Raw genomic sequence first — 57223 nt, forward strand, 5'->3', positions numbered from 1 at the left:
AATAATCTGTTTTATATAATTGCTTTAATAAGCCTGTTAATCCAAACCCAAATATTAATCCTGATATAAATGATTTGTTATCTTCTTTGGTGATGGAATTAATAATCCATGATCGATCAACATTCTTTATAAATATCGAATATGAAACACCATTATGGAATTCGGGCCATTGTATCATTTCTGGTGAAAAATATTCTTCATTCGGTGTAAGTTTAATCCCATCATTAGTAAACCCGTATTTATTCAGTTGGAAATAATCAATGGATTGTGAATCAAATGGTTGAAATGTTTTATAGTTAAAAAATCCTCGTCCAATAGATAACGACCATTGTTTCTCAAGTAAACTTTTAAGACGATCCATTAGCATTGCTTGATATTCAATATCATCAATATTATTCGGGCGCTCAACTTCGACTGTTAATGATATATTCGATTGTAATAATCTTTCAACCTCCAAAAAGCGTAAGTCAGACATTTCATAGTTATTATTATTATCGTTTTCATTCTCAAGACTTGGATTGATTAGATATTCATGAAGCCTTGCAATATCATCACGACCTATAAGTTTATAAGCTTCAATTGGCCATGTTAAAGGTGGCGATTCAGACACAGTTTCAAAAGCAATTTTTAAAACATTTGAAATCCCTGGCTGTAAACTATTCAATTCAAAAAGTGTAAGTTTTGAATGCCCTACCAATTCAATTATATTCTGAAAATTGACAATTTTATGAAAATTTGAGAAAATTTGTGATAACTTTGATGTGTATTTAAATAATTGACTAAAGTCAATCATCGCAGCGCCTGTTAAACATTTACTAATCCAATACATTAAATCAGGGACATTATTAACAAAAGTACCAATTTCATAATCACTATTTAAATTAAAATTTTCAAGTTCTCTTTCCGAATTTAATATATAATAAAGGATAAATTGTGGTAAATTTACATGTGATGAAAGTTGTATTAATATTTTTGAAAGAAAATATATTTCACAACGTGTATTCTTTTGTACTCGATATTCTTCATATAAAAGATGTAAAATATTAATAAATTTCGTAATATTTTCTTCATTTTCATTTTCAATTAATATGTCTATAAAATGTGTCGAAAATGTTTCAATTGTCGAAAGTGAATCTGAATTAGAAAGTGATAACAAAATTGTTGAATAGGAATTCGGATCAAGTGCTAAATGCATTACTTTAAGAATTGATATAATTAATGATTCAAAAGATATATCAAAATAAAAAGTTATTGGCTCTGAATCATTAAAAAAAATTATAAATTGTCTTCCAAATTTTTGAATATTGTCAACATTTGAAAATGGCAAATGAATAATTGGCTTCTCTTCTTCATAAAGAACTAAGGTACAGTCAGTATGTACAACAAAAAACATTAAATCTTGATAGCGACAGATTTTTTCAACATTTTCAATGGTGAATAGAACGTTTTCCGATTCAAAATAACTGATGTCGAAAACCGTTAATTTGTGATCGTTAAGCAAAAGAAGAATTTTTTTACCATTTGATGAGATGTCAAGAAAAAAAGATTCATGGGTTGTGCTTTCAAACTCATAAACAAGTTCCATATGTAAGTCAGGTGGAATACCTTCAAGTGTGGATTTGATTTCTTTTCGTGCAGTTGGTGAATCTATTATATTTTTAGGAAGAGGTGGTGAAAATATGGATGGTGAACGAATAAAATATGGTGATGAAAAGAGAAGTTCTCTGCTTTGATTAGGTTCTGTTAATTTCCAGATAGTGATCGATTGTTCAGAAGATGCAAGAAGATATCCTCTCTCATCAGAAACTTGCAGTGGAACAAAGCTAAAATCTGTGATGTATGATAAATTTTTTTCGTCGTCATCAAACATATCATTAAAAGAAGATTTTTTGCTAGGAGAAGTAATAGTTGTGTATTTGGGAACAGAAACTGATACATCCGGAGGTTTAAAGGCAACAGGACGAATTTCTTCTAAAGGATGAAATAATGTAAATAAAATTGGAAAATCCAAATACTGTGACATAGATGATTCAGGTGACCTAAGTAATAGAAGTGATTTGTGGAGTGGAAATATTTTTGCAATTTGAAATGGAAGAGGAATTAAAAATTGTTCTCCTGAAATATTAAATAAAATTAAGCCGCTCTTGTGAAGCACGGCCAAGAATTGGTCATTACCAATCACACATAAGGTTGCATCGATTACTTCGTTTGAAACTGTTAAATGATGAAGAAGACAGCGATGCTTTGACCATATCAATTGATTATTGAACCATAATAACTCAAAACCATCACTGTTAACTTTGTAATGATGTTTGTGTGTTGGGTCTGGTAATTTATTGATTCCAAATGGGGAATAAGCCCCAACATTTCGAATCATTACCAGTTAAGGATCGAATTTTTAAACGGTCGCTGGTTTCGAAACATTGTTTTTAATGAAATATTTTTAAATATGTCAAAAAAAATTGTGAATTTTAAATTATGCCATAATGACCAAACTGAACAACGTAAATTAACGGTCATTCTATGAACAAAAGATTCACAATTATTTGATGGGTTTCTTGATTTTTTATTTTTAGAACTCTATCATAGAGGCCTTCTATGGGAGGTTGACATTTTTTTCCAATTTATTACTCATGTTTCATCAAACAATGAAGTAAAACTTTTTGATTGTTTATTTTTTGAATGGATGCCGTTTACTTGCCCTTGTGAAGAATTGAACTGGTTCATTTTTCCACATGAAATCAAAGGAACATTGCGACTGGGAAACACTTCTATTAATAAACCAAGCAATTTTTATTTTGAATGAAGAAAATTTCTCTCAATCTTTAAGTTTCATAATCAGGAAATTTGATAAAATTCATCCTTTATCTTATGATTTAATCATTATTCAAATGACATATTATTCCTTTGTAATTAAAAATAATAATGTTGAATTATTTTTGAATATTATAAAAGAAATAAGAACATTTGAAGAGAGTAATAAAATCAAATCTAATATATTTGATATATTTGGGCGATTTCTTAATAATAAAAATTCAAATGAATCATCTTATCTTCTTGAAGCTATGATTGAACATAATTTTCTTGAACCAAACATTGTCAAATATAGTCATAGTGCTTATTTTGCACATTATATGTCTAAATATCAATTAACATGTTTAAGGGAACATGATTTTATTGTAAATTATGAAGAACTTTCAAAAAATGATTGGAAACTTCATAAGAAATATGTTAAAGAAGGACATAATCCGAATGAAATTGCGAAAATCATTCGAAAAGATGAAATGGAAAAACTTCAAGAAATATCATCACAAACAAATTTTGATTATAATCAAACAATTAAACCATCACTTTATGAAAGCTGTGATTTTATTAATAATAAAACAGTATCATTAATTGATTATGCAGCATTCTTTGGATCTATTAAATGTTTTAAATATTTACTTATGAATAATGCAAACGTAAATAATACAGGTAAATATGCGATTGTAGGTGGAAATGAAGAAATCATTCATTTATGTGAACAAAATCATTCATCATTTGAATATGCATATGAAACAGCAATTATGTTTCATCGAAATGATATCTTTAAATATTTTTATGAGAATAAATTAAAAGAAATTAAGAATTTAGAAGAATTAGGGAAAAAATGTATTGTATATCATAATTATGAACTTTTATCATATTTACAAGAAAATGACATGAAAATTAATGACAATATTATTAATGAAGCTGTATTAACAGGAAATTTATTTCTTACCGAATATTTTCTTAAATTCAACCAAATCCCAAAAAATATTTTAGTATTTTCAATGGAATCTGGAAATGTTGAACTTATCAAAACCATTATAGAAAAAGAAGGAATTAATATTAATATTAATGCTAAAGATAAAATAAATTTAAATAATTTGATATTTCAAAATAATATTTGGAAATAATTTAAAATATTTAATACAGCACTTATGTTGGCATCTAAAAATGGTTATACAGAAATAGTTAAATTACTTCTTGAACAAGAAGGAATTGATATTAATGCTAAAGATAAAATAAATTTAAATAATTTGAAATTTCAAAATAATATATGGAAATAATTTAAAATATTTTACACAGCACTTACTTGGGCATCTAAAAATGGTTATACAGAAATAGTTAAAATACTTCTTGAACAAGAAGGAATTGATATTAATGCTAAAAATATTTATTTGTTTTATTTTGGATTTATTTTAATAATTTATTATTTCAAAATAATATTTGAAAATTATTTAAATTATTTTACACAGCACTTATTAGAGCATCTTTAAAAGGTCATACAGAAATAGTTAAAATACTTCTTGAACAAGAAGGAATTGATATTAATGCTAAAAATATTTATTCGTTTTATTTTGGATTTATTTTAATAATTTAATATTTCAAAATAATATTTGGAAATTATTTAAATTATTTTATGCAGCACTTATGAGTGCATCTGAAAAAGGTTATACAGAAATAGTTAAAATACTTCTTGAACAAGAAGGAATTGATATTAATGCTAAAGATAATATTTATTTTAATAATTTGGCATTTTAAAATAATATTTGGAAATTATTTAAATTATTTAGAACAGCACTTATTGATGCATCTTCATATGGTCATTCAGAAATAGTTAAATTACTTCTTGAACAAGAAGGAATTGATATTAATGCTAAAGATAATATTTATTTTAATAATTTGGCATTTTAAAATAATATTTGGAAATTATTTAAATTATTTAGAACAGCACTTATTGATGCATCTTCATATGGTCATTCAGAAATAGTTAAATTACTTCTTGAACAAGAAGGAATTGATATTAATGCTAAAGATAAAATAAATTTAAATAATTTGAAATTTCAAAATAATATATGGAAATAATTTAAAATATTTTACACAGCACTTACTTGGGCATCTAAAAATGGTTATACAGAAATAGTTAAAATACTTCTTGAACAAGAAGGAATTGATAGTGATACTGGAAATTCATATAAATAAATTGAATAACGATCTAAATTTATATGTGCATATTATTATTATTTAATAATAATAAAAAATTCTGAAGAAATATTTTATTCATGAATAATTAAATATAAAAATATGATTAACAACAAATATTTTATCCAAGAAGATTATCAAGCCATTCATCAAGACTTTTTTCTTGTTTTATTTCTTCTTGTTGAGTGTTTATTTCTTGTGTTTGTTTTGACGTTGAAAAAGATTGATTAATTTCTGATTCAAGTGTTGGAACAGGAACTAAAAAAACCATTTGAAAGTTGATCTTCGAATGAAAGTTCTCGAAGAACTTCTGAAAAAATCTTGGTTAAGTTCGTCCTTCGTTTCAACTATTTCTTTGGTAAATGGTAATTGGCGTGTACAATTAGAAATCGTTGAATGAAGTAATTCTAAGTTTCTATTATTTGTGTCTTGTTCAAAACGCCAAGCATTTGTTTCAGGTTGAAAACTTCGTTGATTTTGTTGATTTCTCCTTTGTGAGTATCCGTGATGATTTGCTTGATTACTTTTCTTTTTAAATCCTTTTTTATTATGATCAATATTTCCCATTGTTTGTTTGTTGGGGTGCCCTGATCACAACGTTTAATAAATAATTTCAAAAATTAAAAAAAAATGAAACGACCAAAATATGAAACACTTGGAAATCATCTTAATTGGTTATTAAAAGCTAATATGTTACAAGAATCAGTTCGCGAAATTGAAGAATATTTTAACGACCCAGATGTTTTTGAGTGGGATTTTTCATTTTCAAGAAGTTGTTGATATTTCATTAAAAAATCTCTATTAAAAGTCTTAAAGTATTTCCGAAATTATTCAGTAAAATGATTCAATTATCGACAAGTCAAGAAAAAGATCTTGTTCCAAAACTTTTTCTAGAACATGTTCAAAAATTGTCGAATGCGTATTTCAGATGATCAAATTGTTCTTGGTGAAAGTAAGAAGCTCATTAAAATTTCAATTCATATAAATATTATGAAGAACATTTTTTAACGCCATCAATTAATTATCTTATTTGTACTGTTGAAAGTATATTAACTATACTTCAAGAATATAAAGAATATATTGTATTTTATTATCAACTTTTAAATTTAAGTTATGATATTGCGTTAGAATATTCATCATCTAAATTCCTTGAAGTACTTAATTCAAAACTTGAAAAATCGCTTGAAATATTTGATATTAATATTCAAACAGAATTATTAATGATTGATACACTTTTTAAAAGTTATTCCACTAATAAAGAATTTTTATATTTTGAAGAATCAAAAAAATATTTGGGTGAATTAAGCGTATTTTTATCGACATTCACATCGCCACTTGAAAAACATGAAGAATTTCTAATTGAGAAAATATATCTTCAAGAACTTCTTTCAGAACTTTATGAACTTTGTAAAACGCTGAACGAACTTTACTCTTTTTATGATACGTCACCAATTACGTCGTCCATTCCGAAACAATATTTACAAGAACTTTCGCTTATTTCAATTCTTTCATCACCAATTATCAATGACAATAACAAAGATAAAGACAAAGAACGAAAAGAAATTATATTTAAACTTTTATTAAATGTTCGTCATAATTCATTACGTCGACTTGCGATATCAATGGAAAAACACAATGACATGCAAGAAATTTGCGAAACGTTTCAAATATTTTCTAACGAATTCGAAATCAAGAAAGTTACGCCAAAGTTATATCAAGAACTTCAACATAATGCAGCACAACGAGCATTGCAATCAATAATTCATAATGACACTAAAATTAATATGAAAATCGATGAAATTTTAGGAATTATTCAATGGATTAATGAAAATGAATTAAATTCTCTTTTAATTGAAGGAAACGAAAATAATTTATATAAATGTAAAATTGATATGATACATAACACAATAAATGTTTTGGAATAAAAAATATATTTTTATTTTTAATTTTTTATTTTCATAAATAAAAAAAAATCAAAACAAAACAAAACAATTTTTTTTGTAATTTAATTTTTCATATTTTAACTATGTTTGTTATGTCAAATTTTAATTCAAGTTCATTTGCTACTTTTATGATTTGAAACAGCACTCTCAATTGCAACCAATAAGAAATATACTGAAGTAATTAATTTAATTACATTTAGCTCCTTATTAATAAAAAATGCTAAGCTACAATTTATCAAAATTTAGATGATGTATAATTTTTGCACTAAAAAATACATTTTTTAAATATTAGAAACAAATAAACAAAAAATTTTATTAGATCTAACAAATCTATACATCCTAAATTATATGCAGAATTATTTACACTTTGTAGTGTATGACAGTTATGTATTTGATACGAAGCATGTTATTGTTATTTAAAATTGCAAAAGGATAATATTCAAGATAAAGAAAAGAAGAGGAAGTATAAAGAATATCAATAAATGTACATTTCGATTTGGTCTGTTGTTTGGAGGATTTGGTTGGTTTGGCATTCTCATTTGATTTAGATTGTTCATGAAATTTATATTGCCGTTTCCAAAATTTCCGCCAAAAGCAAACCCAAAACCAAATGGTAGAAACCCAAACTGAAATTGACCGAAATTCCCACCATTTCCAAAGCGTGGTTGCTCTTTGGGAGGAATTCTTTGAGCTTTTGGTGGAGGAGGTGCATTTTCTGTTGATTCATTTGTTTGACCGTATATAGGAACAAGCTTCTCTTTGTCTAAGTCCTTGTGGCATACGGGACATTTTGAATAATTTTCTAAATGTTTGCAAATGCAAGGCCAACAAAAAATATGCCCACACTCTGAAACAACAGGTGTATGTAAAGGTTTTTCACATATTGTACAAATCCAGTTTTTATGTTCTGGTTGTTCAGTTTCGCTCATTTTGTATTTGGCCAAAAAAACTTTTGAAATTATTATAAACTTCTCAATAAGATAAACGTTTAAAATATGTAAAGAAGAAAGAAAAAAGGAAGAATTGATAATTTCCATATTTTTCTTGGCTATATTGAAGTTAATAACTGAAAGCAAGTTTGTTATTCAATTTAATGCCTTTTGTAAAAATTGTTGCTACAAAACATAATTTTTTGTATTCATTGATAAAAATTTTCTTCTGTTAAAAATTCTTTTATATATTTATTACAGCTTTATTTTTCGACTACAACTAGAAATTTTATTATTTTTTGAAAAGGAAATATGTTGCAACTGAACGCCAAAGAAAAAATTGTTAGTTTTTTCTAAACAAACCTAAGTCAAATTTAGGGGTACCCGATGTACAAAAAGTGATATGATAAATTTTATCATTTTTGAAAAGAAAATATTATCATTTTGTGTTAATAAAATGCTAATTTCCCAATCAACCTTTCATAATTCAAACCGCTCCACATTGTATCTTTATATTTAGAGTAAAATGTATCAATATCAAAAAATAATTAATTTTTAGAAGTGAAATTCTTTTCAATGATATCAATCCTAAGTCCTTGTAATAAATATATCTATATTAACATTATGATAAAAATTTGATAGCCTTTAAAAATATTATTGAATCTATTTTTTTAAAAAAAATTAAGATTCAACATTTTCATTCCGAAAAAAATACTAGCTAGTTCCAAATTTTGGTAGTTCCAAAATCAAATTTTAAGGTTTTTAATTTGAGTACTTCTTATGCAAGAACTCAAATCTAATTCACTACATTTGATTTCCAAATTCAAGGAACAAGTTTTAATATTGAAGCAGACATTGACTTAACAGCAATGGGTGCATTAGGCTTTCAAATAGAACCTAATAATTATATTGATGATAAGAAATTTTCATATGAAGTCCCAATATATACACTTCCTTCTATTTCATTTTTCGGGGTTAGTTTTTATCTTGGAGTTTATGGATTTATTGAAGTATCATTTACTGATATTCAGTAACTTATTGAATCATTGAAATATGATTATCGAATCAAATATTCACAAAAATATCATCTTAAATATTCATCTAAAGAATGGAGTTTCATTCACAAAGACAGATCAATCACTTGATACTGTTAAAAATGATCAAAAGCAAAATGCTATTTCGAAAGAAGAAGTTAATTAAATGAATTTAAAGTTAACACCTACAATTGATGTCGGTATTAATGCAGTCGTTCAAGTTGGAGCACAATTTATATCATCAGAAGCAACACTTAATGTAAGTTTATATGCAAGATATCAAGTTCCATTTGATTTTAGCTTAAATACTGAGTTATGTACATTCCCATAATTATATGGCTTATATACACAAGATCTTTCTATTAACTTTAAAATTTATGGTCATTTAAGTTTTATAGGTTTAATTGATTGGGAAAAGAATATTTTCCTACTATTGGTGGAGCAGTAAATCTCACTATTAAAGCTGAAAATGATGGAACAAATAATCTGAAAATTTATTCTTATATTACATACTCTGATATAACACAAGAAATAATTCCATTCAGTGTTAACAAATGGTATGCAAGTATCGATTCTTATTTCGAAGGTAATTCAAATGGTGGCGGTGGTGCATTCATAGCAATTGTTGTTGTTATCATCATCGTGGTCATAGTAGCAGTTATAATTGGAGTAGTCGTTTATGTGAAGAAGAGGAAATCTAAGAAAGAGTCATCTTCATCTGAAAAACAAATGGGAAGAAACATGAAATCAAAAAACAATTCATTTTGAAAATTTTAAAAAATAGATAACAAATAATAAAATTACTGACGATAGACTCGAATGAATGGGAAACAATCGTACTCATATTCAAAAGTTAAAGAGTTTGGGAAATATTTATACAACCATTTTCACCAAGAAGAAAGAAAATACTTGATGAATAAATTGTATGTATCATTATGTAATAAATTTAATGTAAATATACAATAACATAATTATCAATACAGCTTCTATACATGAAATCAAAAGGTATTTTCCAAATTTTCAATTTCAATTGATACTTTTCAAAAGTTTGAAATTAACTTCTTCTTTTCAAATGTTTATTCAGCAGATAATTGAGCCTATTCGAGACTTATGTTCGATGACTTAACCATGAAGTCTGTTAATCTAGAGACTTTATTGGGCACATTACCTTCAAATCAAGACGAAAAAGGCTCTTCCATTTTTTCTTCGTTTCTACAGTTTTTTCATGATGTCGTTACTTTTTCCAAGATTTCAAACACAACAGATTTTTTCTTATGGTGCCTAGCTTTCACTGTTTTAGATATCATAATTTTTTTGCAACTTGTTCCATTTGATCTTGAAAGTCTTTCATCAGGAGAATTTTTACAAAATCCTTCTTCATTTGATTATATTTTTTCAGAGTTATTCATACGCCAAATTGTATTTGTTTTAATCTTAACAATATTTATTATAGTTATTGTTCAATGGGCTATAATAATATTTTATGATCCAAATCTTCATCTTTCAAGTTTCAAAGCCACGTTTGCCCGTTTCCTTTATATCCATTGTCCTTTGTTATTATCACCACTTGCTGGTCTTTTTTTTGATGCCTTATTACTATCAGCATATGGACATTTAAGTTATGATCCTACATCAGTACATTACTCCATAGCTTTATCATCAGCCTTTTTATTACTTTGTGTAACATGTTATACCTTTTTTAATGTATCTCGAGGAAATCTTTTAATTGGGAATTCAATCTTTTCATATTATGTTCAACCATTTGACATCACCGACTTATTATTTTTCTTTGTAGTTTCTGGCTTATTTTCATTTCGAGCTACTAATATTTCCTTAGTTCATACAATATCATCGATTCTATCGGTTTGTTGGGGTGCCCGATACTTTCTATTAAGGCAAAACCTCCCATTCACATCACTTTTCGCCAATATTTTATATGTTAAGCTTTATGTTGATTCTATATCATTAGGTATATTAACAATTATTTCAGTCTATGTTAATGTCCAAAAATATGTATTAACTGATTTTTTTATTACATTATATTTTTTAGATAGTGTAATTTCATTTGGAGTAATTTATTTACATTATAAGACAACTAAAAGTATATTCGAACCTACTGATGGATATTCATTTAATCCCTCCAAAATTAATAAAACAAGTCAAGCAATCAATGCATTACGTAATGGAATTACATTTCAATTTATAGAAGCAACGAATAAAGACTTTTTAATATGGATATTAACACAATTTTGTAAAGAAGAAATTATCCCTGATATAGTTCGAATATGTTTAATGTATAATTATCCACTTTCTATAATGCCATGGACTAAGTTTTCTTTATCACCACATTATTTAGTTTCATTAAAATTTCTTTCATATCAATATGATCAATATAAAAAGTTCCAAAGTAAAACAAAAACGCCACAAATCGAAAACACATTAAATAAACTTCGAACAGAACGAAACACATTTATAAATTTAGAGAAATCTCGACATAAAATTATAAAAATCGGAAATAAAATGCAAAAATTACTTAAGCAATATCAAGATGCTATTATCGAATATCCACAATCATCAGATATAATTGATGAATGGAATGATTTCCATATCAATGTATTAAATGAAGATCCGAAGACATCGAATCAAATACCAATTATTAATTCATTTAATCAATTAACTACAAATATTTCACAAGAAAAAGTTAAAAAGAACAAAATATCTGATTCGGAATTATATATTAATAATTATATTACTAATGTAACATTTCCTTTTATATGTTGGATCCGAATAATTATAATATTTTTTTTGGTATATGTAATCGTACAAAATGTAAATTATAAATCACAAATACGATTTTTTTCTAAAATCTTTACAAATATTGGAAAGTTATTTTATTTAGGAGCTTCATTAAGTAGTTGTTTCTTACGTAACATTGATTCATTCATAAATTTACCGCCCGCTATAAACATTACAAGTGTTTTAGGTATATCTATGAGAGAATCAATTGATTTTCGATCTTCTTTCTCATTAACATCTGGGGAAATGACAGATCCATTAAGTTTATTAAACTTATTAACGGAAGAACCAAAAATATATAATTCGGAGAATTGTAATAAGTTATCTATATCATTAACATCTATAATGGAATCTAATATGCTTGATACACTTGAAGACTTTCGATGTTATGCATCACAAATGGAATATTATTTAGGGTTCATATCGAATCATACAAACCAAAGAACACAAAAAGTATTATCCGATTTTAATATTGATTTTTCAAATGAAATTATTTTTATTTGTATTTTCATTAGTTTAATTACAATAATATTTGGTATATTATTATATCGATTAAAAAATCGTCAAAAGAAACTTCATAAAGTAATCAAAAAAATTTATCCAAATGAATATGAAATTGGTGAACCAGGAATATATTTTTCGATTCTTTTATCGATATTTATGTGGATATTAATTATTAGTTTACCGATATTATTATTTGTAGTATTAATAATGCAAATTAATAATAACTCGAATTTAATGATCGAAAGTTTAATACAAATGGATATAATATCAGATATAGCGCGTTATTCTATGACTGGAATGGCGTTTAGTGAGTTATCTGTTATTGATTCTGTTAACCAAAAGATATATGAAAATATTTCTGCGATTTATGGAAACTTAATAATTAATTCCACTTCTTTAATGACAATTAAATATGGAGATTCGAATTTTAAGGACGTAAATCCATTAAATATTTGGGTTTCGCCTGGCGATGATAGTTTCTCAATAATATTACTCGATTTCGGACATTTGTTGTTGTTAGGAAACTTTAATGAGAATTTATATCGGTTTTTGATGTTGAGGTTTTTGACGATTTTTAATATTTCGAAACTCGCAAATAATACATTGGAAGATATGATGGCAAATTCATTGTTACAATTACAAGATAAAGCTTCGACATTTTGGATGGTTTCGATGGTTTTCGTGATCGTTTCGATATTGTTGTGGAGCTTAATGGAATTAATGAGATATTTCCAAGAATTATGGTTTTCGGGTATTAAATATTTGATGAAAAAAGAAATTTTAAAATCACAAAAAAACAAAAAAAATTTAATTCAATTATTACAATACGGTTACATTGAATTAATTGAAAATTTGCCGTTTCCCGTATTAATTATTGACTCGAATTCGTTAATTATTAACATAAATGAAAAAGCTGCAAAATTCTTTGAAATGTCATCCGAACAATTAATCGGTCAAAATTTGAACGAGTTTACAGACTTATTGAATGATAATGGAAACGATAGGAAATTGGTTTTCAATTCCATTGAATTCGAAAACGGTCTCTTTTCATTTGTGAAAATTGATGATTTAACAGAACAAAATAATTTGTTGTTGTATAAAAACCAATTAATATCAAAACTAAAAATAGATTTATTAAATTTGCCATTTAATAAATATATTTTATATCTCTGCGTAAAGTTTTCAATTAGCGATAAACCGATGGAAAATTTCATCGATGTAATTTCATTTATAGAAAATTTAGAAACAAAATATGAAAGTGTTATTAGAATCTCTATTGGAAGCACATTCTACAGAGCAATTTGTTTCGAGACAGAAAGTGATGCAATTGTTCGATTCGGATTTGAAATGCTTCATGAGCTACAAAATTTGGTTTGTGTTGTCGTGACGAAAGGTAATGCAACAGTTGGAACTGTGTTAGAAAATGAATTAATTCCTTTTGTTGCGGGTAAAGTTGTTGAAAGATGCGACGAATGTATCGCAAATGGAGAATTCGGTAAATGTTACTTGGATGAGTCAATTCAGGATAAGCTCCAAATTGATGATCCAAATATTGTTGTTATTAAGTAAATGTTTGTTTTATAGTTATTAATTGTTATTTTTCAATATAAAATATTGTTTTTCAATTAACAATTAATGTACTGTTTCCGAGTTTTATATATATTCTGATTTCTCTGAGATATCGGCTGGTAATTAAGGCTACATCATTATTTCTAAGATGACCCGCACCAGAAAAATATAATAATTTGTTTGCATTGATTTTGAGAAAGGGGAGTCAACACAATTTTTTCGATTAAAGCATATACGTTGGTTAAATTGTTTTGCGATTTATACACTGCTTTATACGCACAAAATAAAAATATTTTCATTTTATTCATTTACAGTTTTTTCTGTTGCTATTTGGCTTTCAATTATACCAAAAGTGACTATAAGTACCAATTAAGTTGTAATGGCACATACTTTGATGTTTTCCTTTCCACTTTATTTTTTATTGCTGGTTATTAGAATAAATTTTTACAGTTTGGGTATACCAATGTTTCAAATTTAAATGCTTTGATGTTTTGAGTCAGAGAACGTTAAACGATAAATTACAAGACTTTCTGTGCGGTTTTTATTGTCGGAAACGCGTGGTTACATTGAAAATTTTGTAATAAATTTCAAAAGGACGATAACCGCTCTCCAAAAAATGGTGGGAATTGCCTTTTATATCTTATTCGCATCATTTTCTTCCCAAACATTCATTAAAGAAAATTCCACTCTCATTTTGAGTGGAAGTGAATACATGTCAGGAGAATATAAGAATTACAAAGACCTGACCAAATCTCTTATTATTTCTGATGAAGTCACCGAAATTCAAAGTGGAGCTTTCAAGAGATGGCTTTTACTTACTGATGTCAATATTGGAAATTCGGTTACTACAATCAAAGCAAATGCTTTTGAAGATTGTTTTAGTTTAGAATCTGTTGTTATTGGTGACAAGGTTGCAACTATTGAGAGCCTTGCGTTTTCCAAATGCGTATCTCTTCAAAGCTTCCAAGTTTCTAATAATAATCCAACTTACTCTTCTCAAAATGGAGTTATTTATGATAAAAGCATTACAACACTTTACTACTATCCATTAGGCTTGAAGGGATCATTCGAAATTTCAAATACAGTTACAACAATTTCTAATTATTCATTTTATGGTTGCTCATATCTCGAGTCCATTACATTCGGAACTGCTGTTGAAACAATTGGTAGCCATTCATTTGAGAAATGCTATAGATTAACATCTGTTTCTATTCCAGATACTGTTACTTCAATTGGTGAATATGCATTTTCAAATTGTTCACAAATTGCAACGTTTACAATTGGCTCAAAAGTTACGACGATAGGCGACTTTGCTCTCCAATTTTGTTATGCCCTCACAACCATTACAATTCCCGATTCAGTAACAACACTTGGAGTCAATATATTATGTGGATGCTCAAGTTTGACAACTATTGTTGTATCCACAGGAAATACAGCTTTCGCTAATAATAATGGCGATGGAGTTCTATATAACAAAGACATCACAACTTTAGTTTCATTTCCAAATGGATTTTCCGGATCATTTGATATACCAACGACAGTTACAACAATTTCTAGTTATGCATTTCATAATTGTCAGAAATTAATATCAATTAATTTTGGAGCGAATGTTGAAACCATTGGTAATTATGCATTTTTCAATTGCGTTGGCTTCACAAGTTTAGTTGTCACTGCGAAATCCATTGAAACATTTGCATTTTGTTATTGCACAGGTATAACAAGTCTTGAATTAACTACTGAAACACTTGGAACACAAGCTTTTGGACAATGTTCGAAATTACAAACACTACAAATTCATGATGGATTAACAGAACTTTCAGAATTTGCATTTAGTCAATGCTCAAGTCTTACCCAAGTTACATTACCTAATACACTTACGAAAATTGGTTATTCAGCATTCCATTATTGTACACAATTACCGTCAATTGTAATTCCAAACTCAGTTTCAACAATTGATCGAAGTGTATTTTATGATTGTACTAACTTAGAATCTGTTACAATTGGTGAAGCTGTAACAACAATTGGTGATTATTCATTTTTCTTATGTATTAATTTAAAGAGTGTTGCAATTCCTAATTCAGTTACATCTATTGGTTCTTCTACATTTTCATATTGTAATAATTTACAAACTGTTACAATTGGAGATAATCTAGAAACAATTGGTTCTGGATCATTTGTAAATTGTGGAAACTTAACAAGTATTGAAGTATCTACAAACAATAACTACTTCACATCTATTAATGGAATTTTATACGATAAAAACTTAGCAAAAATTATTTGTTATCCTGCTACAAAATCTGGTGAATATACAATTGAAAATGCAGTTACAACAATTGAATCAAATGCATTTTATTTATGTACTAAGTTAACATCAATAACTATTGGTGGGTTAGTTGAAACTATTGGTGATTATGCATTTTATCAATGTTCAAGTTTAACAAGTATTACTATTCCAAATTCAGTTACTTCAATTGGTATGTGTTCATTTGGATATTGTTCAAATTTAAATCCAATTACATTAGGTAATAATCTTCAAACAATTTCAAATGATGTATTCATGGAATGTCAATCATTAACATCTATAACAATACCAAATACAGTTAAAACACTTGGAGATTCTTCATTTTATCATTGTTCTTCTTTAGAAACAATTCAATTATCAAATATTTTGGAAGGTATTAATGATTATTTGTTCTTTGGATGTATAAAATTATCAACAATTACAATTCCAGATACAGTTAAAACTATTGGAATTTGTTCATTTAAGAATTGTAATGGGTTAACTTCAATTACATTTGGTAATGCAATCGAAATTATTGATGAATCAGCATTTGAACAATGTATCAAATTAACAAATGTAAATATCGGTGGAACTGTTTCAACTATTGGAAATTATGCATTTTATTGTTGTCATGAAATTACAACCATTACTATTTCTACATCAGTTACATCTCTTGGTAAATTTGCATTTTATCAATGTACAAAATTGGAAAGTGTTACAATTGAAGCAAATATTCCTGAAATTGGTGAATCTACATTCCATAATTGTACATCATTAAAAGAAATGACAATACCAAATTCAGTTCAATCAATTGGTATTTCAGCATTTGAATATTGTACTAATTTATCAACAGTAACAATTGGAACTACTGTTAATTTAATCGGTGAATCAGCATTTTCTTATTGTTATTCATTATCTCAAATTATAATTCCAAGTTCCGTTAAAACAATTGATGATGAATCATTTAGAAATTGTTCTAATTTACAAACTATTACATTTAATGAAGGACTTGAAACAATTGGAGCTTATGCATTTATTAATTGTATTAAAGTATCACAAATTACATTACCAAGTTCATTAATTACAATTAAAAATGATGCTTTCCATGAAAGTTCTAATTTAGTATCAATTTCTATTGGCCAAAATGTTCAAACAATTGGTTCATCAGCATTTTCATGTTGTGGAAACTTAGCAGAAATATCAATACCAAACTCAGTTACTTCATTAGGTGATTCAGTATTTTATAATTGTATTAATATACAAAAGGCTGAAATCGGTCAAAATGTTAAATCTATTGGTAATTATTTGTTTTATTCATGTTCGAAATTAGTTAATATAATATTCCATGGTTCGATTGAATCAATTGGTAAATCATCATTTGAATCTTGTACTCTATTAACTAATGCTGACTTTGGTGAAGCTGTTACCGTTATTGGAGATTATGCATTTTATGAATGTATGGCTTTAATATCATCAATTAAATTACCAAATATTATATCATTAGGTAAATATGCATTTTATAGATGTACTGCTTTAACTTCCGTTGAATTAGGTAATGGTTTAACAATTATTGATTCAAATGCATTTGCAAGATGTTTAGGATTAACAAGTATTGTTGTTCCTAATAGTGTTAAAACTATTGGTGATCATGCATTTCATCTTTGTTCTTATTTAGCATCAATTACTATGGGTGAAAATGTTGAATCTATTGGAAGTTCTGCATTTTTCCATAATATTAGATTAAGTCAAATTCATTTTCCAAACAAACTTAATTTTATTGGTTATGATGCATTTTTCTTGTGCGCTATTTTGACAAATATTACTATTCCAAATTCTGTTACATTTATTGATAAAGATGCATTCCGTCAATGTAAAATGATCAAAACTATTGTAATGGGTTCGAATGTTAGAATTATTAGAGATGGAGCATTTTCATCATGTTCTTCATTATCAAGTATTGTGTTACCAGATACACTTCAAACATTAGGAAGTTTAGTGTTTAGTTATTGTCAAAATCTTGAAACGATTAAATTAGGTACATCATTGACAACTATTGGTGAGAAAGCATTTTATGAATGTTCTAAATTAACGAGTATTGAACTTCCTAATTTAGTTACAAGCATTAATTCATATTCATTTTATAAATGTTTATCATTAAGTAATATTAATATATTAGGTAATATTGTAAATATTGGAGAATATTCATTTTATCATTGTGAAAAATTGACGAGTATTACATTACCATCAAGTGTTGGAATCATTAGTGAAACGCAAGTCTTTTCAGGATGTTATTCATTACGAAATATTAATATTGATAATAATAATAATAATTATAGTAATTATAATAATGATGGAGTTCTTTATGACAAAGGAATTACGAAAATCCTTTATTATCCTATTGGTAATGAACGAAGTACATATACACTTCCAAATACTATTGAAATTATTAATAGTTTTTCATTTTCATCATCATGTACATTAAATACTATTAATATTAATTCAGAATCTCAACTTCAACGAATTAATGAATATTCATTTTATAATATTTCAACATTAACAAGTCTTTCACTTCCTAATTCAGTTACATATATTGGTATTTCATCATTTAATATGTGTCCACGTCTTTCAACATTAACACTTGGCAATCAAATCACGACAATTGAAAAGAGTGCATTTTCATCATGCAGCTCAATTGTTTCTATTTCACTTCCTAACTCTGTTACAACCATTGGCGATACTGCATTCCAATTCTGTTCATCATTAGAAACCATTACATTAAGTTCAAACCTTCGAATTCTTGGCACAGAAGTATTCACAAGTTGCAGAAAATTACGAAGTATTTCTATTCCACAACAAATTACAGGCATTCCAGATCGTCTTCTTCGTAACTGCAATGATTTAGAACGTGTTACTCTTGGAACTAATATTGTATCAATTGGAACAGGTTCATTCTATCAATGTAATAATTTGCAATATATTACAATACCAACTACTGTCCAAACAATTGGTAGTGAAGCATTTTACAAGTGCTATAAACTTGAAGAACTTACATTAAATAACGTTCGTAGCATTGGTTCCTCAGCATTTTATGAATGTTTTAATTTGACACGATTATCAATGGCGGGAACACTTACAAGTATTCCAAAACAAGCATTTTATGAATGTTATAACATTAATGGAATTACATTACCAGACACTGTACAAACTATTGATGATGAAGCATTTTATTTCTGCCGAAGTTTAACAACTATTAAAATGAATTCAGTCACATCAATAGGCAAAGATGCTTTCAGTATGTGCACAAAAGTCACAACTATTGAGTTAGGAAACAGTGTTACAACTATCAAAGATGAAGCATTTTCATCATGTTCACAAGTCAGTAACATTGTACTTCCAAATACACTTCAAACATTAGGAAGTTTAGTGTTTAGTTATTGTCAAAATCTTGAAACGATTAAATTAGGTACATCATTAACAACTATTGGTGAGAAAGCATTTTATGAATGTTCTAAATTAACGAGTATTGAACTTCCTAATTTAGTTACAAGCATTAATTCATATTCATTTTATAAATGTTTATCATTAAGTAATATTAATATATTAGGTAATATTGTAAATATTGGAGAATATTCATTTTATCATTGTGAAAAATTGACGAGTATTACATTACCATCAAGTGTTGGAATCATTAGTGAAACGCAAGTCTTTTCAGGATGTTATTCATTACGAAATATTAATATTGATAATAATAATAATAATTATAGTAATTATAATAATGATGGAGTTCTTTATGACAAAGGAATTACGAAAATCCTTTATTATCCTATTGGTAATGAACGAAGTACATATACACTTCCAAATACTATTGAAATTATTAATAGTTTTTCATTTTCATCATCATGTACATTAAATACTATTAATATTAATTCAGAATCTCAACTTCAACGAATTAATGAATATTCATTTTATAATATTTCAACATTAACAAGTCTTTCACTTCCTAATTCAGTTACATATATTGGTATTTCATCATTTAATATGTGTCCACGTCTTTCAACATTAACACTTGGCAATCAAATCACGACAATTGAAAAGAGTGCATTTTCATCATGCAGCTCAATTGTTTCTATTTCACTTCCTAACTCTGTTACAACCATTGGCAACTGCGCATTCCAATTCTGTTCATCATTAGAAAATATTACATTAAGTTCAAATCTTCGAAGTCTTGGCACAGAAGTATTTTCGCAATGTATTAAACTACGAACAATTTCCATTCCAAACCAAATCACAAGCATTCCGGATTATCTCTTCTACAAATGTAGCAGTTTGGAATCCATTGACATTAATGAAAATGTTCTTTCACTTGGAATGAGTGTATTTTATGAATGTTCATCACTTACAAATGTTACAATTCCAAACAAGGTAACATCTATTGGTGGTTCGGCCTTTTATAAATGCGTAAATCTTTCCACCGTAACTATTGGCGAAAATGTTACATCGATTTCGTCACGCGCATTTTATAACTGCACATCGCTCAAATGTATCTATTACAACGGTATCAGTGAGCCCACGACAATTGCAACTGATGCATTCTATGGCATCCACTCATCTGTTGTGATGACACCCGAGTCATATAACGGCAATAGCTTCGCTCAACTAAATGTATCAAAGGGTGTAACAATTAACGAATGCATCGAGAGCAGCAGCAGCAGCAAGTCAAAGAATTACGGAGTACTTATCGGAGTGCCAATCGCTGTCGCTGTGGTCATCATCGGAATTGTTGTGGGAGTGGTCATCTATTTGAAGAGAAAGAAGAACGTGGAAATGACATCGGTCGATATGAACGAACCTGCAATTATAAAGGCGCTGATTTAAGAGAAAATAGTAAAAAATTCGTCAAATTAAATCATTTGCAATGTTTTGTAAATTGAAACTTTTGAAATGTTTAAAAAAACGAAATGTACATAAAAATGAATTTCTTATTCTGATGTGGTCATTAATTAATGAGTAATGTTGTAAAACAGAAAATTGGTTAGGAAGTGAAATAGAAACAATTGAGCTGCATGATGAAAATGCACTCTTTTCAATTGTCGTGATTTGATTGCCAAGTGTTAATGTTGAAAGACGTGGACACATATTAAATGATGAAATACCAATATATGTAACTGAATTAGGGAAGTGAAAGACTTGTTAATGTTGAAATATTATAAAATGAATATTCATTAATTCGTTGAAGTTGAGATTCTGAATTAATATTAATAGTATTTAATGTACATGATGATGAAAATGAAAAACTATTAATAATTTCAATAGTATTTGGAAGTGTATATGTACTTCGTTCATTACCAATAGGATAATAAAGGATTTTCGTAATTCCTTTGTCATAAAGAACTCCATCATTATTATAATTACTATAATTATTATTATTATTATCAATATTAATATTTCGTAATGAATAACATCCTGAAAAGACTTGCGTTTCACTAATGATTCCAACACTTGATGGTAATGTAATACTCGTCAATTTTTCACAATGATAAAATGAATATTCTCCAATATTTACAATATTACCTAATATATTAATATTACTTAATGATAAACATTTATAAAATGAATATGAATTAATGCTTGTAACTAAATTAGGAAGTTCAATACTCGTTAATTTAGAACATTCATAAAATGCTTTCTCACCAATAGTTGTTAATGATGTACCTAATTTAATCGTTTCAAGATTTTGACAATAACTAAACACTGAATTTCCTAATGTTTGAAGTGTATTTGGAATAATAATTTTTTGTAATTCACAAAATGTTGCTGATTTGATCCATATTAATTTAAAGTTAAAAATTAAAAAAAAAAACAAAAATGTTTCGCTTTAATTTTTGTTAATTTATTCATAATTAACAAATGCTTCTCTAAATTCTGTTGTTATTAATATGTTCACAAGTAGAAGACAATTTGCAAACTGTAAAAGTGACAAAATAAAGTCTTTTTCGCAATTAACGTTGATTAAACGGCCTTGAGACGGTTTCGATTGTGGCGACATTTTTGAATGAGCTTGTTCCATAAAGTTGTGTTTGTTGGTGATTCTGGAGCAGGTAAAACATCAATCATCAATAAATTTACTCAGATATCAGGAACTCCAGTTCCAACAATTACTGCAACATCGGTTCAATGTATTGTTCATTTGCCAGAACAAGATGTAACACTAAATGTTTGGGATACTGCTGGCCAAGATGACTACAAATGCCTTATTCCTATTTATGCTAAAGGAGCAATGGTTGCAGTCATTGTTTTTGATAAAACTTCAGAAGAATCCTTCAATAGTCTTAGAAATTGGGTAAACTTCATAAGAGAATCAGTTGGCCAGCTTGGAATTATTGTTGTAGGTAACAAAGAAGATTTGCCTGCTGTAATTTCATTCAACCAAGGAATTGGTTTTGCTGATCAAAACGATGCCCAATTTATCGAAACATCTGCTGAAACAGGAACCAACGTTGATTTGTTATTTTCTACAATTGCAAATCTTGTTTTAGAACAAGAAAAATTATCAGATAAAAAAGAGGATAATGGTGTTGATTTAAAAGCACCCCAAAATGAAGATAAAAAGAAAGGCTGCTGCAAGTGAATACTGAGTTTATGTATTAAAAGCATGCTTAAACATTTCTGATTTCATTTGTTTCAAACGATATATTTTTGAATCATGTTTCTGTGGTTTATGAACGTTTGACAGTTTCGGAACGTTATTTCGATACATCTTTGGAAGATTCAAATTACAAATAGCTTCCTGCGATTAAATTAACCTCATTGACTTGTCCTCAGTTACGCTTGGTGTTTTGTATTTTTGATATTTAATTGAACATCAAAATTCCTACTTTCTTCAAAAAAACATCTTTAACGATAGAATCAAATGAATGAGTCATCATCGGATTTATATTCAAAAACTGATGTGTTTGGGAAACCTTTCTGAAACCACTTTATATTCGGAAACGAAGGAAAGGAGCAAAAACCTTTTACAATATCATATTCATTAATCAATTTTTATTAATGTAATATGAGTTAGTATTGATCCCTCTGTTGAAAAATGATCATATTGTTGTTGAATTTTATGGTAATTCTTATGAAGTATTCCATCTGTAGAAATGGTAATTGAATACAAAAAGCAGTTATTGGAACTTCTTATCGTTGCCATAATTCTGAGAATTTTTTCGTGCTTAAGAACATTTGAATGAAAATAAGATGTGAACAAATTTGAATGAAAAAGCAAATGTCAGTTTTCGTATGAGCTTTTTCTCGAATTTGTTCAAAAAAGAAGAGGCCCAACAACCTCCGCCTAATCACGATAATCAAGCAAAACCAGAGGAAAATGGTTCTCAAATTCAAGAACTTCAAAAGCAAGTTGACTATTATAAACAAAGGTCACTTACAGATGAAGAACTAAACGAATTCGAAATGCTGCGTACGCAGAAAAAGTTATTTAGTGCCGAGATAGATCAACTTAACGAAGCTTTAGACAAGAAGCAAAGTGAAATAGATTCCTTAAACAAGCAAAATGAGGAAATAACAAATAGTGTTCGAACAGAAATTGAAGCTGTACAAAACCAAGTTGAAACAATAATGAAAACAAAGCAATCCGAAATCGAAAATCTTCAAAAGCAAATCAAAGATTTACAGAGTTCTAAACCATCAGAAGGAGGACAAAGTGTTCCATCTGAAACAAATAGTGCTGAAATAGAATCATTACAAAACAAAATCAAAGAATTGCAACATGATAAAGAAACTGAAATACAAAAACTTCAAACACAACTTTCTGAATCAGAGACAACGAAACGCACTGAAATTGATAGTCTTCAAAAGAAAATTGAAGAAATTACAAATGACAAGCAAACTGAGATTGATTCATTACAGAAACAAATTGAAGAAATAACAAATAATAAACAAAATGAAATTAATTCATTACAAAAGAAAATTGAAGAATTAGCAAATAATGAAAAAACTGAAATTAATGAGTTCCAAACGAAAATCGAAGAAATAGCAAAGGAAAAACAAAATGAAATCAATGAATTACAAAAGAGAATCGAAGAATTAACAAAAGAAAAGCAAACAGAAAATGAAAAACTGCAAAAGAAAATCGAAGAACTAATGAACACTCAAGCAAATGAATCAGGAGCACTTCAAAGTCAATTAACTGAATTACATAAGCAAATCGAAGAATTAACAAATAGTAAACAAATGGAAACAGAAAAACTAAATAAACAAATTGAAGAAATTACAAACAATAAACAAAATGAAATTAATGAATTAAATAAACAAATTGAAGAAATTACAAATAACAAACAAAATGAAATTAATGAATTACAAAAGAAAATCGAAGAAATACAAAATAATAAACAAAATGAAATTGATACATTACAAAAACGTATTGAAGAATTAACTAATAATCAATCATCAGAAGCAAATGCATTACAAAGTAAAATTGATGAATTACAAAATCAAATTAATGAAATAACAAATAATAAACAATCGGAAATCGATTCATTACATAAACAAATTGAAGAATTACAAAACAATAAACAAAATGAAGTTAATTCATTACAAAATCAAATTAATGACTTAACAAACAGTAGACAAAATGAAATTAATGAATTAAAGAAACAAATCGAAGAAACGACAAATAACAAACAATCAGAGATTGATTCATTACATAAACAAATTGAAGAATTAGGAAATACAAAACAAAATGAAATCAATGAATTAAATAAACAAATTGAAGAATTAACAAATAATAAACAAAAAGAAATTAATGAATTAAAGAAACAAATTGAAGAATTAACAAATAATAAACAAAATGAAATTAATGAATTACATAATCAAATTGAAGAATTACAAAATAATAAACAAATGGAAACAGAGAAATTAAATAAACAAATTGAAGAAATTACAAATAACAAACAAAATGAAATTAATTCATTACAAAGAAAAATCGAAGAAATTACAAATAATAAACAAAACGAAATTAATTCATTACAAGGTCAACTTGAAGAACTTTCAAATAGAAAACGAATTGAAATTGATGAATTACAAAAACGTATTGAAGATCTTGCAGATGGTAAACAATCTGAAGCAGGCGCATTACAACTTCAAATTGTTGAATTACATAAACAAATCGATGAGATAACAAGTAATAAACAAAATGAAATTAGACAACTTAATAAACATATCGAAGAATTAAATGATGAAAAGAATACAATGGAAGAAAATCATCGAAAACAAATCGATGATATTAATAAATCGAAATCAAATGAAATCGAAGAACTTACAAATGCAAAGCAAATAGAAATTAATAACTTAAAGAAACAAAACGAAGAATTAAATACAGCTAAAGAAACATCAGAAAATGAATACAAGAAACAGATTGAAGAATTAAATAACTCTAAAACAGCTTCAGAAAATGAATATAAGAAACAAATCGAAGAATTAAATACTTCTAAAACAAATGCAATTGAAGAACTTACAAATGCAAAGCAAACGGAAATTGATCAACTTAAACAACAAATTGAAGAATTAGGTAGTAATAAACAATCAGAAATCGATAACTTAAAGAAACAGAACGAAGAATTAAACGCATCTAAAGTAACAGCAGAAGAAGAATTAAAGAAACAGATGGAAGAATTAGGCAACAACAAACAAAATGAAATTGATAACTTAAAGAAACAGAACGAAGAATTAAACGCAGCTAAAGAAGCATCAGAAAATGAATATAAGAAACAAATTGAAGAGTTAAATGCAGCCAAAGTTTCGGCGATTGAAGAACTAACAAACACCAAACAAAATGAAATTGAACAACTCAAACAACAAATCGAACAAATCAATTCAGCCAAAGCGGCATCAGAAAGTGAACTACATAAACAAATTGAAGAACTCTCTAATGCAAAAGCATCAGAAAGTGATGTTGTAAATCTCAAACAAAATGAAATTAATTCTCTTAAGCAACAGATCGAAGAAATCAACAATTCTAAAACAGCATTAGAAAGCGAATTACATAAACAGATCGAAGAACTCAATAATTCTAAAGCAGCAGCAGAAGAAGAATTAAAGAAACAAATCGAAGAATTAAAGAACTCTAAAACTGCTTCAGAAGAAGAATTAAAGAAACAAATTGAAGAATTAAGTGCATCTAAAGCAGCAGCAGAAGAAGAGCATAAGAAACAGATCGAAGAATTAAAGAACTCTAAAACTGCTTCAGAAGAAGAATTAAAGAAACAAATGGAAGAATTAGGTAACAACAAACAAAACGAAATCGATAACTTAAAGAAACAGAACGAAGAATTAAACAACTCTAAAACAGAATCAGAAAATGAATATAAGAAACAAATCGAAGAGATAAATACAGCCAAAGTTTTAGCAATTACTGAACTAACAAACACCAAACAAAATGAAATTGAACAACTTAAACAACAAATCGAACAAATCAATTCAGCCAAAGCGGCATCAGAAAGCGAATTACATAAACAAATTGAAGAACTCTCTAATGCAAAAGCATCAGAAAGTGATGTTGTAAATCTCAAACAAAATGAAATTAATTCTCTTAAGCAACAGATCGAAGAAATCAACAATTCTAAAACAGCATTAGAAAGCGAATTACATAAACAGATCGAAGAACTCAATAATTCTAAAGCAGCAGCAGAAGAAGAATTAAAGAAACAAATCGAAGAACTGAACGCATCTAAAGCAGCAGCAGTTGAAGAAGTAACAAACGCAAAGCAAAATGAGATCGATCAACTCAAGCAGCAGATCGAGCAAATCAACGCATCCAAAGTGGCATCGGAAAGTGAATTACATAAACAAATCGAAGAACTGAACGCATCCAAAGCAGCAGTTGAAGAGGCGACAAACGCGAAGCAAACTGAGATCGATCAACTCAAGAAGCAAATCGACGAGTTGAACACATCCAAATCGACAGCCGAATCGGAACTTGCGAACACCTCCACACTTAAGAAGGAGCTCGAATCGAAAGAAGCGGAAACAACAGAGCTACAGCGCCAAATCGAAGAGTTATTCCTGCTGAAGGAGCGCGAAACTGCAGAACTCCGCAAAGAGATCGAAACATTAAATAACAATAAGAGTAATGTAAACGAAGAAGAAATTAATAAAATTAAAGACGAACGTAACGAAGCACAAACAAAAGTTGCGCAACTCGAAGATGAAATTAAAGACCTTCGCGAAGTGGCGAAGAAGTACACAACAATTAAAGACGAAAAAGATGAAATGTTCACACATCTGAAGGCTGAAATAGAAGAGTTGACACGACAAAACGAACAGTTGAAAAATACCGTGTTGGAAGCAAAGGCAAAAATTCGTGAAAAAGGATTAAAATAAAGAAATATTCGAATACTTTTTGATATTTGGCTGATACTGTGCAAATAATTTGTAAATTTCCCAATTGGAATATTATAAACGGTCAAATGTTGGTAACGGTCGTTGTTTCTGTTTTGGAATTATAATTATAGATAATTTTTAGTGGAAACTTTATAGTATATTTATCAAAATTTGTAAAATAATAGTAAGTAATGTTTGTATTTTTCTTGTTCTAAAGAGACGTGGAAATCTTATAATAATTATTCATATTATTATTAAATTATTAAATCAACAACCAAAAAATTATATTGAAAAATAAATTTCATGACAAAAGTATCTTTAGAAACCATAAAGTGTCCTACCTTGGCGTTTAAGGGCATAAACAACATCCATCGCTGTAACTGTCTTCCTTCTTGCATGTTCTGTATATGTAACTGAATCGCGAATGACATTTTCTAGGAAATGACGAAGAACTCCACGGATTTCTTCATAGATATCACCACTGATACGTTTGACACCACCTCTACGAGCTAATCTTCTGATGGCTGGCTTTGTAATACCTTGGATGTTTTCACGCATAACCTTCCTATGACGCTTAGCACCTCCCTTACCAAGACCTTTACCACCTTTTCCTCTGCCTGACATTAAAAGAAACTGATGCTGGCGGGAAATTATTTTTCGGCGGTTTTGCCCTTTCAAATTTATAAATTAACAATTCAATTTTGCTAAACTCAAAATGGCAATAAAAAAGGCGCCATAATAGGCGGGGAGAAATGGCGGGGAAAATATCTCATTTATTTAATGGCTCGTACAAAACAAACAGCTCGTAAATCTACTGGTGGTAAGACTCCACGTAAATCACTCGGTGCTAAGGCAGCTCGTAAATCAACACCAGTTGTTGATTCACAAGGTGCAAAGAAGCAACATCGTTTCAGACCAGGTACAGTTGCTCTTCGTGAAATTCGTAAATACCAAAAGAGCACAGATCTTTTAATCCGTAAGCTTCCATTCCAACGTCTCGTTCGTGAAATCGCATCAGGATTCCGTGGTGATCTTCGTTTCCAATCATCAGCAATTGCAGCTCTTCAAGAAGCTTCTGAAGCTTATCTTGTTGGTCTTTTCGAAGATACAAACCTTTGTGCAATTCATGCAAATCGTGTTACTATTATGGAACGTGATGTTCAACTTGCACAAAGAATTCGTGGCGAACGCAATTAAATTTATAAAACTTTATTTCTCGACTAATTTTATTTTTTATTCCATGTTTTAAAATTAAATAAAAACATAAAAACATGGTTTACTGACAAAAATATATTATATAAGGAACAATTTCATTGGATCAATTCATGACCAATAAATAAGTTTTTACCATTTTTTAATATTTTGAACTCAATAAAATGTATGCCTTTCAATCCGCTTAGTGTAATGATAAGGGCCATTCTGTGGATAGTTCCGTTTTCTAAGGATTTGGTTTGATGAAAAAGAATTTGAATAATTTGTGGATTTGTCTTAAACATCATGGAAACAAAGGAAGACACAACTGATTTAATTTTAGATGAAGCGCCATTTATATTTTTCCATTGATTTTTTATTGGAATATTTTGCAATCCATTTATTGATAAAAGTTCAAAACCTTTTTGTTCATTCTGTCCAAGTCTTACTTGAATGTTTACTTGTAAAATTGATATATTAATATCTATATCAGAATATCCAAAATTTAATGAAAATATTTCTATATTTTCTTTTATCCCTGCATAACTCAAAATCTTTGGAATATTGTTTTGTACAAATTTTATTACTTGTGTATCGATTGCACTATATGAATGAAACACAAGAATAAAAATCATTTGTTTTTGTTAACGGTCCAGACGCGATATAAACGGTCTCCTAAACGCAAAACAGAAATTAAATTTACATTTATTGTTAAATGTTTTCCTCCGAAAATAAAATTATTGTTTGTTTTCCGGTGGTAATGCGAATTCTGGATTCATTGGAGCATACATTCCTTGCTGTTGACTCTGAGTCTGAGGATATCCCTGAAGCTGAGGTATAGAATTCATTTGTCCCATACCTTGCATTTGTTGCATTCCTGGATAAGCCATTTGATTTCCCTGAATTACATTCATTGGCATCATTCCCATTGGAATAATGCCAATTTGAAGATTCTGATCATAACCTGGATATAAATTATTATTATTCTTTGTCAACAATTCATTTAAAGCCCTCTTCCTGCGTGCTTTTCTATATACATAGTTTGGATGTTCTCTTTTGAACTCTTCTTGAAGAGATGCAGCTTTTTGTTTGTATTGTAATTTAACATCACTTGGGACTTCTTTCCACATTTTGCCCAAAATTCTGCTGACCTCTGTATTTGAAAGTGATGGATTTTTCTGTCTAACTTCCGTTCTCATTGTTTGCGAATAAAGAATAAATGCATTTGGAGGTCTGCGCGAATTGTCATTTTCCTCATTTACTGGCTGCTGAGGTTGCCAAGCAGTATAATCTGGATGCCCTAATGTGTTATACATTTTAAAATTGAATAATGAAAAATGCCGCCATTTAAATGGCGCGGAAATTCAATATGTCTAAACGAACCCATAAATTTTCAATTGCAATTTGGTATAAGAGTATAAAGGTTAAATTTCATCGCACAGAAATCATTTCGAGCAAAATCCAATATTAAAAAGAATTTCTTGGGAAAGTTTAAAAATTGGGTTCAAAAATGATTTACTGTTTTTAAAAATTGATTGTTTAATGATTAATCATTCATCCACCACGAAGACGAAGAACAAGATGGAGTGTTGAATCCTTTTGGATGGAATAATCTTGAAGTGTGTTGCCATCTTCGAGTTGCTTACCAGCGAAAATTAAACGTTGTTGATCTGGTGGGATACCCTCCTTATCTTGGATCTTGGACTTAACATCTTCAATACGGTCAGTTGGTTCAACTTCAAGTGTAATGTGCTTACCTGTAAGGGTCTTGACGAAGATTTGCATACCACCACGAAGACGAAGAACTAAGTGAAGGGTAGAATCCTTTTGGATGGAATAATCTTGAAGTGTGTTGCCATCTTCAAGTTGCTTACCAGCGAAAATTAAACGTTGTTGATCTGGTGGGATACCCTCCTTATCTTGGATCTTGGACTTAACATCTTCAATACGGTCAGTTGGTTCAACTTCAAGTGTAATGTGCTTGCCAGTGAGTGTCTTGACGAAGATTTGCATTCTCAAAAATGATGTGAATAAATTTTGGCATATTTGGTTGGGCAAATTTTGCTTTAAAAAGATGTCACTTTTAAATATAAACTATTAGAATCATGTGATTTCAACGATAGAGAGGAATGAATGGTTTATACTCAAAAGCAGGAGCTGTGTGGTTATAAGATAACTATAATTAACCAATATCATCCTCAAAACATTTAAGATTCGAACTTAAAACTAAAAGTCATAAAACTACTCAAAAAGTTTAATTTTGCTTGGGTACTTTGAGAGTTTAAGAAAAGATAAAAATTATTTATTACTAATCAATTCAACAATTTTTGTAAGATCTATTTGTGTTACATTCCATAATTGCATACATAAGTGCAGTTTAAAAAATTAAAAACAATTTTCAAATATTATTTTGAAATAAATATTTCTCTTAATTATTAAGACAAATATTAAATAAAACAAATAAATATCTTTAGAATTCTAAGAAGTACCTTAATTACCCCCGGATTATTTTCATCAATGCTTTCATAAGTACTGTTTTGAATGTTTAAAATAGTTTCCAAAATCCAAAAAAATTATGGGAAATCAGACTTTATTTACTGATTTTGCTTTGGTGCACGGCGGAAACCCCTACGACCACGACGGAAGCGGCGGGTGGATCTCCTTGGTACTACGTCATAATCACGACGAGCATATCTTACGAATGATTCACCTCCCTTAATTTGAATCTTTTTGTTCTCCTTTACAGCATTTGCTTGGTCTTCAGATGTTGCAAACTTGACAAAGGCAAAGCCACGAGAAGATTCAGTGTTGAAGCGAATGATCTTAGCATTCGTTGCGTTGTACTTCTTGAATGCTTCCAATAAATCGCTTTCTGCTGTGCCTTCTGGTATTCCGCTAACGAAGGCGGCATCCCTCTTGCGTTCTGGACGAGCTCTAGCTTGACGGATATAGAGGTTACGACCTTGGAATTCGATAGCCTTTTGATTAGCACGTGCATCTTCAGAAGCTTTGAGAGCTGCTTTCATTCCTTCTTCAGTTTCGAATTGGATAAAACCAGATCCTGTGGAAACGCTTTGGCCACGATATTTTTCGGTAAGGATGTATGCATATTTGACCTTGCCATATGTCTCAAAGAACTTGGCAAGAGCTTGGGATGATGACCTGAAGTTTATGTTCCTAACGTAGATGGTCTTTGGGTCCATTGGAAGTATGAAAACCTGATGGCCGGCCACAACCGTTTATTGCTGTTTTGGCCAAACTGACCTGTCAATCTCATCTAGAAAAGTGCCAATAGCTTAGATTGTTGTCAAAATTTTATTATGAAAAGTATCGTTTTTAATTGAAAAACTTTCATCGTTTCAATACAATTCCTTATCGTTTCTTTCAGCCTTCCATTGTTTTGTCAAATCGGATCAATATAATACCTTTGAACACCCAAAAACAACATACTAAATGCCAGCAAAAAAGATAATAAAAAATGACAAATAGTGATATCTGCAAATCAAATTATTCAATTATTCGATGTTTTCAATCGCTTCTACACATTGTCTGAATGATTTCCTAGTACATAAAAAGAAGTAAAGTAAAATATATACCAAAATTTTAATTCTTAGCAAGTTGTTCCTTAACAAGTTGAGCACGTTTTGCAGCAAGCTTTGCATGCTTGAAACGCTAGAAATCATTCATCTGAGATTTAGCGGCGGCTGCCTTAAGATTTTTGCCCCACTTTGTTTCTTCAAATTTTGCAACAGCATCTGCTTCTTTGACAGCAGCAGCAACTACTTCTTTCTTAGCAGCACGCTCAATCTTTACTACTATATCTGTGAGTTTAAGACGTTTGATTGGGATCATTTGACGAGGTTCTTGTGCTCCGATTACATCAATCATGACGCGTTTATCATCAACGATGTCAACAATCACAGCAAGTTTATCTGCTAATGGACCATAAGAAATGAGTACAACACGTCCAAATTCGACGAATTGTGTGTAGGGCATTCTGGAGAACGACCACAAACAGTCACTTTTCGGTTATGGGGGAACTCATTATAAACGGTCGTATCGTTTGAAAGCTTTTGCAAAACTCATGCACTTTCAACATTTATTATTACTCAAAGGTTTCCAACAAACTTATTCTCTTTGAAATCAACTGCAAATGGGTCTTCATCAATATTAGAGAAATTTATAGACAAGTTATTCATTGAAATACTATCTCTATTGAAATTATCATCTTTTGTGCTTTCTTCACGATTAATTTGTTTCTTATGTAGAAAACGAATAATTAGGACAGTATACGTATTACTTTGTTTAAAGGAATTTGATTTTGTATAAGTATTGGATTTAGTAAATGTATTCGACTTTGTATGTTACTTCGTGTGAACGAATTTGAATTGTTGAATGTGTGTGTTGGCCAACGATATTGATTACATTCATCAAGTAATATGTCTTTGAGTACACCAAGTGACCCAAATTCTGTTCCTTGAAATAAATCTGATGTCATACATATTGAGCAGAAATATTATAAAAAGAATTTGAATTTATATTTGGTGCTTTATAACGTAAAATATATACATGTGAGATTAATACAATCTCGAAATGCATAACTTTTAATTGAGCTCACTTTTTCGCCAATGATAACTATGTTTAATTTGGAACATCCATAAAAAGAATAACTTCCAATTGTTTTAACCAAATTTGGAATTGATATATTTACCAATGATGAACAATAAGAAAATGCATAATTTCCAATTGTTGTAACAAAATTTGGAATTTCAAATGATTTGTTTGTTCTTCCTTCTGGGTAGCAAAGATTTGTGGTTAGATCTTTGTTATAAAGAATTCCATTATTTCCACTACAATAATTAATATTTTCATTAGAAACATTTATATACAGGAGTTTTAAGCAATTTGCAAAAACCTCATCACCAATTAATTTCACTGATTTTGGAATGAAAATATTGGAAATTAATGTACGATAATAAAATGCATAATTTCCAATTGTTTCTACATTTTCACCAATATTAATCGAATTTAAAAGAGAGCAAAAATAAAATGCATAATTTCCAATTGTTTCTACATTTTTTCTAAGATTAATCCAATTCAAAAGAGACCAGTAATGAAATGCATAATCTCCAATTGAAATAATAGAATTCCCAATGTCAACAGTCATTAATAAGGTCCATTGATAAAAATCTTCAATTCCAATTTCATTAATTTCACATGTTATTAGAACATGTAATGTATAACTTTTATATGTGTCTCTTTCGTTATACTCCGAAAGTGTTGTTATATTAAGGGTATGAGTTGAGAAATCAATTGCTTCTTTTGAGTGTATAAAAAATAAAATAAAATAGGAAGAATGCTTGGATATAATTTTTTTTTTGAAAATTTAAATTTGTTGCAAAATTTCTTATCTTAATGAATTTTATAAAAAGCAATATAATTGTTGTAATGATAGTATTAAAATTCACTGAGGTGATATTTAAAATGAAGTTATATGTAAATTTAAATACATGGCAATATGTTTTATTTATCATTTTTGACTTTTAGATAATCACAACTAACAATGAAGCAAATAAATGATAAAAAAATTATAATAATCCAAAGTACCTATCCCAGAATTATCCCTCTTTTTTGAATTAAAATCATTGAAAAAGTCTTCTAATCGAAATTATCGAAAACAAAAGCACTCAACGATAATTTTTATTAATACATACAAAACCCACCTTTTCAATATTGAGAGGATTCGATCGTAAATTCTCGCGAATTCGATTTTTAGGGCACTCAAAAAAATGAAATGAATGTTTATTATTATAGGAAATTACAAATTTAAATACTTTTAATGATTTCTCAGAAAACTATCTTATGTTTAAAAAAGATTTTTGTGAAACATATTATTCATGAATAGAGAAATGGATTTCGAATTAAATTTTTAATTGCAGATTTTGCGATAAAAATTTATATTGAATAAGTTTTTGATTTAGGGATTCATAACAAAAAACACATAATAAAACAAATTATTGTTGAAAAATGGATTTATTTGACTATAGCTATAGGATGGCTTTGTTAAACGTTTATTTTTCGAAGAAAATAACGTATTTATCAAACACACGATTTAACCTGATTCAATTTATTTGTATATATTTTTTCGGTTTTGAACGGTTTGAATAGTTGCCAGAACGAAATGAGCATTTTTGCCAGTCGTAAAGACATATTATGCTCCGACATTCAAACCGTATATGACAACTTACTTCGCGGCGCTTCTGGGCGTACGACCTACGCAAAAACATGGTCTGGAATCGGCAGTACATCTTGTGCAATGCTCATTACTCAAATTCCAAGTTTAAAATCACAATTTGAAAAAATGAGGAATATGTTCAATGAAATTGCAGAAATTCATACCAAATTAGCACAAGAAGAAGAAAGAAGTGCTGAAGATTGTCGCGATATCATTGAACGATTTGCTGTACTTTATCGTATTGGTGAAGAATATCAAGAACGTAAAGAGCAATATATTCGTGCAACTAAAAACCTAGAAGAAGCTCATAAAAAAATTGAAGTTGAGTCAAATAAGCCAAACTATGAAAAAAATCGAGCCAAACTTGAGCAACGTCTCGAGGAAGCCAAGAAAGAAAAAACAGATGCGTTGCGCCGCATAAAACGCAAAGTTCATCAATTATATACATCCAAAGAACTTTACAACAAATTCAAAGTTAGAAGAATGCGCGAATGCTGGACTCGCTACAATGAAGCTTTGAAGGTTGCTGCCCAAAGTGAAATCCGCAAACTTACTGAACTCCGAGATCTTCTCCAATCACTTAATTCTAAAAACCCTGAGGCTGCAACTGCTATTGAAGCAACAATAGAGAGCGCAATGGAAAATGTTCAGCCTCCGAAACCAGTCGAAATACCTCATGAAGAAGAAATTGAAGAAACAAAAGAAATATATGAACCAAACGAAATTGAAGAAACAAAGGAAGCTGATGAGCCATCAGCGGTAGAAGAAGAGGAGCAAAAGATGGAAGAAGCTCCACAAGAAATTAATGAAAATATTGATGCAAATGCACCTCCGCTTTTTGATGATTTTGAATAAACAACTAAGTGAAATAACATTTAGAGCTTATAGCAAAAGTGAATTTACATCTTTTGTTTCCAAAAACAATAAAATTCCTATCTGCAATTGATTTAGAAACATTCTTCTTTTTAGTTTATTTTTGTTTCTTAAGAGTTCTTTCCCATATCTTTTTATTTTTTTTTTTTGTTCATTTTCTTTCTAATCAATTGATTTTCAAATGTCCAATATTTCCTTTATAAAAAGGATCAATTTTACCACAAAAATACAAACCGCTACGATAGACATGAATTTGAATTCAATTTTTCAGTTTCAAGCAAAATTTGAATCAGCACTTTTTAGTGGAAATATTGATTTAAAACCTTTACTCTGAGAAGTCGTCGCCCTTTCCTTGCTTCTTTGCTGCATCCTTTGCCCTCATTCTCCTCTTACGACCAGCCTTTTCGGTTGTCATAACAGAATTATCTGCATAACGGATGTTACGTTCTGATTCTTTCCAAACAAGGAATTGTGGTTGGTTAACAAGTTGGTTCTCAACAGCGATGTGACGATGGTTGATGAGTGTACGAGCATGATGGATGGATTTGGCTAAGGCTGCTTTATGAACTTGTGTTTGGAGACGGCGATCGAGAAGATCATTTGGTGTAAGTGAAAGTACATAATCGAGTTTCTGCTTTGTTTCATCAAGGACACCAAGACGGGTGAGACGACGAAGGAGTGCGGCACCTTCAAAGATACGCTTTGTATCATTTTCTGGAAGCATAAGAAGATTACGGGCAGCTTTACGGATCTTAGCAAGTGTGTAATTAACCCTCCAAAGTTCACGCTTGTTCTTAAGACCGTATTCACCGACAACCTTAAGTTCACGGTGAATACGTTCTTTTTCGTATGGACGCATTGGTTTCTTGAAAGTACGGCCGAAGTTATGACTTGTCATTCAGCAAAAGGAAGGCCAAACGGTTATCCCCTTAATATTTGAAAGCAGTTTGTTTGAACACACATTGGTGAATTTTTTGTGGATCTTGGGTGCCCCAACGATTGAAAGCAACAGAATTGTAAAAGGAGTTAGATTTCGATATATGGAATTTATAAAAACCTGATAATTCTTAGGAGCAATAAAAATTTGTTAGTAAAAGTAATGTGATGCATAACATGTGCGTAAAATTCAAGATGTGAAAAATTGATTAAAATATTTTAGGGTGCCCCAAACCGTCAATAAAAACGGTTTCAGTTTGGCCGTTCCTTTTTGCTCATGTCAATAGTCATTGATGGTAAAGGTCATGTTTCAGGTCGTTTAGCAGGTGTCATTGCCAAGCAATTACTCAACGGAAGGAAGATTGTTGTTGTTAGGGCTGAAAGCATTGTTACAACTGGTGATCATCGTTTTAATTATCACAAGTATCGTCGTTTCTTAAGAAAGACAACCAACTCAAACCCACGTCATGGTCCATTCCATGAACGTGCACCAGCTGAAATCTTCTCTCGTACAGTTCGTGGAATGGTCAATTATAAGACAGCCCGCGGTGCTGCAGCTTTTGCTAGACTCAAGGTCTACGAAGGTATCCCAGAGAAGTATGAAGGCGTCAAGAAACTTGTTGTTCCAACTGCTCTTCGTGTTGTCGCCATCCGCACTGATCGTCCAGTTACAACTCTCGGAAAGATTTCTACAACATTCGGATGGAAGTATGGCCACGTTGTCAAAGCACTTGAAGAAAAGAGAATCGCCAAAGCTGCCGAATTACATGAAGCAAAGAAGGCTGAAAAGGAAAAGAAGCAACGTGCAATTGCTGCTGCAAACAAACAACTCGGTGAAGCAGCTGTTAAATTCCTTGAAACATACGTCGAGTAAATCTTAAATTTGAACTTCTTTGTTTTTTATTTCGAAAGCTAGATTCAACAAAATAGAAATCAAGTATTGTAACATTCAAATTCCATTATATTATCAAACGCAATTCTGATAATCAAAAATGTTGAAATTTTATAATAATTACGTCACTTTATGTAGATATGGATGTGTTAGATTGTAAACGTAGTTTTTTCTTATTAAAAAAAAAACAATAAAAAAGATCTTAACGTTCGTCAGATGATAACAAAAATTTTGATTTCCAACAAATGGATCTCATATCCTTTTCTTCCCTTTGCTTAAGTCCAGATGAAGAAAAGGATAAGGTTATGGGATGCAATGTGACATTTCCAACAGTTGACAACGCAAATGATAATCAACTAATTATCCTTGATAACAATACAAAAATTTCGATATGCAAAGAATGTTATTCAATAAAGACATCCAAAAATGAAGCTTGTCCTGTTTGTTCACCAGAAAAATATTTCCATAACATGATTTTTCAACCTAAATATAATATTTTCTATAATCCAAGTAATTTGTGTTCAAAAAATGCAACCATTGCTCTTGTTTTTGACCTCGGAGCTGAACGAAAATCAGTTGATCAAATTATTAATGTTTTTGTTACTCAAAAAATTCCATTAAATAATTGTCGATTTTCGTTAGCATTTATCACAAGTGTTCCTATTTTTGTGACCAATTCTAGTAATATATTAAACATATCATTTGGTGATGCCACCGATCTTCTTTTTTGTTCCAATGAAGAATTACCAAAAATATTAGACGAAGTAAATTCCATAATCAAATCAATTCATGTCAAATACAACAGAGATTCTAATGCAATATCTGATTTCTTTACAAAAATTCAAAAAACTGAGGTTGATAATGTCATTATATTTTATTCCAAAATCTTAAAAGTTCCTGAAAGAATTTCTAAAATTCAAGTACATGCAATTGAAGTAACGGAAGGTATATGTAATGATCCATTATCTCTTTTTAATCGTATTTCATCGCATAATGTTTTTTCCAAAACATCAACGAACATAATTGAATACATTACACATATCGTCAAACCGTCTGTTTTTGGTTCTTTTTGTGAATTCACATTAACTACATCACAAGGTTTAAAGCCTAAATGGGCTTTTATATCAGGTACCATATATAGTGGTGAGTTGCAACATGTTGTAATTCCCAATTCTGATTTTTTTATCACATTTAAATTTTGTGGGCATAAAAAACCACGAAATTATGCCTTACAATTTGTGTATAATTTTTCTAATGGATGCTTTTTTATACAGAATCGAATGTGGATCAAAGCGCAAACTGTACAACTTTGGATATCATCGATATCATTTTATGATTATGTTTCATTAATGATTCGCCAATTTATATTTAAATCATATTCGAAAAAACTAAAAATTTCAACGTTTAAGAAAAAGTTATTTGAGTTTGATCTTAAATCAGATTTTTATGGTTTAAGTGGCGTTCGAATTGTTATAAAAATTTTTTCTTTTTTCTGTGGCTGTGATCAATCTTTAATTCCACAAAATGTCCGAAATGAAATTATCTTTTTGTGTTTAACTATGGGAATGAATTACATGAAGGAATTAATCGACGCATTGATGAACTTGGTGAACATTGGGGAATTTATCGAAATTCCTCCATTCTTCATTTCGTATGACATCGGATTAATGAAATGTTCGAAAAGAAATAGCTGCGTGATATCGCCTGTTTTTTTTATGTTAGAAAAAGAACATTTCATGTTGTTAAAAGAGGAACTTAATAAATGTATTAGTGATACAGAATAAGAAAAATAATATATATAAATTTGTTATGTTACTAAAATTTGTTTAAATGTTTATTTTATTTTTTAAGAATTCATAATTGTTATAATGTTCGAGTGAAATTTTGGTATAAATTTATATGTTTAATTAAATAATTACTTATATAGCGTTTTCTTAAATATATTTTTAATTTTTCGCAACCAAAATTAAAAATGTAGTGAAATTATGTTTCATTTATTTTGTATTCTGTAAATTTACAGAGTGTTGACCTGATTTCATTATTAAAATTAAGAACAATCATTTATAAATCATGTATTTAATTAATTGTGTAAAAATTGGTAAATAATTATTTTCATTTTAATTATATTATTTATAGAATTAACATATTTTTATATTATAAAATATTCCGAGCATCAAGATACATATGGTATTTTGTCTTTTTATTTAAATAATCATTTCCATTTTTTGTTGATTTGTTCACCAATCCAATCTAATCCTTCGTAAAGTCCATCACCTGTTGTAGCACATGTTCCTTGCACTTGCCATGGACGATTTGTAATGGTGTTGAGCTTTAATCTATTACCTAATTCACTTGGTTTTACTGCGTTTGGAAGATCTTGCTTGTTAGCATAGACAAGTAAAATAGCATCACGTAATTCATCTTCTTCGAGAAGCCTATGAAGAACATCACGCGCTTCATCAATTCTTCCAATATCATTAGAATCGACAACAAAAATAAGTCCTTGTGTGTTGTGGAAATAATGACGCCATAGTGGACGAATTCTATCTTGACCTCCAACATCCCAAACATTCATGTTAAGTCCTTTATATTCAAATGTTTCGACATTAAATCCAATTGTTGGAATTGTTGTTACATGTTCACCAAGTTTTAATTTATATAAAACTGTTGTTTTTCCTGCTGCATCAAGTCCTAACATAAGAATTCTTGTTTCTTTGTTCTTGAACCAATTGTTATATATATTGCTAAAGAGTAAACCCATTTTAAAAATGATATGATTGATTGATTTGATTTCATCATGTAATAAATTTCCATCTGACCAAATCTAAATTTCACTCAAACAAAATTTTGAAAATTAAATACTCCGACGATTAATTTTGTCTGAAAAAGTATCAAGTTCAAAATAAATTTTTCAAAATAAATTTCAAAATTTATGAATTATTTCTCCAATTTTAACAGCGCTTATGCATCAGCAACATAGAAAGTGTTAATTGCTACTTAAGCTGCGCTAAATAAAGTTTTTATTTTGAATGGTTTCGGAAAGTAATGAAAGAAAATGGTATTATCATCATAATAAGTTTTTGGGTAAAATAAAAAAATGGGCAGAAAAATGAAATTAAAAAATAAAAGATAACATCAAAAAGGTTTGGTTACTTCCAAAAATTGATTTGAATCAAATATTTAAACCTTAATTGGCTTTTAAGTAATGAATCGGTGTTGTTAATATACAATCTATTTCAATTAATGTTACATTTTTCAAGATGAGATTAGTTAAAATGATTATATTATTCATTTTTGGACTTTCATTAAGAAAAAAACAATCATTTAAATGTTGGCTTTGGGGTGCATTGATGTATCGGCATGGAGAACGTTATTTATGGCGGTTTTGTCCGGCCTTTTGCAGAATGCCAACTCGCTTCAAGAAGTCTAGGAAACTTCGTGGTCAAGAATCTATGGGTTACGGACGTGTTGGAAAGCACAGGAAGTCACCAGGAGGTTGCGGTAACGCAGGTGGTCAACATCATCAAAGAACATGGTTTGATCGTTACCATCCAGGATACTTTGGTAAAGTTGGTATGCGTCGCCTCCATGTATTTAAGTGCCGTGAATGGGAACCAATCATCAACATTGATAAACTTTGGACATTAGTTCCAGAAGAAGTTCGCAATCAAGCAGCTTCTAAACAAGCAGGTGATGCAGTTCCAGTCATTGATTGTGTTGCCAATGGTTATTTCAAAGTTGTTGGCCGTGGCGAACTCCCACAAATTCCATTAATCGTTCGTGCCAAAGATTTCTCACAATCAGCCGAAAGAAAGATCAAAGCTGCCGGTGGTGCATGTGAGAAAGTAAAATAAACATTGCAATTTTTTAGCTAATTGATTTTTCACAATTTAAACTTTCAATGTATCAATTTTATAATACAAAAAATTTAAATAAATAAAGAGCAATAACAACAAACAAATGATTTATCGTTAAAAATGAATTAAACAATAAAACGTTTACATTCGATTTCGTCAAATTAATTGTCATTTTATTATGATATTTTCAAAAAGCAAATTACACCAATTTGAATATTCTTTTGTTCAACTTTTCAATTTGTTTCTCTATATATTGATTAATTTCATTTTGTATATCTCCGTATATGTCGATACTATTAAACACCCCTCTCACAGTTCTGTTACATTTTGCTTCTATTTGTCCTATTGAAGACGCCAATTCGTCAGTATATCCATCGTTTATATCTTCAATGATATCATTTTCGCCTTTTTTTATTACATCGTTCACTTTATTTTTCAAGAAATTTAATTGTTTCTCTTTAATTTTCTTATGAAGGCCTTCGAACACAGTGTACTTCTTTGGGATTTCTTCATGTATGTACCGTTTGTACTTCTTAAAGATATCCATTTGTTGGATATGTGGTAATTTCTTTTCGATTTCATATATTAATTCTTGTGAAACATTATTTAGATCAATAAATAACGCGCTAACAATTTGTTCGTTTCGAAGTTGATCTTCATATTCTTTCATCAATGAATTAATAGCTTCAAATTTCTTTCGAATAATGTCTTCTATTATCGGAGTCATATTTCTTTCTTCGGATTTTTGTATTTCATTGTTTAAAATTTGGTTGGCAATGATGTCTAAATTTTTGCTTTCGATTTTGCGGACAAGTTGTTCAAAGATATTACAATATCCTTCGGCATCAAACGTTATGTTCTTTCGTATTGTTTCGATATGTTCAAATAGTTTTCCTGAAAAGATATTAAAGCCATGTTCAAATTCTTTGGCAATATCTTCGTTTTTATTATTAATGTCATATTGGGGAAGCGGAATAACTTTATTGTGCTGGAAGTTTTTACCGAATTTGTCAAAGAAATAATTTGTAACATAATTTTGAATTTGGTCAAAATTGCCTTCACTTGGTTTGTATTTGGATACATCTCGGACAAGAGTTATGAGGCGATTTTTATCAAAGATTTTCGTGCCTTGAGTAATGGAATCAACAATATTAATAATTTTTTTATACGTATTGACTTCATGCGATGATATGTTGGGTGTAGTCATAGCAATAACTAAATGGGAAATGGCTGCATATGGTGCAATAAGTTGACCTAAAAGATAAGAACTGGCTTCAGGATTTGAATTACCCATTTCAAAACCATTGCAACCTTCTGTATCAATAAAGAAAATTTGCGTTTCGTCATTCTTTTCTGTTTTTCCCATTTTAAACTTAAGTCTTAAATTTTGATATGAATATGGCCCATATATAAAAGCACCAGTTGTCTCTTCATTGGACCCATCACCTATAGCAATTGTGTTATCTCCTGTAAGCTTTTGTATTGTTGTGGATTTACCAATTTGATATGATCCGAAAATTGTTACGAAAATAATAGGCTTTCCTTGTGCCCTCATAACTGTAGATCGAAAAATTTCTGGGTATAGTATAAATTTTGTCCTTGCTTTATCTCTCTGAGTGCAATGCATCCAAGAATTATTTCCAAATAAATTTCGTTGGCATTTTTTCAAATATTTTGGGGCACCCTAATAATGAGCCACCATCAAACAACTTTATCTAAAAAAAAATAATTTTTATGCTTAAACAAGCAAAAACAAATCCATCCAATGCCTTGCTAAAAATATCATATTGATTTTTAATCAAAAAGAAAAAAAAAGATAAAAATTGAAAAAAAAAGTTTACAAATGATCCTTGGCAAACGACGTGAGCCCCATTGAGTTAGACCTCGAAAGGCCCAATTCGATATCTCTATAAACAGACAAACTCATTGGCGAAATATCCCTAAAGATCATCTAAAGCCAATGGTCGCAATCATAGCCTACACTCTCTGCTATTGTCTGGGGACTTTCCCGAGGGATGTAGAAGAAACAAGTTCTTCAGTGTGTAACCCTCATCGAATTCGCGCTCGCCAAGAATGGCCGACCTGGCAACGATAGGCCAAATTTGTGATAAAACGCGCTATCGTCAAAGCAGTTACGGTTTCTTTTCTTTGCCATAAAGTTCACTTTTGAAAACCGTTTAAAATGGATCTTGAAGCTTTCCAAAACCAGCAAATAACAAATGAAGAAATATCATCATTATTAGCCCCACTTAAAACCAATTTATCCGAAGAAAGCTTGAATAGTTTTTTCAATGATATTGTTGCTTCAAATATCAATTCGAATACAATAACGAAAATCATCAATGTTTTAATGCAAGACCTCTTTTCTCATGACATAAATTATTTGAGGATTATATTTGAATTTGCTAAAGCAAACAATTTTATTAATGCAAACATTTTCGAACTCTATATCAAAGCTCTTGAAAACAATGAATTATATCATGAGGCAGTAAAGGTTTTGATTGATCAGCAACCACCGGAAAGTGGTGAAGATGCCGACATGTTATCATATTATCTTCATATTGGCGAGGATTACTACCTTGAAAACGACTATGATCAAGCCTTTTCATATCTTACTAAAATGCAGAAGCATGTTTTCCGACGTACCACTCCTCTTGCAATATTAAATAGATTTGATGATCTTCGTGGAAAGCTTCAAGCAAATCGTAACAATTTCCTCGAAGCTGCACGTGCTTTTACCACCATTTGGGAGAATCCATCTGTTCCTGAACAAAAATTATCATCACTTCGAAAAGCGATAATTTGTGCTGTACTTTCCAAGATCTCTAAAAGTCGCTCATCACTTCTCTACCGTTACATAGATGATGAAGACGTTCATAAGCTTGATGTATATTTCATACTTGATTTAATTGTCAAACGTAAATTCATTGATAGAGAAAATCGCGAACGATTTAAATCCATTGCTGTTAAAGAATTTGGTAGCAATGGCATCAATGCAATTGATTCGTCTTCAGTACAACATAATATTTCTGTTGCAGAAAAACTTTTTTCGTCAATTAAAATTGACAGACTTAGTCAATTAATCGGTGATTCACCAGCGAATGTGGAACTTCAACTCCGCAAAATGGTCGCGGACAAAGCATTGAATGCAAAAATTAACCAGCCAAATAAAATGGTGCTGTTTGGGTTGGGCGATGAGTCTGACAAAGATGAAAGCATTCGAAACTTTTGCACTTCTGTGGATGAGTTAGTGCCAGTGCTAAAGCCGTTGTTGAATTAATAAGTAAAAAAAAGATGTTGTAAACGTTGTGTTACGTTTCATATCAAAATATATTGAAATTTAATTGTGATGCTGATGCTTTATATGGAAATTAATAATGTTTTAAAAACAAATTCTTTCGCTTTTTTAATTTAGATCGATTGATAAATTTGTGCTACTTTATCTTCCATCTGCAACCTATAAGTGAGTGATGATAAATGAAAAATATTCCGCAACAGGCTGTAATATTAAGTCAATAATAGTAATTATGTGTTTTTTTTCGTTTTTATCATCACCAACTTGATATACAACATTGAAAAGATTGTTGATTGATCCTTTTGCTGGTATTGTTCCATCAACATTCATACCATACCTTTCAGAACTTTCATCAAAGGTTTATACTATTTCAATCTTACTTTCAACATATACATTAACATATTTTATTGCACAGTAATAGTATCCTTGGATTTTGATTGATGAGGATTCTTTAATTAAAACATATTACTTATAATTCAAAAAATCATTATTTTCCATACAATATTATATGATACAAAGATTTGGTTTCTACTACATAAGATGTATTTATTAAAGATATATATTTAACAAATCAATAAAAAAAATTTCTATACTCAAAAATAAAATAGAATTTTTGCAACATGATTATATAATTATACTATATAATCGTACATATTATTTTAATGAAAATATATTTAGCATTTTAAATATAAATTTCTGGGTATAATTTAAAAATATAATATTTCTTCCCTTTTTAATACAAAACCACTATCATATATTAGAATATTTGCATCTAAAAAGGTCATATATGTTGTTGTGTTACAGAAGCTTCACTTAAATATTCCGCTACATTTGTACCAAATTCCATAAAAAATAATTACAATAAGGAATTGCTAGATCTCTACCATCTTTCCTTAAAACAACAAGTTTTCCATGTTCATTTTCATGGATATATTGTAAAAGTTTAAAAAGATTTTGTATTATTTCTTTTCTTGTTTGTGGATGATAACATACAAATAATACTGTACATGTTGCACCATCAATAAATCTAATTTTGCATCTTCTAAATCATAATCTTCTCTAGTATACTTAAGTATTTGTCCGTCACAAGTAGCATAAGTATCAATTTTTTGTCCTGAATTTGTTAAATTATTAACACAACAATATCATCAGGATAAGCATAAGGCCAATTAGCATTCCAAGCCATCCAATCTTTTTCATGATATTCTGGATTACCTGCGATTTGATAAGAATCATATACAGATGTTAATATGCTTGTCTTATTATAAACATAATCAAGATTCAATCTTATCTAAAATCCATAATATGATCAAATCCTAAACTGATAATTAATAGCTCTCGGTAAATAAAATCAAATTCTTTAATTTGTCATTCGGTACACAACTTTTAAATTTCCAAAAGGATTTTCAAAAAAGAATTCATTTTTTCATTAGTATTTATAAGAAATATTTTTTCTGAGATAAAAAATGAAATTAAATTCTCTTTGTACTTCAAAATAGTTTCTTTGTATAAACATGATAATAAACAAATTAATGACGGGCCTGAATCAAATTCATTAATCTTTTCTGCAAATATTGGTATAAATTCATCGACATATTTCAATACATTTAAAGTAAATTTTTTGAAATTCTTGATAAGCTGCAGTACGATTCCTATGAATCATGAAATCGAATATTTGCTGCGCCAACGAGTTTATTTATGTTTGGATTATATTATACTTTCTCTGTAAATGGTACACATGTACCTTTTCCTTGTGTAGTCTCTCGATAGCGCTTTGCCATTGTTACATGATTAACTTGTAAGAAAAAAATCCTTAAATTTCGTGCATGAATTTTCATTCCTTTTCGCATGCCTGAACATAGAATAGAAATATGGCCAGTGTCATCATTTGATAAAAACACATGACTAATTCAATCGAATTGAACACATGATCAGATCAGATAATAAAAAATAAATTTTATTTTTCATTTGCAAAATAAATTAATAATTTTATTTCAGCATTTTTGTTGAGTTATGATATTTTCGAGATATTTTAATTCTCGAATAGCTATGCTTGAATATTTTCAATGCATATCTGGTCGGATTCAAAAAAATTTGAACCCATCAAAACACGTTATTCACGAACATTTATATTGTATACAAAACGATAAAAATTTACTCAAAACATTTGTATAACCTCTTAATTTGCTCCAAGGTAACCATAAAACTACAAAAAATTTACATGGAATTTGGCGAGACTCAAAAAAGGAATATATCAAATCAAATAAAAGATTGTATCTCAAAGATAATTACTCTCAAAGGCATTGTTTTCAATTTAAAATTTGAAAACATTGAGGAATCAGCACATTTAATATATGAATTATATGACAAAAATTATCCATATACAGTTTTTTTGATAACATGTCGATTAGTGTATTCATCTTTTGTTTCTCAAATGAAAGATTTTAAAATTTATTTTAATTTTTTAAGATTCTTGGAGAAAATATATGAGGAAATATGTAATTATAAAATGATGGATATTTTCTCAAGATATCTTTTTTCTCTAACTTCTCAAGAATCACATTACCTTTTAGATGAAATGTTTGATCAAGGAATGATTGATGAAACAGAATTAACCAAAAAAAGTTGTTTATATTTCGCACAACATATGAAAAAAAATGAAATCAACTCATTAACTATTGATCGGGCCAGTAAAGATGATATTAAATCTAATCAGTTTAATGAATCTTTTTTAAAAAATTATGAAGAACTTTCAAAAAACAATTGGGCACTTCATAAGCAATTAATCAAAGAAGGAGTTAATCCGAATGAAATTGCGAAAATAATTCGAAATGATGAAATAGAAAAACTTCAAGAAATATCATCACAAACTGATTTTAATTATAATCAAAAAATTGAACCATCACTTTATGAAAGATGTTCATTTATTAATCAAGAAAATACGACATTAATTGATTATGCAGCATTTTTCGGATCAGTTAAATGTTTTAAATATTTACTTATGAATGGCGCAAAATTAGAAAACACAGGTAAATATGCAATTGCTAGTGGAAATATAGAAATCATTCATTTATGTGAACAACATCATTCATCATTTTATGATTCATATGAAGCAGCTATTGAATTTCATCGATATGATATCTTTAAATATCTTTACGAAAATAAAATTGTTAAAACTATGCATTTAAATTTTTTATATAAAAAATGTATTGTAAATAATTCATATGAAATTTTTTCATATTTGCTTGATAAAGAAGGATTGAAATTAGAAGCTTTCATATATGAATTGTCATCAACTGGAAATTTATATCTAATAAAATGTTTTTTTGAAGAATATCAATTACCAAATGATATATTTGTTTCTTGTGCAAGCTCAGGAAATATTGAACTTGTTAAATATTTTCTTTATAAAAAAATTGATGTTAATGTAAGTAATGTCTCTTTGAAAAATTGGGAAATTGTTTATATTTCATTATGTTTCATATAAGTATTTGGTGAATATTTAAGTTTTTTGACACAGCTTTGTTTCTAGCATCTGAAAATAAACATTTAGAAATCATTAAATTACTTGTTGAACAAAAAGGAATTGATATTAATGCAAAAAATATTTATTCGTTTTATTTAATAAATATTATAATATTTCAAAGTTTCAAAACAATATTTGGAAATGACTTAAATTATTTGATACAGCACTTATATATGAATCTGAAAATGGTCATGAAGAAATAGTCAAATTGCTTCTTGAACAAAAAGGAATTAAAATTAATGCTAAAAATAAAATTTATTTTAATAATTTGATATTTTAAAATAATACATGGAAATTACTTAAATTATTCGATACAGCACTCACAAAAGCATCTAGTTATGGTAAAATAGAAATAGTTAAATTACTTCTTGAACAAAAAGGAATTAAAATTAATGCTAAAAATAAAATTTATTTTAATAATTTGATATTTTAAAATAATACATGGAAATTACTTAAATTATTCGATACAGCACTCACAAAAGCATCTAGTTATGGTAAAATAGAAATAGTTAAATTACTTCTTGAACAAAAAGGAATTAAAATTAATGTTAAAAATAAAATTTATTTTAATAATTTGATATTATAAAATAATATTTGGAAATTATTTAAAATATTTGATACAGCACTTATGAAAGTATCTTCAAAAGGTCATACAGAAATAGTTAAACTACTACTTGAACGAAAAGAAATTGATATTAATGCTCAAGATATTTATTTGTTTTATTTAATATTTGTTTTAATAATTTAGAATTTCAAAATAATGTTTGGTAATTATTTAAATTATTTTATACAGCACTTATGAAAGCATCTAGAAATGGTTCTATAGAAATAGTTAAATTACTTCTTGAACAAAAAGGAATTGATATTAATGTTATAGATAATATTTATTTTAATAATTTAGAATTTCAAAATAATGTTTGGTAATTATTTAAATTATTTGAAACAGCACTTGTTTGGGCATCTGAAAATAATCATGAAGAAATAGTTAAATTGCTTCTTGAACAAAAAAGGAATTAAAATTAATGCTAAAAATATTTATTTGTTTTATTTGATGTTTATTTTAATAATTTTATATTTCAAAATAATATTTGGAAATTATTTAATACAACACTTATTTGGGCATCTAAAAATGGTCATACAGAAATAGTTAAATTACTTCTTGAAAAAAAAAGGAATTAAAATTAATGTTAAAAATAAAATTTATTTTAATAATTTAGAATTTCAAAATAATGTTTGGTAATTATTTAAATTATTTGAAACAGCACTTGTTTGGGCATCTGAAAATAATCATGAAGAAATAGTTAAATTGCTTCTTGAACAAAAAGGAATTGATATTAATGCTAAAGATATTTATTTGTTTTATTTTGGATTTATTTTAATAATTTTATATTTCAAAATAATATTTGGAAATGATTAAAAATATTTAATACAGCACTTATTAATGCATCTTTAAATGGTCATACAGAAATAGTTAAATTACTTCTTGAACAAGAAGGAATTGATATTAATGTTATAGATAATATTTATTTTAATAATTTTATATTTCAATATAATATTTAGAAATAATTTAAAATATTTGATACAGCACTTATTGTAGCATCTTGGAAAGGTCATACAGAAATAGTTAAATTACTTCTTGAACAAAAAGGAATTAAAATTAATGTTAAAAATAAAATTTATTTTAATAATTTGATATTATAAAATAATATTTGGAAATTATTTAAAATATTTGATACAGCACTTATGAAAGTATCTTCAAAAGGTCATACAGAAATAGTTAAACTACTACTTGAACGAAAAGAAATTGATATTAATGCTCAAGATATTTATTTGTTTTATTTAATATTTGTTTTAATAATTTAGAATTTCAAAATAATGTTTGGTAATTATTTAAATTATTTTATACAGCACTTATGAAAGCATCTAGAAATGGTTCTATAGAAATAGTTAAATTACTTCTTGAACAAAAAGGAATTGATATTAATGTTATAGATAATATTTATTTTAATAATTTAGAATTTCAAAATAATGTTTGGTAATTATTTAAATTATTTGAAACAGCACTTGTTTGGGCATCTGAAAATAATCATGAAGAAATAGTTAAATTGCTTCTTGAACAAAAAGGAATTAAAATTAATGCTAAAAATATTTATTTGTTTTATTTGATGTTTATTTTAATAATTTTATATTTCAAAATAATATTTGGAAATTATTTAATACAACACTTATTTGGGCATCTAAAAATGGTCATACAGAAATAGTTAAATTAAAAAAAAAAAAAAAAGGAATTGATATTAATGCTAAAAATAAAATTTATTTTAATAATTTAGAATTTCAAAATAATGTTTGGTAATTATTTAAATTATTTGAAACAGCACTTGTTTGGGCATCTGAAAATAATCATGAAGAAATAGTTAAATTGCTTCTTGAACAAAAAGGAATTGATATTAATGCTAAAGATATTTATTTGTTTTATTTTGGATTTATTTTAATAATTTTATATTTCAAAATAATATTTGGAAATGATTAAAAATATTTAATACAGCACTTATTAATGCATCTTTAAATGGTCATACAGAAATAGTTAAATTACTTCTTGAACAAGAAGGAATTGATATTAATGTTATAGATAATATTTATTTTAATAATTTTATATTTCAATATAATATTTAGAAATAATTTAAAATATTTGATACAGCACTTATTGTAGCATCTTGGAAAGGTCATACAGAAATAGTTAAATTACTTCTTGAACAAAAAGGAATTAAAATTAATGTTAAAAATAAAATTTATTTTAATAATTTGATATTATAAAATAATATTTGGAAATTATTTAAAATATTTGATACAGCACTTATGAAAGTATCTTCAAAAGGTCATACAGAAATAGTTAAACTACTACTTGAACGAAAAGAAATTGATATTAATGCTCAAGATATTTATTTGTTTTATTTAATATTTGTTTTAATAATTTAGAATTTCAAAATAATGTTTGGTAATTATTTAAATTATTTTATACAGCACTTATGAAAGCATCTAGAAATGGTTCTATAGAAATAGTTAAATTACTTCTTGAACAAAAAGGAATTGATATTAATGTTATAGATAATATTTATTTTAATAATTTAGAATTTCAAAATAATGTTTGGTAATTATTTAAATTATTTGAAACAGCACTTGTTTGGGCATCTGAAAATAATCATGAAGAAATAGTTAAATTGCTTCTTGAACAAAAAGGAATTAAAATTAATGCTAAAAATATTTATTTGTTTTATTTGATGTTTATTTTAATAATTTTATATTTCAAAATAATATTTGGAAATTATTTAATACAACACTTATTTGGGCATCTAAAAATGGTCATACAGAAATAGTTAAATTACTTCTTGAACAAAAAGGAATTAAAATTAATGTTAAAAATAAAATTTATTTTAATAATTTAGAATTTCAAAATAATGTTTGGTAATTATTTAAATTATTTGAAACAGCACTTGTTTGGGCATCTGAAAATAATCATGAAGAAATAGTTAAATTGCTTCTTGAACAAAAAGGAATTGATATTAATGCTAAAGATATTTATTTGTTTTATTTTGGATTTATTTTAATAATTTTATATTTCAAAATAATATTTGGAAATGATTAAAAATATTTAATACAGCACTTATTAATGCATCTTTAAATGGTCATACAGAAATAGTTAAATTACTTCTTGAACAAGAAGGAATTGATATTAATGTTATAGATAATATTTATTTTAATAATTTTATATTTCAATATAATATTTAGAAATAATTTAAAATATTTGATACAGCACTTATTGTAGCATCTTGGAAAGGTCATACAGAAATAGTTAAATTACTTCTTGAACAAAAAGGAATTAAAATTAATGCTAAAAATAAAATTTATTTTAATAATTTGATATTTTAAAATAATACATGGAAATTACTTAAATTATTCGATACAGCACTCACAAAAGCATCTAGTTATGGTAAAATAGAAATAGTTAAATTACTTCTTGAACAAAAAGGAATTAAAATTAATGTTAAAAATAAAATTTATTTTAATAATTTGATATTATAAAATAATATTTGGAAATTATTTAAAATATTTGATACAGCACTTATTGTAGCATCTTGGAATGGACATACAGAAATAGTTAAACTACTACTTGAACGAAAAGAAATTGATATTAATGCTCAAGATTTTTTATTTGTTTTATTTAATATTTGTTTTAATAATTTAGAATTTCAAAATAATGTTTGGTAATTATTTAAATTATTTAAAACAGCACTTGTTTGGGCATCTGAAAATAATCATGAAGAAATAGTTAAATTGCTTCAGAATTAATTTGATCTTAATAAATGAAAAACATTCTCATATTTTCTCTTGATGTTGCTAATTTGGGATTTCTGGAAACAAAAAATGTAATGTGTCAAAAAACGTTAATGGTACCTGACTAATATATCCTCAATAAAAAGTTTAAATATTTTATGAGTATATAAAACTAGATATGTAATATTTAAAAACATTGTTTTAGAATGTTTTGAATATATTATATATTAAGATATTATGAATTTTTTTTTATTTTTAATTCAATAGTTTATGTAACTTTTGAGTGTAAAATGATCGACTTCTTTCAAATACATCTGTCAATATCTATAGGGAAATATGTTTTAATTCCTTTAATTTTGATGACTATAATTTCAAGTAATGATATAATTTTGAAATTATGGGTTGGCTCTAAGATTTTTGAGATGCCAAATCCAAAATTTATAATAATGAAATAATTAAATTTGCTAATTTTTCAGTGCCATTATTGAATTAAACATACTAATTTTGGCATGACTGTCATATGTCATTCGTTTCAATGGAATTAATTAGTATAATAAGTTGAGTGTTACAGGTGATTCGTTTGGTGGTACGATGGCATGTTTCAATATAATTCAATTAGCCCATATCGTTGCCCAAAACGGTTATATACAGAAAATTATGTACGATATGGGTAAAACCGCTTTTAAGTTGGGCTATCGTTACCTAAAATATGTCCGATGCAGGATAAACTGCTTTTAGGTTATTGTTGCGAAAAGCATTAGTTGTTACGGTTCGTACAAAGAGGAAAATAAAAAGTGAATTTATTCAAACAGTAAAATTTGCTGCGGAAAAGTGAACTGAGATGACTTCATTTTTCTATAAAGTATTGAATTCGATTAACTCATTGGGTTGGGTTTTCATTATACCTGTTCTAATTGGGAAAAACCAGCATCATTTCTCTCAAATCAATACTTTGACTCAATGGTTGCCTATGAAACAACAAAATTTATAACTTCAAAAATATATTTATGTCATTGATTATATAGTAGTGTATATTAAATACTCAGATACCAGCTATATAAATGTAATATGTAAATAAAACATATATCAATATATATTTCAGTTATGAGGAATTATAAATATGAGATATAAATTCAAAATTACAAGGATTTTTTGGAATAAGTAGAGTTTATATCATCAAAAACTGAAAAGTGTCATTTTTTTAAATGCTTGAACAAAGATATGTTATATCTTTTTTGATGAAAAAAAGATTTAATGGAAAGCAAATTATTAATGAATCAGAAAATGTACATGGGGAGGATGCATACAAACCAACGCAGGTATATTTCTGAATATCAGAAATAAAGAGCGGTCGGGCAGATCTAAACAATTTAGATATACCTGGAAGACCCATATCCGAGAGAATTGATAACAAAATTTTATATTGGCTTAATAAAAAACCTTTTGCCACAGTTAAAAGATTAGTATTTCTATGCGGTCATAATCCAATCACAATTAAAAAAGTTTTAACTCAAACATTAGATTTTAAAAAGTATCATCTTTTTAATGGGTACCACACATGTTAACGTCTGCCCTAATAAAGAAACGGGTACAATATTCAAAATCAATCCTGCAACAACTTAGAATTGTTAAAATGGAAGGATATCATCATATAATAATTGGTGATGAGTCCTGGATTTATTTACGGTATTATCACAAAATAATGTATTCACAAGATCGAGAAAAACACACACACACAGCGCTATTGAAGCTTCGCGTGATACGCTCGCTTCAAGCCGCGCTACATAAAAGAAAGCATTAACGATAGAGGATGATTGAAAATTAGGATTAACGGTCAAGTTTAAAATAAGCATGTGCGAAAAATTGAACTATAACTTGTAACGTAACGTTACCTGTAATTTTAACAATTTGGAAAAAAGAAGAAGAATAAAGAACATGAGATGCAAAAACCAAGGTTACGTTACGTTACAGGTTATAAATTAAGTCTAGTTTTAAAGTAGTAATTTGATTTCAAAAATAAAAACTATGATTTAAACGGAGATGAAGCAATAAATGATTTAAAGAAATGTTTTTTAGTATGTGATTCAACACCTGAAGTATTTATGTTTAAAGATTATGACGCAGTGAATGATTATGTTAAAGTAAGTTATACATCAGAAAACGTTGCAAAACAAAAGCTAAAGAAAATAATTATTGGAAGAAGGACCGAAGGAAATAAAACAAAAAACGTTTCCGCTTGGGATTTATATTTAGAAAATACAGAAATATTTACGGTAAAAGCATTAAAATTTTATTCCGAAGACCCTCAAATTTTTTCTTACTTTAGAGGTTATGATTATAAAAAGCTTGATAAAGTAAAAACAGAAATTATACAACCGTTTTTAGATCACGTCAGAGAAGTAATAGCAAATGGTAATGAAGAAATTTATAGATATATTCTAATTTGGATCGCAAGCATTCTTCAAAAACCAAATTTCAAAACTGGAGTTGCTTTAGTTATATTAGGAAATCAAGGAACAGGAAAAAATACATTCTTTACAGATGTAATTTGCAAACTTATGGCAAGATACGCAAATGAAAATGTTACGAATATAGAATCAGTAGTCGGTAAATTTAATGCAACATTAGAAAACAAAAAATTACTGGTTTTAAATGAACTACAAAGTATTGATACAAATAAATTTTTAAATTCCGATGCATTAAAATCTATTATAACAGATAAAACAATAAATATAAATCAAAAAAATGAACCGATGAGAGAAACAGAAAATGTTGCTAATTTTATAATGGTATCAAATAATGATGTTCCAATAAATATTGAAAGTCATGATAGAAGATATGTTGTAACAAAAACAAGTGATGAGCATTTACAAGATTTCAAATATTTTGCAAATTTAGCGAAAACATTTACACCTGAATTTTATGAAAATTTATTTACATTCTTTATGTTAATGGATGTGTCGAAAACAAATTTAAGAGTAATACCAAACACAGAAGCAAAAGAAAATATAAAAGAAGCTTCAATGTCAAGTTATGAAATTTTCGCTAGAGACAATTACGAAAAAATCAAAAACATAACCGGTCCTGATTTATTTAATTTATATCGTGATCATATTGAGAAAAATAAATTCAACAGTTGCAGTTCAAGAACTTTTATTGCTAATATGAAAAAATTCACGGTAAATGCTATTGCAAAAAGAATTGATGGAAAAGTATTTAAAGTGTATAATTTATTACCAGAAGTTTATGAAAGATTTGAAAAATATCACAAAAAATTAGAAGAACAAATAGTTGATGATGAAGTTGATGATGATGCTTTATGAATATGTTTATTTTTATCAGAAAAGTACCATTAAAATTTTGAGGGTCAATTCTAACCTAAAAGTTAACCCTCAACGAAACGGAGAAAATGAGCATTTTTTGAAGGATTTAACAAAAAAGGTCAACCGTTAGAAATAATAAACGAATCACATTTTATTGTAAGATATGAATATATTAATTTTTGAATAGCTTATGACAAACTAACTAACTAACTAACCTAACAAAATAATTTTGGAGAAAGCCTTTTCGTAGAAGTCTATATATTTTTGAGGTTAAATTCTAACTTGATGATTTGACGTGAATTTACACACACACACATAGCGCTATGTGAGCTTCGTGCCACGCACTCGCTCTCACTCGCGCTACATAAACTAAAGGATGAACGGCTAAAATCGATTGAATTCTCATAAATCGGTTGGTTTTGATTGAAAGTAATAAAATATATTTAAATTCATGATGACATTTATATTTAAAATGTGTGAGGCATGAATCCGGCTAAGTTGTTGTTAATCCTATGTGAATTTTAGTGTTTTGTTGTTAATCCTATGTGGATTTTAGTGTTTGGAGCTTAAAGTTGTTATTAACTGAGATTTTGAATGTAAAAAGTATCATTATAATTTTGAGGGTTAACTTTAACCTTTTTTTTAACCCTTTACGAATCGGAGGAAATGAGCATTTTTTGAATGATTTAACGCAAAAGTTGAAAGTTTGCAGGAGCTACTGAAAGGTTAAAAAAAAGGTTAACTTTTAGGTTAACTTTAACCTTTAATTTTTTATATATGTTTTTCTGATTTTTGTGTCACTTTTTGTGTAAAGGTCGTTGGTTCGAGATACAGCGACATTGAATTTTTTTGTGGAACCACTTTTTTATAATTTCATATAACATTTCTGTTTTTCGTTTCACGTAACATTTCCGGTAAATCATTTCATATCACATGTCTTTCCATTTCATTTAACATGTCTTTTCATTTCATATCACATGTCATTACTTAACGGATGCCAAAAATCGCACGTTTACACCGTTTCGTAAAGGGTTAAAAAAAGGGTTAAAAAAAAGGTTAAAGTTAACCTCTGAAAAAAATTAACGTTCGTTAGTGATACGTTTACGAAAAATTAACTGACGGGGAAGGTAGGTATATAATGCGGTCGGGACTGATCCCGAGGACCCTAGGGGCCCCGCCGGGGGCGGGGCCCCTAAGGACCTCGTGATCATTCCCGACCTTTACTTTTCACTGGGGGGATTTCCGGGGTCTTCGACCCCCGGAGGTGCCCTTCGGACCCCTCCGGAGGTCTCAGACCCCTTCAATCCCCCGAGTGTGCTCG

The 57223-nt window shown here is 28.3% G+C and overlaps 17 protein-coding genes across 17 annotated transcripts; 9 read left to right on the plus strand and 8 right to left on the minus strand.

The window, feature by feature from the left end:
* Window positions 1-13413: 13413 nt before the first annotated feature.
* GO595_003426 (uncharacterized protein) lies at window positions 13414-13782 on the plus strand (the record flags this gene model as incomplete). The annotated part of the gene is made up of 1 exon (XM_067916446.1): window positions 13414-13782. The coding sequence occupies one exon, from the start codon at window positions 13414-13416 to the stop codon at window positions 13780-13782; it is 369 nt and encodes a 122-aa protein (XP_067777227.1).
* Window positions 13783-14494: 712 nt separating this feature from the next.
* On the plus strand, window positions 14495-20938 carry GO595_003427 (leucine-rich repeat domain-containing protein; the record flags this gene model as incomplete). Its single annotated transcript, XM_067916447.1, has 1 exon — window positions 14495-20938. The coding sequence occupies one exon, from the start codon at window positions 14495-14497 to the stop codon at window positions 20936-20938; it is 6444 nt and encodes a 2147-aa protein (XP_067777228.1).
* A 1177-nt stretch (window positions 20939-22115) lies between these two features.
* GO595_003428 (Ras family protein) lies at window positions 22116-22691 on the plus strand (the record flags this gene model as incomplete). Its single annotated transcript, XM_067916448.1, has 1 exon — window positions 22116-22691. One exon carries the CDS (start codon window positions 22116-22118, stop codon window positions 22689-22691), a length of 576 nt encoding a protein of 191 aa, XP_067777229.1.
* Window positions 22692-23344: 653 nt separating this feature from the next.
* Window positions 23345-27442, plus strand: GO595_003429 (viral A-type inclusion protein; the record flags this gene model as incomplete). Its single annotated transcript, XM_067916449.1, has 2 exons — window positions 23345-24287; window positions 25095-27442. 2 exons carry the CDS (start codon window positions 23345-23347, stop codon window positions 27440-27442), a joined length of 3291 nt encoding a protein of 1096 aa, XP_067777230.1.
* A 318-nt stretch (window positions 27443-27760) lies between these two features.
* GO595_003430 (histone H4-3) lies at window positions 27761-28066 on the minus strand (the record flags this gene model as incomplete). The annotated part of the gene is made up of 1 exon (XM_067916450.1): window positions 27761-28066. The coding sequence occupies one exon, from the start codon at window positions 28064-28066 to the stop codon at window positions 27761-27763; it is 306 nt and encodes a 101-aa protein (XP_067777231.1).
* Window positions 28067-28222: 156 nt separating this feature from the next.
* Window positions 28223-28639, plus strand: GO595_003431 (histone H3.2; the record flags this gene model as incomplete). The annotated part of the gene is made up of 1 exon (XM_067916451.1): window positions 28223-28639. One exon carries the CDS (start codon window positions 28223-28225, stop codon window positions 28637-28639), a length of 417 nt encoding a protein of 138 aa, XP_067777232.1.
* A 731-nt stretch (window positions 28640-29370) lies between these two features.
* GO595_003432 (HMG box family protein) lies at window positions 29371-29949 on the minus strand (the record flags this gene model as incomplete). The annotated part of the gene is made up of 1 exon (XM_067916452.1): window positions 29371-29949. The coding sequence occupies one exon, from the start codon at window positions 29947-29949 to the stop codon at window positions 29371-29373; it is 579 nt and encodes a 192-aa protein (XP_067777233.1).
* Window positions 29950-30187: 238 nt separating this feature from the next.
* On the minus strand, window positions 30188-30646 carry GO595_003433 (polyubiquitin; the record flags this gene model as incomplete). The annotated part of the gene is made up of 1 exon (XM_067916453.1): window positions 30188-30646. The coding sequence occupies one exon, from the start codon at window positions 30644-30646 to the stop codon at window positions 30188-30190; it is 459 nt and encodes a 152-aa protein (XP_067777234.1).
* Window positions 30647-31227: 581 nt separating this feature from the next.
* On the minus strand, window positions 31228-31836 carry GO595_003434 (RNA-binding protein; the record flags this gene model as incomplete). Its single annotated transcript, XM_067916454.1, has 1 exon — window positions 31228-31836. One exon carries the CDS (start codon window positions 31834-31836, stop codon window positions 31228-31230), a length of 609 nt encoding a protein of 202 aa, XP_067777235.1.
* Window positions 31837-32305: 469 nt separating this feature from the next.
* On the minus strand, window positions 32306-32629 carry GO595_003435 (ribosomal protein L14; the record flags this gene model as incomplete). Its single annotated transcript, XM_067916455.1, has 1 exon — window positions 32306-32629. The coding sequence occupies one exon, from the start codon at window positions 32627-32629 to the stop codon at window positions 32306-32308; it is 324 nt and encodes a 107-aa protein (XP_067777236.1).
* Window positions 32630-34814: 2185 nt separating this feature from the next.
* On the plus strand, window positions 34815-35723 carry GO595_003436 (uncharacterized protein; the record flags this gene model as incomplete). Its single annotated transcript, XM_067916457.1, has 1 exon — window positions 34815-35723. The coding sequence occupies one exon, from the start codon at window positions 34815-34817 to the stop codon at window positions 35721-35723; it is 909 nt and encodes a 302-aa protein (XP_067777237.1).
* A 343-nt stretch (window positions 35724-36066) lies between these two features.
* GO595_003437 (40S ribosomal protein S9-1) lies at window positions 36067-36639 on the minus strand (the record flags this gene model as incomplete). Its single annotated transcript, XM_067916458.1, has 1 exon — window positions 36067-36639. One exon carries the CDS (start codon window positions 36637-36639, stop codon window positions 36067-36069), a length of 573 nt encoding a protein of 190 aa, XP_067777238.1.
* A 315-nt stretch (window positions 36640-36954) lies between these two features.
* GO595_003438 (Rpl16ap) lies at window positions 36955-37551 on the plus strand (the record flags this gene model as incomplete). The annotated part of the gene is made up of 1 exon (XM_067916459.1): window positions 36955-37551. One exon carries the CDS (start codon window positions 36955-36957, stop codon window positions 37549-37551), a length of 597 nt encoding a protein of 198 aa, XP_067777239.1.
* A 2230-nt stretch (window positions 37552-39781) lies between these two features.
* On the minus strand, window positions 39782-40330 carry GO595_003439 (ARF/SAR superfamily; the record flags this gene model as incomplete). Its single annotated transcript, XM_067916460.1, has 1 exon — window positions 39782-40330. The coding sequence occupies one exon, from the start codon at window positions 40328-40330 to the stop codon at window positions 39782-39784; it is 549 nt and encodes a 182-aa protein (XP_067777240.1).
* Window positions 40331-40973: 643 nt separating this feature from the next.
* Window positions 40974-41423, plus strand: GO595_003440 (60s ribosomal protein L15/L27; the record flags this gene model as incomplete). The annotated part of the gene is made up of 1 exon (XM_067916461.1): window positions 40974-41423. One exon carries the CDS (start codon window positions 40974-40976, stop codon window positions 41421-41423), a length of 450 nt encoding a protein of 149 aa, XP_067777241.1.
* A 202-nt stretch (window positions 41424-41625) lies between these two features.
* GO595_003441 (uncharacterized protein) lies at window positions 41626-42981 on the minus strand (the record flags this gene model as incomplete). Its single annotated transcript, XM_067916462.1, has 1 exon — window positions 41626-42981. The coding sequence occupies one exon, from the start codon at window positions 42979-42981 to the stop codon at window positions 41626-41628; it is 1356 nt and encodes a 451-aa protein (XP_067777242.1).
* A 795-nt stretch (window positions 42982-43776) lies between these two features.
* GO595_003442 (COP9 signalosome complex subunit 4) lies at window positions 43777-44706 on the plus strand (the record flags this gene model as incomplete). The annotated part of the gene is made up of 1 exon (XM_067916463.1): window positions 43777-44706. The coding sequence occupies one exon, from the start codon at window positions 43777-43779 to the stop codon at window positions 44704-44706; it is 930 nt and encodes a 309-aa protein (XP_067777243.1).
* Between the last annotated feature and the right edge of the window lie 12517 nt (window positions 44707-57223).

The sequence above is a fragment of the Histomonas meleagridis genome (genome assembly GCF_020186115.1).
Source record: "Histomonas meleagridis strain 2922-C6/04-10x chromosome Unknown contig_20, whole genome shotgun sequence".
Lineage (NCBI taxonomy): Eukaryota > Parabasalia > Tritrichomonadida > Dientamoebidae > Histomonas > Histomonas meleagridis.